This window comes from Siphateles boraxobius, unplaced genomic scaffold, assembly GCF_051911475.1.
Source record: "Siphateles boraxobius isolate OS27281-9 unplaced genomic scaffold, OSU_SipBor_1 6, whole genome shotgun sequence".
In the NCBI taxonomy this organism is placed as follows: domain Eukaryota; kingdom Metazoa; phylum Chordata; class Actinopteri; order Cypriniformes; family Leuciscidae; genus Siphateles; species Siphateles boraxobius.
Window position 1 is genome coordinate 10320843 of NW_027509186.1, and position 68114 is coordinate 10388956.

General features: G+C 41.3%; 3 protein-coding genes, 1 long non-coding RNA gene and 1 pseudogene across 4 annotated transcripts; all 5 read left to right on the forward strand.

Moving 5' to 3' along the window:
* Positions 1-3687: 3687 nt before the first annotated feature.
* Positions 3688-10655, forward strand: LOC143715558 (uncharacterized). The gene is made up of 3 exons (XR_013195814.1): positions 3688-3885; positions 4911-5069; positions 10490-10655. It is a non-coding gene; the product is annotated as an uncharacterized LOC143715558 (long non-coding RNA).
* A 6726-nt stretch (positions 10656-17381) lies between these two features.
* On the forward strand, positions 17382-18328 carry LOC143715559 (olfactory receptor 6N1-like; annotated as a pseudogene).
* A 23119-nt stretch (positions 18329-41447) lies between these two features.
* Positions 41448-42406, forward strand: LOC143715560 (olfactory receptor 51I2-like). The gene has a single exon (XM_077207359.1). It carries the CDS (start codon positions 41448-41450, stop codon positions 42363-42365), a length of 918 nt encoding a protein of 305 aa, XP_077063474.1. The 3' UTR covers positions 42366-42406.
* A 14867-nt stretch (positions 42407-57273) lies between these two features.
* On the forward strand, positions 57274-58191 carry LOC143715561 (olfactory receptor 51I2-like). Its single transcript, XM_077207360.1, has one exon. It carries the CDS (start codon positions 57274-57276, stop codon positions 58189-58191), a length of 918 nt encoding a protein of 305 aa, XP_077063475.1.
* A 2415-nt stretch (positions 58192-60606) lies between these two features.
* Positions 60607-66697, forward strand: LOC143715562 (uncharacterized). Its single transcript, XM_077207361.1, has 7 exons — positions 60607-60668; positions 64801-64890; positions 65005-65085; positions 65507-65590; positions 66136-66201; positions 66339-66425; positions 66530-66697. Exons 2-6 carry the CDS (start codon positions 64807-64809, stop codon positions 66378-66380), a joined length of 357 nt encoding a protein of 118 aa, XP_077063476.1. The 5' UTR covers positions 60607-60668; positions 64801-64806; the 3' UTR covers positions 66381-66425; positions 66530-66697.
* The last annotated feature ends 1417 nt before the right edge of the window (positions 66698-68114 follow it).

A 68114-nucleotide genomic window follows, 5' to 3' on the forward strand; every position in this document is an offset into this window, starting at 1 on the left:
TACTTTAAATGCCATTATATTAGTCATGTTTGACTGAATTTTTCCTGTTTTGATCAAATAAATGCATCCTTAGTGACCATACCAGACTTCTATTAAAGGCATTTAAAAATAAAATTTTGAGCCCTTTTTGACCCCAAAATTTTTTTTTTGTGTGTGTGTGTGTGTGTGTGTGTGTGTGTGTGTGTGTCTGTGTTAATTCATTGTTCTATTCCATAAGGAAAAAAAGTATTCAGTAAGAGTGGCCAAGAAGCAAATAATCCAGCTACAAGGTGATACACTTTCATTTAACACTTCAATATATGTGTTGTATTAGACAAGCAAGAAACTGTTCAAATAAATAAGTCACAGGAAAAGTGATCAAAAGGAGCACATCCACTAAGACACGCCAGAAACCTAATAAATGAAAAAAAAAAGAATTTCATCGGATTTCCCCTTTAAGATACTGTATGTACTTAAGTAAGTATAGGCTTAGTTTTATGATCTCAAACAATTTCTAAATTATGATGTTTAGATCATTGGTCATTCCATATGTATACACTTGTAAATTATTCGCAATTTTGTTTTTAGAAAATGGAATACTATGGTGCAAGTACACGTACTACACGGCGAAGAATCAAAACAAAAGTGCAAGAACATTTAATGAGCCTGGCTGTGGATGCTTTGGAAGTTCTTGATGAAACTGTGCAGCAAAGAACATTTTGACAATGATAAATTGGATCAACTGAATTTGACACTGGATAGTGATAAAACAAATTACTCATTTCAAGATACTGATGAAGAGGAAATAGAGCCTTAGCTTGACATGAAGACAAAATTGGCTGAATGGGCAAGCTAGTCGGAATATCTCTCAGTCTGCTTTGTCAGAATTACTTCAGATACTTATAGTGGAAGTTCTTAATTTACCTAAAGACCCAAGAACACTTATGTCTACTTTAAAAGACTGTGAAGTCAAAAAAAATGGGAAGTGGGAGTTATTATAATTTTGGCCATTGTAACGCAATATGTGCAGAGCTGACCAATGCACAAGATGAACTCACAGACACATTAACTCTCAGGCTAAATGTTGATGGAATACCGCTTTTCAGGAGCTCCAGTGCACAGTTGTGGCCCATCCATGGTAAAATTAAGGAGCTACCTGGATCAAACGTGTATATGATAAGTCTCTATGCTGGCCCATCTAAACTTCCATCAGTTCATGAGTACATGAAAGATGTCGTTGAGGAATTAAAAAAAAACTCACAAAGGAAGGCTTGCACTTCAATGAGAAACATTACTGTGTTCCCCTGCCTGATGCATTTATATGTGATGTTCCAGCAAGAGCTTTTCTTAAATGTATAAAAGGTCACTCAGGTTACAGCTCTTGTGAACGCTGTGTGCAGTCTGGTGTTTATTTAAATGGAAAAATAGTGCACCCAGACATGGAAGAAGCCCTGGGAGTGGGATTAGTTACATCTTTTGTTCTTGATTATATGCATTTAGTGTGCTTAGGAATTTTCCGTAAACTTGTTTCACTATGGGTCAAGGGACCCTTGACATGTAGAATTTCATCAAGTCTTCTTTCAGTTGTATCTGAAAACCTGCAATTACTTAGGCAAAATTTGCCTAGGAATATCTCAAGAAAGCCACGGTCACTTTACGAATATAGCCACTGAAAGGCTACAGAATTTAGGCAGTTTTTGTTATACATGGGCCCGGTTGTATTGTTTAATACATTTCCTAAACGTATATATAGAAACTTTTTAGTCTTATCAGTTGCCATGAGAATTCTTTTGAGTCCGGATCTGTGCACTAACTATTGTGATTATGCTGAAAACTTGCTGAAATGTTTTGTAACTATTTTTGCCAAAATCTATGGGAATGAATTTCTTGTATATAACAAACATGGTCTCATACATTTGGCACAAGATGCTCGTAAATATGGCGCTCTTGACTCTGTATCATGCTTTCCATTCTAAAATGACTTGGGGCAATTGAAAAGGATGGTTAGGAGACCTCAAAATCCGGTTGAGAAAATTGTGAGACGTGTGGGTGAGAGACAAACTTTTAACAGACACACAAAAGGAATATCTGAAGAACAGCCGCATTTCTCTGGTCCAACTCCACCAGGATTTTCCACATGCACACAGTTTAAGCAATGCCAATACAAAGGAATGATCATCAGCTGCTCTCCAGGAAACAACTGCTTTGGAATTGATAACAGAGATTCCCTTGTTAGAAATGTTTTGGTCTCTTCCGTAGCAGACATTTTTGCAGTATGTGAGTTTTTTAATGCAGGGACTTGTTTTTTTGTTTATCCTATCAATTCTTCAAAATTGGGAATTACTGTCGTCTCGGGACTTATTGGCCAGTTATTTGTTGTTCCAGAGGCACAACTTTCAAAAAAACTAGTTCTTCCACCAATGTGGCTTTGCCACAGCGGCATGATTACTGACTCTATATGTTCATGGTTCAGAATGTCCCATTTTAGTGTTGTGGAGTTCACTGATGAATTTACAGCCGATGAAAGGACTGTCATTGATGTCATCCCTACAAGCTGGATTACTGGAACCACAAGAGATTACTGTTTTTGGCCTACTGGTAGAACTATCTGTATCAGCAAGGCTGTAAAAAAACAAATAACTCCTGGAGCAGACTGGGCAAAGTATAGCATACGCATTATAGGAAATGCAGGTAACATGAAAGGATCATTTGCTTGAAAAGATTCCAGATGGTAAGCTTTTTTTCTCCCTAAATGTTTTTTATTTTATTTTACAGAAACATATGGTGCAGCAAGAGGTAAATTTAGCACGGCCGAGGACACCTCAGATTTACAAACCGACACTGAAATGCCGAAGAAGCGCAAAAGATTTTAAGTAAAAACTTATTTTTTAAGTGATGCCAGAATGTTAGGAGCTATACAGACTTGCCCTGTCAAAATATTCACTAAAAGTTACTGTTTTCTTCAGAGCCCTTTGCAAAAGTTTGCAACACGTTACAGTGTACAGATTATGTATACTATAACCTATTTCCTTTGTGCACCATTGCCATTTTATTATAAAGAAAACGAGAGTATAGATTCGGACAGATTATTAAAAAGAACTATTTGCTACAATTTTGGTTTTCTTTAGGGCAGTATATCTCCAATATTACGCCAGGTTTATGTCCGCTTTAAATTTACTGGTTTACAAGAAAGGCAGATATATCTTTAATAAACATGCACATCTATGCTCTAGTCTATAGGTTATAGCATACATAATCCGGACACTGTAACACGTGCGCACGAGAAACTATTGCATGCTCACATGAAACGTTTCTCATGAGCACAAGAAGGGTTAAACATTTTAGAAACCGGACTGTAAATCGTGGTTTTAAACTTCTCTTTATTGTCAGAACTTACTGAACAACAAATAAAAAACTTGCTACAAGCTGTAATAAAAACTTTATGAAAATGTAATGACAGATGTATTCAAAACATCGACATACCTTCTGTTTACTTAAATTTATTTTATGCTAACTAAGAGTTGGTAGAAATTACCTTACATTTTTGTGCTGGTAAATATATGACAATTTAGATTTTTTTACTGAAATGTACCTTTAATGTCAACTGCTTAAGGTTTAAGAACCCCAATTTTACAGATTTTTCTGATTCAAATATCTGTTTAGGCCAAATAGAACGTTTTTTTTCTGACACAAATGAAGAATCAGACACTGTTAGTGAGGACGAACAAGCACCCACCCCACCCAGCCAACTCAACTACATTACCACCCAGAGCGTCGTCACCAGCAGACCTGACCGCCAGAGATTTACTGTTACAGGACCATCAAACACCGGACCAGCCGCACAGAGATTCCCTCCTACAGGACCATCAAACACCGGACCAGCCGCACAGAGATTCCCTCCTACAGGTGGGTTTTGTGCTAATATTGTCAAATACACAAATGGTTTATATAAACAGTCAGTTATGTCTAAAGTGAAAGTAAACAGTTGAGAGAAAACCAAATTTGTGTTTGTATATTACATGCACACATGAGTCTTAAAGTGACAGACAGCACACGCTGGTTTCTGTCTTTTGCTGAACACAAAAGAAGATAGTTTAAAGAATGTGGTTAACCAAGTTCTCAAGTACTCACCAAGTACTCACTGGTACTCACTGACTTTCATAGTATTTTATTTCCTACTATTGAAGTAAAAGGGGACCCGCAACTATTTGGTTACCCACATTCTTCAAAATAACTTTTATGATCAACAGAATAAATAACTTCATTCAGGTTTAAAACAACTTGAGGATTAGAAAATAATTACAGAATTTCCATTTTTGTATCATCTTTTATACAGTAGCTTTAAGAAACCATGTATAATCTATACAGTGAAGTCTACATGGTGAATGATACTGTTAAATATTACACTATGGTAGCCAAAAGAATAAAAGCACTATTTATTTACTTTGAACAAAGATAGAATAATTAAATTTATATTTGGCCTAAATGTTCAACCGTTTTTTTTTTTTCTTTTATATTTTGTTACATTGTAAGGCTATGTTTTTAACATAGGGAAATTAGTTTTGCTGAGCCACTGCTGCAGGACCTGTCGGTCAGAGAATCGCCACCACCTATTATGCTATGTTCATCAAGCTTTTAACCCTCCTGGAGGAAGTGAAAGAGACTCAGTGAGTGCATAGCAACATGTTGAATGCTTTGCTTAAGCAGCACAACCATGAGTCATTGCCCAATGTTCCTGAAGAAGCTGTCTTCCCTCTAACAACAACAGAAGAAGTGGAAGCTATGAATGAAAAGTTGCTTGACCCAAGATTCATGTCTAGTGTTGTAGGTTCATGATCAGTGTTCATGTTGCTTGTTGGTTTTTATTTTTTATCATTCTGAAGCTGACTTACGCATATCATCTACAGATCATTCTGTCTGTTTGTACTTAGGTTGCAATGGTTGCAGATGTTGGTGGTTCTTCACTGGATGATGCAACAAGAAGGATTATGAGATTCCTAATTTCAAAAAAGTGGCAATCCAGTACAGTCTGTTTGGCCGTCATGGCAAAAAGAGATTTAAAGATCTGCGCCTTTTTGAGGTCATATACGGTAAGTGTTTTATTGTTGTACTTGTGACGGAAAAAACCACAGAAGCAATAATGCAAGTGAAGAATCTTTAATGTAACGATCACGGTCAGATGACACAAAACAAGACTGGTAGCGCAGGGACAAGATGGTCAGGGTCCCAAGTGAAGAGTCTTGAAGTGAAGTGAAGTGAAGGTCCAGGTGAAGTGAGGTAATCCACGGCAGTGATAATCCCAGGGAACACGAAACAAGACACGAGTTGACACGCCGACAGGAAAGGAATAACCACACACAACGAAGGACATCCAACAACGATCTGACAATGAGAGTACAAAAACAGTGAGTATAAATAGGGAATGGGATGAGCTGCAGCTGGTGGGTGGATAATGATCAGCTGGAGCGCTGATCAGCAGGATCGCTGATCAGCAGAATGGAGTGGTGACGCCCACTCACACACACCCACACAGATAACAACAGAAACACGAGACAAGAAGGAATCAATAAATTTATGAACCGTGACAGTACCCCTTCTCCTAGGAACGCCTCCTGGCGTTCCCAGACTCCCTTACCTGTCGATTGTAATCATCAATAAGGGAATGATCCAGGATGTCTCTAGCCGGTACCCAACTTCTCTCCTCCTGACCGTAACCTTCCCAGTCCACCAAGTACTGGAATCCGCGTCCCCTCCGCCTTGAGTCCAGAATACGATTTACCGAATAAGTGGGTTCCCCTTCTACGAGTCGCGGCGGGGGAGGAACCGGGACTGGCGGATTAATCCGAGAATAAAACACGGGCTTGATCTTGGATACATGGAAGGCGGGATGAATCCTCCTGTACACTGGAGGCAATTTGAGGCGGACTGTCACCGGACTAATGATCTTGGTGACAGTAAACGGGCCAATGAATTTGGGAGCAAGTTTGTTAGAAACGGAGCGGAGAGGAATGTTCTTAGTAGAAAGCCACACTTTTTGACCAACGACGTATACGGGAGGCTTTGACCGGTGGCGATCGGCCTTGGCCTTGGTGCGCTCCCCCACCCGGAGTAGAGTCTCACGGGCTCTAGTCCAGGTGCGGTGACACCTCTGGACAAAGGCGTGGGCGGAGGGAACCGCGACCTCGGATTCCAGACTGGGAAAAATAGGTGGCTGGTATCCTAAACTACATTCAAACGGAGACAGGCCCGTAGCTGACACTGGTAACGTATTGTGGGCGTACTCCACCATGGACAGTTGTTGGCTCCAAGAGGAAGGATTCTTGGAGACCAAACATCGTAACACCCTTTCCAGATCTTGGTTGGCTCTCTCGGTTTGACCATTGCTCTGGGGATGAAACCCTGAGGACAGACTAACAGTCGCTCCCAGTAATCTACAAAACTCTTGCCAAAATTTGGACACAAACTGGGGTCCTCTGTCGGAGACCACGTCTGTCGGGAGGCCATGAATACGAAAGACGTGATCTACGACTATCAACGCTGTCTCCTTAGCTGAGGGTAATTTGGGTAAGGGAATAAAGTGAGTCGCCTTCGAGAATCGGTCCACCACGGTTAAAACCACCGTGTTACCCTGAGAGGGTGGGAGGGCGGTGATAAAATCTAGAGCGATATGGGACCAGGGTCTCGAAGGGACAGGCAGCGGTTGAAGGAACCCATCTGGGGGTCGATTGGAAGTCTTACCAGTGGCACAGACAGAGCAAGCCAAAACAAAACTGTGGATGTCACGAGCCATACGTGGCCACCAGAATCGTTGCTTGGCTAAAAAACTAGTACGGTTAACTCCCGGATGGCAAGCCACGTTGGAACAATGAGCCCACTGGATAACGTCAGACCTTAATTCCTCTGGCACAAATAAACGGTTCGGTGGGCAGGCGGGCGGAGGCATTACCCCTTCTAAGGCCTTCTTGACCCTCGATTCGACCTCCCATACGAGTGTGGAGACGAATAGATTCCCCGGTAAAATGCACTCGGGAGTAGACGGGCGTTCGGATCGATCAAAAATGCGCGACAAAGAATCGGGTTTGATGTTTTTGGAACCCGGGCGGTACGAGAGAGTAAAGTCAAAACGTCCGAAAAAAAGTGCCCACCGAGCCTGCCTAGAGTTCAGTCTTTTGGCAGTTCTGATATATTCCAAATTCTTATGGTCGGTCCAGACGATAAAGGGTACCCCTGACCCCTCCAACCAGTGACGCCATTCCTCCAACGCTAACTTGACTGCCAACAACTCCCTGTTACCAATATCATAATTGCGTTCGGCAGGGGATAAACGATGGGATAAAAACGCGCATGGATGAACTCTGTCGTCTGTGGGAGAATGCTGAGATATCACCGCTCCTACCCCCACCTCTGACGCGTCGACCTCCACCACGAACTGCCGTGATGGATCAGGGGTAATCAGGATAGGGGCCGAAACAAAGCGGTCCTTCAGTTTGGCAAACGCTGTCTCAGCAGCGTCTGACCACCTGAACGCAGTTCTGGGGGAGGTCAAGGCGATCAGAGGCGAGGCTAGTTGGCTGAAATTACGAATAAAACGCCGGTAAAAATTGGCGAATCCCAGAAACCTCTGTAGGGCCTTACGGGAATCCGGGATTGGCCAATCTACCACAGCCTTAACCTTCTCGGGATCCATGCGAATTCCCTCAGACGACACAATGTATCCTAGAAATGGAACAGACTGTGCATGAAAAACGCATTTCTCCGCCTTGACAAAAAGCCCATTCTCTAGCAGCCTCTGAAGCACTCGCCGGACGTGCTGCACGTGTTCCTGGAGAGAAGATGAAAATATCAATATGTCATCCAGGTAGACATAAATGAACTGATCGACCATATCTCGCAGCACGTCATTGACGAGAGCCTGGAAGACTGCTGGGGAGTTGGACAGCCCGAAAGGCATGACCAAGTATTCAAAGTGCCCCCTAGGGGTGTTAAAAGCAGTCTTCCATTCATCCCCCTCTCTAATGCGGACCAAATGATAAGCATTACGTAGATCCAATTTCGTGAAGATAGACGCTCCCTGCAACCTCTCGAAGGCTGAAGACATCAACGGCAAAGGATAGGTATTCTTTACCGTGATGTTGTTCAACCCTCGGTAATCAATGCAAGGTCGCAGAGATCCGTCCTTCTTCCCCACGAAAAAGAACCCCGCCCCCGCTGGAGAAGAAGAATGACGGATGAACCCAGATGCTAGAGAATCAGAAATATATTTCTCCATAGCCTCCCTCTCCGGGACAGAAAGTGAATATAACTTGCCTTTAGGCGGAGACTTACCTGACAGCAAATCTATAGCACAGTCATAGGGACGATGAGGAGGTAGAGAAGCAGCACGAGACTTACTGAACACTTCCTTCAGGTCTGAGTACTCCGCGGGCACGTTAGATAAATCCACTGCCTCCTCCTGAAACACAGAGACAGCAACAGACGAACAGGCAGACACAAGACAGGACTCATGACATCTACCACTCCATTCTAACACAGATTTCTTTAACCAGTCGATCTTGGGGTTGTGTTCAGTTAACCAAGGGTGTCCGAGAACGATGGGTGCAAGTGGTGAGTTCATGATATAAAAGGAACATGTCTCAGTGTGGTTTCCAGATGTGGTGAGTGTGATGGGTCCGGTGATGAGGGAGATGGTAGGAAGATCTTGACCATTGAGTGCCTGAACTGCTATTCTGCTGGTGAGTGTTAGAAGGGGAATGTTAAATCTTAGAGCAAAACCATGGTCCATGAAGTTACCTTCTGCCCCAGAATCCACCAGTGCCTGACAGTCGTGATTGTTGCCTGACCATCTTAGTCTTACCGGGAGGAGGGTCGATGTAGATGAGGACTTCGCAGCGGAGATCCCACCCGACAGTAGCCTCAACCTTACTGTCGGGCTTGGCCTTTTACGGGACAGTTGTAGGCGAAGTGTCCCGCGGCCCCACAGTAAAGACATAGTCCTTGGGATCTCCGCCTCTCCTTCTCCTCCCGGGAAAGCCGAGCTCGCCCGACCTGCATGGGCTCGTGATCGTAGACGGGGCTGACCGCGTCCCCGCCGCTGGATCGTGGGCTCTCAGCTCCTCCCCTGGCCCGATTCGTGGGTGCTCTCCGTTCCACTCTCGATAAGCGTGCGTCCACACGAAGGGCCAGATCCACGAGTCCGTTGAGAGATGTTGGGAGATCCAGGGCGTAGATCTCCTTTTGAACGCGGTCAGCCAGCCCATGCAGGAACATGTCCCACTGCGCCTCCTCGTTCCAGTGACACTCTGCCGCCAGGGTTCGAAATTCGATGGAGTAATCCGATACTGATCTTTCCTCCTGTCGTAACTCTGCAAGCATCCGAGCCGCCTCTCTCCCGGCAACCGCCCTGTCAAAAACTCTTTTCATCTCGGCGGAGAGTGTCTGGAACGAGGCGCAGCATGGATCCTGGTTCTCCCACACCGCCGTTCCCCAGAGAGCAGCCTTCCCAGTCAGTAATGTGAGCACAAAAGCCACCTTCGAACTCTCCTGGATAAATGTGCGAGGCTGCAGGGCAAAGTGCATAGAGCAACGTGTTAGAAAAGCACGACAGAAACTTGGCTCACCATCGTAGGTCTGTGGGATGGGTAGGCGGGGTTCTGACTGGGAGACTCCCTCAGCTGGAATGAGGGGAACGGCCGGTGCGGGGGGCGCAGTGGGATCTCGTAGCTGTTGTATCTGCTGGGTGAGCTCGGACACCTGCGCCACCAGTACTTGGACAGCGCGTCCCGTCTCATTAAGGTTCCTCTCCTGGGTCTCCATGCGCTGAATGCTGGAGTTAATGAAATCCTCCAACGGGCTCACCTCACTCGCTGCTTCCATTACAGGTCAGATCGTTCTGTGACGGAAAAAACCACAGAAGCAATAATGCAAGTGAAGAATCTTTAATGTAACGATCACGGTCAGATGACACAAAACAAGACTGGTAGCGCAGGGACAAGATGGTCAGGGTCCCAAGTGAAGAGTCTTGAAGTGAAGTGAAGTGAAGGTCCAGGTGAAGTGAGGTAATCCACGGCAGTGATAATCCCAGGGAACACGAAACAAGACACGAGTTGACACGCCGACAGGAAAGGAATAACCACACACAACGAAGGACATCCAACAACGATCTGACAATGAGAGTACAAAAACAGTGAGTATAAATAGGGAATGGGATGAGCTGCAGCTGGTGGGTGGATAATGATCAGCTGGAGCGCTGATCAGCAGGATCGCTGATCAGCAGAATGGAGTGGTGACGCCCACTCACACACACCCACACAGATAACAACAGAAACACGAGACAAGAAGGAATCAATAAATTTATGAACCGTGACAGTACTCCTATGCATAAGTCAAGTGAATTTCATTTGTGTAATACTTTTAACAATACACACGCTATTGCTGCATGATTAATCATATTTTAATCATGATCATAATTTGGAATTAATATTAGGAATTTTGTGTGAAAACTTTTATGCAGGTGGATTGAAGAAGAATTCATTGACCAAAGAAGTCAACCAGAAACAGGCAGAAAAGGCTCTCACCAAATGGTTCACTGGTGCTAGAGACAGGGGTGGAAACAGAGCCATTAGAGGACAACAAGAGAAAAGACCATCTCAAGCACAGTGAGAATTTTTTGTGCTGTTTTTAAGACAGTATTAAGTATTTTAAAGGAACACGTGGACTTTTTGGGACTTTAGCTCCTTCACCGTATTCCCCAGAGTTAGATAAGTCCATACATACCCTTTTCATCTCCGTGCGTCCCGTAACTCTGTCTGACGCACCCACCGCTAGCCTAGCTTAGCACAAAGACTAGAGGTAAAAGGCTCCAGCTAGCATACCGCTCCCAATAAGTGACAAAACAACGGCAACATTTTCCTATTTACATCTTGTGATTTGTATAGTCACAGCGTGTACAAATAACATTTTCTGAGAATATAGTTCCCAGTATGTATACGGTTAGAAGATGGCTGTGTCTCATGTGGCCTCGTTATTTGTATACGCAGTGACTATACACATCACAACATGTAAATAGGATAATGCTGGCATTGTTTTGTCACTTATTGGGAGCAGTATGTTAGCTGGAGCCGTTTACCTCTAGTCTTTGGGCTAAGCTAGGCTAGTGGTGGGTGCGTCAGACAGAGTTACGGCACGCACAGACATGAAAGGCTGTGTATGGAGTTATCTAACTCTGGGGAATATGGTGAAAGAGCTAAAGTCCCAAATAGTCAGCGTGTTCATTTAAAGGGTTATTTCACCGTCGTTGCACACACGGAAGACCTTCGTTCATCTTCTGAAATTTTTTTTGTTCAAATGTGATTTTTGATGATTTTATACCAAAAAAAAACATGTATTTGAAAGTTTTATAAAATATTAAAGTGTAATAAAACATTTTGACATACTGAACCTTTGCAGTTTTTTTATTTCATTTTTCAAATTGCACCTTTCATGTTTTGTGATGTTATAGATGAATGAACAGTGGAATATTTTTGCTGAAAACTGACATTTCCCAAACTGAAATAATGTTACTTTTATCGGTTATCTATTCTAAACAAATAAATTCATCACATAAATACATAAGGTAAATTACAAATTTTCACTTTTAACTGTAAAGCTGCTTTGAAACAATCTGTATTGTAGAAAGCACTATATAAATGAAGGTGACTTGACAATCAAGCATAAAAAGTATAATTAATACATAATTACACTTTATGTGTAATACATAATTACACTTTCTAGGCCAGATGCATCATAAACCTCATCCAGTACCCAATGAAAAACCCATACTGGGCATATATCACATGTGGGCTTCATAAAGTGGGGGCAGTATGTTGCCCATGTATGTTGCCCAGCTGGGCCCCACATAAGCCCCATTCAGATTCTATATGAGATTTATGTGGGCTAATCAAGGTGGGGCTATTGTGCAACCCGTGGACAAACCCATCTAGGGCCCATATTTAAAGCCCATATTGGGCCCACATTGGCCCCGCCCTATAATGTTGATATGTTCAGGATATGTTCACATGCTGAAAAAAATAGAAAATGCTTTGTTTATAAAGGAGTGTAAAGTAGAAAATCAAGGATTATGAATCAATTCGACGGAGCTCCAAACACAAACCGTGTGCGCGTAAAGGCCTGGCACCGGATGCTCCGCCGTGTCCGGGCCGAGGGTGTTGGAGGACTCAACAGGTTTTTCACACTGGAGTAATAAGGGTGCATAGTAGGGTGCAGCAAGCCAACAGAGCTGGACCTCTCAGTGCTTCTACCCATTTAGGGTGAGAACACGGAACGAGACTGGCTGTACACATAGGCTATAATATCTAGCAAATGTATTAGGTGTCGCCCAGCCCGCAGCTCTACAGATATCTATAAGCGAGGAGCCATTTTCCAGCACCCAGGAGGATGCAACGCCTCTCATGGAGTGAGAATGCAACCTGTGCGAGCAGGGCATGCCTTGTGCTTGGTAAACCAAGGCGATGGCATCCACTATCCACCTTTCTCTGCTTTGAGACAGCCTTTCCCTTCTGCTGGCCTCCATAACAGACAAAGAGCTGGTCAGAGGTCCTGAAACTTTGAGTTCTGAGGTCCCAAGAGGGTATGGAGGGGGGTCGAGGAGGATTTAATCGTCTCGCTCCCCTAAGAAACCTGACTACCAGGTTATGATTTCCTAATGTTGTGCCATCTATGTGATCGTGACAGACCCTATCGAACATCTCCGGGGGTCTTCTCGGCAAGAAGAACACCACTCAATGAACAGGTTCCACTTCAGGGGGCACACACGTCTCGTGGACGACGCCCGTGCTGAAGTGATGGTGTTAAGTACCTCTGGGAGTAAGTCAACTAGAACCTCCGCGTCCCATCCAGGGACCAGACATGGAATTTCCAGAAGTCTGGACGCGGGTGCCATAGGGTGCCCTGTCTCTGAGTCATATGATCCTTCCACAGAGGAATGGGCCAGGGAGGGACCGTCAAGAGCAGCAAGAGTTCTGGGAACCAAGTCTGTGTGGACCAATAGGGAGCCACCAGACAGACCTGCTCCTTGTCCTCCCTGACTTTGCACAGAGTCTGTGCAAGTAGGCTCACTGGTGGAAACGCATATTTGCGGAGGCTCCGGGGCCAGCTGTGTGCCAGTGCGTGCGTGCCAAGTGTTCCCTCGGTCAGGGAGTAAAACATCTGGCAGTGGGAGGTCTCTGAGGCAGCAAACAGGTCTACCTGAGCCTCCCCGAACTCTCTCCAGATCAGCTGAATTGCCTGGGGTTGGAGTCGCCATTCTCCCGGTAGCACAGCTCGTGATACCTCGTCAGCCACACGGTTGAGCACACCGGGGACATACATGGCTCGAAGCAACCTCAGATGCTTCTGACTCCAGAGGATATGACGGATGAGTTACGACATGCGACGGGAGCGTAGAACACCTTGTCGGTTGATGTACGCAACGGTTGCAGTGTTGTCCGTACGGACCAGCACGTCCCTGCCTTGTAGCGGCCTTTTCAAGCGGCTCAGAGTGAGATGTACTGCTAGCAACTCGAGGCAGTTTATGTGCCAATGCAGTTGAGGGTCCGTCCACGCACCCTGACACTGCATGCCCATTGTACGTGGCACCCCAGCTTGTGGCAGAGGCATCTTTGAATTCCACAGCATGCCTGGACACCTGTTCCAAGGGGACTCCTGCCCGCAGGAACGAGGGGTCTGACCACGGGTTGAAGGTCTGGCGGCACGTCGGTGTGATTTCCACCCAGTGAGTTCTGTGATGCCACACCCATCTCAGGACTCGGCTGTGAAGCCAGTGCTAAAGTGGTCTCATATGAAGCAGGCTGAGCGGAGTTACTGCTGCTGCTGCTACCATATGCCCCAGGAGCCTCTGAAAGAATTTCAGTGGGACCGCCGTCCTGCCTTTGAACATGTTCAAGCAGTTCAGCAACGACTGAGCACATTCTTCTGTGAGGCACGCTGTCTGTGCGACCGAATCTCTGATCTCGAGAGTGTGCTAGTATGAGCCAGTCGTCGAGATAGTTGAGGATGCGAACGCCCTTTTCTCTCATGGGAACAAGGACCCCCTCCATGACTTTCATGAAGACACGGGGGGACAGGGACAGCCCGAAGGGCAGGACTTTGTACTGATATGCTCAACCCTCGAACATAATGCGTAGAAACGACCTGTGTCGAGGAGGAATAGAGACGTGAAAGTACGCGTCCTTCAGGTCGATTGCTGCAAACCAATCTCGGGGATGGATTCATTCGAAAATGCGTTTCTGCCTGAGCATTTGAACGGTAGTTTGTGGAGACTCCGATTCAAAACTCACTGGACCAAGATCGGACATAACCCACCGCCTTTCTTGGGTACGATGAAGTAGGGACTGTAGTCCCCTGACCTCATATCGACTGGAGGGACAGGCTTTATCGCGTTATCTGCTTACTCCTGGCTTTCACGCCCTTCGTGGTGGGGGCCTGGACGGGTGAGGCGGCTTGCCTTTTACTGGCTCCATGACGCCGCTTAGGTGGAGGCTGCTACTGCGGCGCGGGAGCAGGGGCAGACGCAGGAGGATGCCCCTGGCGATGAGCAGACAGAGGAGCTACGGGGGGTGGGGTGGAGGCAGCAGCGGCAGTGGGGCGGCAGTGGCTCAGTGGTTCATGTAGGTTGTCTACAAACCGGAAGGTTGGTGGCTCTATCCCCGGTTCCACCTGACCTAGTGTCGAGGAGTCCATGAGCAAGACACCTAACCCCAGCTGCTCCTGATGAGCTGGATGGCACCTTGCATGGCTGACACCGCCATCGGTGTATGAATGAGTGAGTGAATGGGTGAATGTGAGGCAAATATGTAAAGCTCCTGATGAGCTGGATGGCACCTTGCATGGCTGTCACCGCCATCGGTGTATGAATGAGTGAGTGAATGGGTGAATGTGAGGAAAATATGTAAAGCGCTTTGGTGGCCATTGGGTCTGTGAAAGCGCTATATAAATGCAGTCCATTTACCATTTAAACTGCATCGCCGAAGAGACCAGTCTGGGACACCGGGGAGTTAAGGAACTGGAACTTGTCGGTCTCCCTCATGTCAGCCAGACACAGCCAGAGATGGTGTTCCTGGACCACCAAGGTGTACATCGCACGACCCACTGACCGTGCTGTGACCTTCATCGCACAAAGCGCTAGGTCCGTTGCGGTACCAAGTTCTTGGAGAACTTGTGGATCATGATCAACCCCCTGCAGGTCCTTCAGTGCCTTGGCCTGCATGGTGTGCATGGCAGAGGCAGCTTCCCCACAGGGGAATGATTGCATGCCAATGTGCATTGGCTTGTTTAGTTTCACTCGAAGTAGATTGTCCTCTCTAGCAAAGTTCCTATTAGTCAGTCACGGCGTACGTCAAGAGTGAGCGACTGATAGGCAACTATAGCAATATTCAATAAAACATTAACAACTAAATATCTGTTAATTCTCAAAAAATAACTTTTGTACATGTAGGTAAAGAAATAATGTTAAAGTGTTTTGTAAACTTTTTTCAACACTCAGTGTGTCTGGAAGTCAGTTGTAGTTCTTGTGTTTCTCTTTTTTCTGTTATTGGTTCTCTGTCTTTAAGTGATTCTGCTTATCAGGTGTTCATCAGTGTCTCAATTCACTCACTTCTTTTCATTCAAGTGGACTATACAGTATTAGTGAACTAATGTAGAGAATAGTGAATGAGGGTATAGGGTGTGATTTGGAACACGGTCTCTGAGTGTCGACTTTGAGCACTGTTAATTCACAGTATATTCCTGTAGACTACTTTCTCGAATATGACAAATATTACCCAGAATGCATTGTTTTCTACGGTATATTACTGTTTTGATGGAAAATGGTATGATACTGTCAGAATTTGGCCTTTTTTACAGCAAGGGTTAACAGTGTATCATTTTGTACATAATGTCTCAAAATTGTACATAAAATGCAATGTAAATAACATCTTAAACTGTATAAATAACATATCTGTACATTCATAAAACTATTATATATATACATATATTCTCTATATTTCTATTACTGTACTATACTGCATTATTTACATTTTGTTTTCTTTGTAATATAATTATTGTGTTATAATTCATTTTTGTGTAAGTCCTATGTACAGTATGTATTTCCCTTATGCACTGGAAGCCCTTGTCACCAAGACAAATTTATTGTGTGTGTAAGCATACTTGGCAATAAAGCTCAATGTCCTTTTTCCGCATGTACATACTATAAACTTATTGTAATTACAACCCTTAACCTACCCTAAACCTAGCCATAACCCATGTAGTTACCTTATTTTACCCAGTACTTTCTTAGGTTAGGACGCTTTAAGTACACGTAAGTGCACGTAAAAAAAAGTGCAACCAATATGTTTTCAAATATTCATAACATTCTGTGAGATAATCTGTAAACCTAGACCATAAATTTGGTTTGAAGAAGAAAAACCTACCAAGCGCTATGTTCTCTCACCATTCCTGATTTCTAAAACACTCTCACCATGCGTGGTCTTCCGGCTATCAGAGCAGAAACAAAAGCTGATGCTCTCCATAAGTTTTTCCATCGTCTCCATTTGCGTTCAAGTGTAAATTGCGAGAGCAGATTTTGTCCACACTTCTTGTAATATTGACACCTAATTTAATAATTTAAAATCTCTGCTCTAGCTTATAGCTAATATTTTTGTCTCCTTATGATTAATGCATTTCTTGTGATTATAATCAAAATTCTGGAATACAAATATTTTGTAACAAGAAATTTACAAAGACAATGTATTTATTTATTTTGTATGCAAGATGCAATGTGAACTATATAATGAGGTTATTACATTTGCTAGACTTTTACCTAAAGCATAAGCAATAATTACTTCACTGAAAGATCTGAGTTTTAAGATTCAGGGATTTTTATTTCCAATAATTAATAATATAATGTAACAGAATGATATATAATGAAGTGCTCATTTGCATATTACTTTAATGACATTTTTAGTATAGACTGACTGACCAAAAAAAAACAGACTGACTGACAAAAAAAAAAAAACATTCTCAAGAGAGCTTTTGAAAAGTCTCACAAGTGTTCACAAACAAGACAATTAGCATGAGAATAGTCTCCATATATATCACCAGATCAACCTTTCACAACACTGTCAAACTAACAAAAAGAGATTGTGGTAAGATTTGAATTATTTCATTGCTTGCGTCTTTGAAGAACCACCATATGCTACCTTTAGAGTACTGAATACTTCTGTTTATATAACAGGAATAAATAGCAGACTATCTGAATGGTTATAATGATTATTTTTTAAAATGATCTAACTTTTAATTTCAAATCAACTAATTTGTATTATAATGTGCATAATGATATAACTATCACAAGACTCTGCATATCATTCCAGATGCAGCAACCACTAGAGAATGAATCCATTGTCTTGGTGTTTACACTCTCTGGACTAAATGAAATGATGGGGAAAAGATTTGTGTTTTTTTCATTGACTGCATTGTATTATCCATTAATTGTGTTGTGTAATGTAACCATCATTTACACTGTAATCTCGCATAAGAAGCTTCATGAGCCGATGTATGTATTTATATGTAATTTGTGTGTAAATGGACTTTTTGGCACTTCTGGATTTTACCCTAAATTCATGTATGATTTATTATCCCAGTATCATGTGATTTCTTATGCTGGATGTTTGATTCAGATATTTGTAATTTATTCATCTGTTCTGTGTGACTTTTCAACATTAACAGTGATGGCATATGACAGGTATGTGGCAATATGTAGACCGTTGGAGTATAATTCAATAATGACCAATCAGAGGGTTCTTGAATGTATACTTTTCTGCTGGCTTTCTCCATTTTTTGCATGTGTGTTGTAATTGTATTAACATCAAGACTAACATTATGTGGCTCTAGTATTGAAAAGCTATATTGTGAAAATTGGTCAGTTGTTAAACTTTCCTGTTTTTCTACAATAGCAAATAATGTGATTGGGTATGTAATAATTTTGATATATTTTGGACATGCAATTTTAATATTTTGCTCATATATTTACTTGGTTGAAAAATGCAGAAAGTCAATAGAGGGCATGCACAAATTCATACAAACATGTGTACCACATCTTCTTGCATTGCTCAATGTGACAGCTGCATTGCTGTTTGATGTGCTGTACACTCGTTATGGTTCAAAGAGTTTGCCACAAGATTTGCGTAATTTCATGGCCCTGGAATTCTTACTCATACCACCCATTTTAAACCCACTCATTTATGGACTAAATCTGACAAGACTACGGAAGGAAGTCATGAGACTGCTTTTCAAAAAAGAAGTGGAAATATCTGATTGAATATTACTTGGTCACAAACAAAGATTTTATTTCCTAGACATTTCTAACACTATGAAAATTGTTTTATTGAATTGGACAAAAGACAAATTGTGATAGCTTGGTTTTTCTTTTCAGCCATATTACAAAAAAATGCCATATATATATATATATCAAATTTACACAATTTGTATGTTCCTTTAATGTAATTTAACCGTCATACACTGATAATAATGCATTTAAAAATGACTGTAATAATGATTTGAAATTAATTAAAAAATTTACTTTAAAGAATTTCATGTGCATTTCAAAAGAACGTTTTTTTTTTTTTTTGGTGATTTTTTACTATTATTTTTCAAAAGGCTCAGTTTACATTGCATGATAGTCTGACCAAAAAACTATAGTCCATGAACTAATAATTTGTGATGAATGAGAGGTAAGCTAAATTCACAAACTAAAAGGGATAATTGAGAACTTTTGGTTCTAAATGTAAGCCATTTAATTCAATTTATTTTAATATAACAACAAAACCTTGAGATGTGAGTGTATGTCCATTTTCCATAACTTTGGCATTGATGAGTTTGGCTGATTTGTTTTTGTGGCAGAGTAGTAAAAGCTTAGGTAAGGGTCAGGGGCGTTTCCAGCATTGAAGGACATCCGGGGCTTAGCCCAGAACATTTTATGTAAATACAGGGGTCGAAGAGTTTTTTATTTATTTTTATAACAGTAACAATTTACTTTCAGTCAAAATACATCTTTAACATTATGCACACACACATACACTCTGCACACACACATTGACCAATCACGCATATTAGCATAACGCAAAGGAGGGGTTTGGAAATTTTTAATCTTTGAAAGATTCATAAGGGAGTCGCCGAGCAAATCAGGTAAAAGTAAATGCATATTATAAGATAACAAAAGTGTTTTTTGTCATTGCATGCATGTAAAACTGTGTCACAGTCATCGTCTGCACCATCCTGTCTTCGTCTTCATTACACTTCCCAGAATCCCTTGTGTCTCCACAGCTGAACTCACTCCCTCATTACCCACCTGTTCTCGTCATCATCATCTGTGTCACCTGTCCTCACCACCGACACGGCCGCCTGCTCATCCTGCTCCGCCCTGGAGGCTTCCTGTACCCTGTTAAGCCACGCCCTGGTCAGCCTTTAGGGTGCCCACCCCCCCACTTCTGTTGATGTTCTACGGCGGGAGGTCGCGTCTTTTTGAAGGGCGGTGTTATGTCACAGTCATTGTCTGCACCATCCTTTCTTTGTCTTCACTACACTTCCCAAAATCCCTTGTGTCTCCACACCTGAACTCACTCCCTCATTACCCACCTGTTCTTCGTCATCATCTGTGTCACCTGTTCTCACCTCGTTAGTGTTCATTTGTATCTGTATTTAGTCTCATTCTGTTCAGTTAGTCTTTGTCGGTACTTGTGTAAATGTTTTGGTGTTTTTGCGAGTGTTCCTGCCCGTCTTCCTGCCTATCTGTACCTGTGTGAGTTATTCGAGTAAACTGTTTGAATTGGAGCTTATGACTTTGAGTCCTTCTTCAACCCCCAATACATCGTGACAAACTGTTTTTGGGGACTCCAAAACAATATTAGGAACATTTTAAATGCCATAATAGGGGCCCTTTAATATAAATAATTTTTATTTTTTGACATAAATAGTCAAAATGATGAATGAGATCCTAAGTTAAAGCAATGCATGAATGACTTTAGTCTACGTTCATTGACACACCATGGCATCGAACTGTATATAATTCTCAATGTACATCTGTCAAAAACTTTTATTAGGATCATTGGTATAAACAATGTTTCACTTTACTTTCTCCAAAGTAAAATGACTGATTAATTGTTACCAGTTTCCATGTCTGATCCTGGCACAGCTGCTGTTGCTGGCTCCTCCCCAGTCTGCAGCTCATCTTTGCTACCCTCTACAAAACCATTTAATCAAAGTGTATATTTACAAGTCAACTAATAGAACAAAACAAGTCACACATACATGTTATGTTAATGCTTATTGGTTATCCTTAGAGAAAACAACACCTGATAAGCAAGGAAATTAATCAGTGCAGTGGTGGGATAAAACTAATGTTTCTAGCTACCCTTACTAAAAAGAAGTATACTTCAAGTTCATTTTATGAAGAAGTATTATTCGTTTAAATGTATTTATAAGTGTAAGAGTAGTAAACTTTAAGTACACAGCTAGGTTTCTCATTTGTAATGCATCTGTACTACAAGTGAACTTATAAGTCTAATAGTAGTAGTAGATTACTATTTTAACACAATTAGTATTTTTTTAGTTTATGAAAGTACACACTGAAGTGTACTCTCAGTAAACTACTAGTTTATACTGCGTATACTTGCAAGTTCTCTTTAAGTGAACAAACTTATACTTGTTATAGTTCACTATTTATGCATTATTTTTGCACTTGCAGTATAATATTATGTTCAAATGTAGATATTATTTTTTATTAAAAAATACCTTTAACTGTACTTTAATTTTAAAGACATTTCATTAGCTTCATGCATTCTTTTTTATCAACACTTGAATGTTGGTAAGTTTCATAAAGAAAGGCAACATTAGAATTGTAATTTAAAGGACGATTAAATAAAATGATGCAGACAAAATTAAAATGCGGCACACTGGTTATGACTTGCGTGACGCGGGACAACAAATCTTCACATTCTTCACAGCTTCACAAAATGCGGGACAGGTGGTCCCCCTTTGATAATATTAAGCAGGTTTTTGATTTACACACTGTTTAATGTTTGATGATGATCACGTTATTTTATATTTGAGGGAGTGAGCAATCTTCGATCACTTGTTTCAGCTTCTTCTTCTCCTGTGTTTTTATCCAGAGGAGATTCTGTTCTAGAAAATGCCAGTACAAGTGCTAACGTATAACGTTAGCCTATGGTAATAACTAGCTAGTTAAACACATAGGCCTGCAGTGAAAGCCAGCCAGATGATGATCTATCTTCAGACTTTAAGGATAAAAAAAAAACTGAATTCTTACCCACTGACTTCTTTCCAAAAATCCCCAAAGTCTCGTTTGCTTAATTTTTCTTTAATTTTTTCTTTCCTGCTCGCTGACTGTCTCAGTTGTCAACTCGCACTCTTGCGGTTGACTGTTATAGCTCCTCCCCTACCTGCTGCTGCATATTCAACAGAGAGGAAGAAACGGAGTAGCCCATAGGCTACCGACAGCAAAGAAATGTATTCTATAGGCTAGATTATTTTTAAGGTCTATTTTTACAGGCTGTATGCAGTATATACAAAGCCAAAGCGCAATGAAATAAAGCAACTTATGATTTTGGGCGTTTACAGGATATTGTCCAGTTTTATATTTGCTCAGTGACAGTCATTACATTCGGGGCTTGACTCAAAACATTCGGGGCTGAACCCCCGGCAAAATCGGCTGGCGCCGCCCCTGTTAAGGGTTGATATTGTGCTGGAGATTGAACAGTTGAAGTGATATCCTAAGTGCATCCCAAGATCAAAATGTACTGCCTGCCTACAATGGTTTGCATTTATCCATGAAACAATCAAGCCTGCAATGTTATATCCTTTGTTAAAATCACACATAGTGCAAGTTCTAATTAGATAAGTGTGAGCCATATTGGCACATATGGCTCAGGCATAGCAGGTTTAGGTTAATAGTTAAACAAACCTAAGGGTATGGCAACCAGGTTCACGTTGCTAAAGTAACTAGTTAAATAACTTTGGGCTTCACTAGCCCAGATACACATAAGTCAAGCCACTAGATGTTAAGCCATTCAGCAAAGCAGGCCCAGGCACACATATAGCAAACATGCTATCCAGATAGCAACATTGCTTCGGCCCAGATCCGGCCCACATCTTGCACTTGTGGAATACTGATCTGGCCCACATGCAGAGTGGAATGATGGCACTTGGGCGGACCGCTTCTGTTTGCCAGGTCTGGGCCACAAGCAGGCCATAGCAATGCCACATGTCAGCCAGAGCAAAGAAATAAACCAGAACTGGACCTTATCTGAGTCACAAAGTCTGTATAATGATTTCCATTACACGAGAGTAGATGTTAAAACTTCATGCTGATTTGTACTCGGCTTTCGCCAAGATAAGCACCAACTAAGACATAGCTTTACAGTAACCTATGCTTCTCCATCCATTTACGCTTCTTTCCATATGGTGATGTAAATCTCCTTCTGTCTAGTGTTAACACGTGTCAGCACACACATCGGCTGCACAGTGCGGTCCCCCCATGACAACCGACTGGATTGAGCTGAGTAGGGGACATCTCTAGGGTCTTCAAGTAGGCACCTTCCGTCCTCAGTGTTTCGTTGACTAGCCCACGACACCTCAAGAGGGCTCGACAGTGACTCTGGCATCCCAGAGTCACCCCCCTCAACTCAGCCCAGCTTACTGACCTCTACATCCCTCCTGCTGCTGAGACCTAACCACAATCTCACAATCTCTCCGTAACCCAACCATACGCGCCAACCCGTTTGACTAAGGCTGTCGAGCCCCACTGGTGCGTTAATATGCAGTTTCAGTGGCAATGGTTCCGTATGGCATACCACCTACCGCAAAACACAATAGCTGCCCAACCACCCGTCATTCACGCAATATACACAGGAACATAATTACTGTAAATACTATTCAACCTATACAAATAAACCAACAGACTCTTCAAGTTTTCAAGAATTCTACGAAACCGTAGCATGGCGGCCTGTACACAGCCAGCTAGAATCTTTCCGTCTCAACCACAGCCAGTTGCTGCTCCTTTCTGCTGCCATAGATAAGTTCTTTACTGTGCGACGCAACTCTTGGCCACTGAATCCTACGTCTCTGAGGAACCGGGTTGTAGAGTGTGCCACGAAACCTCGACAACCCACTTCCACTGGATAAACCTGGACCTCCATCCTCGCTGTTCTGCTTCAGTGGCCAGATGAGCATACCGCAGTTTAGCACCTTTTCTTGGTGGTTGCTCGCCTGGGCGGAGGAATATTGTCTTCTGCGTGTAATGTTGTGCTAGAACAGGCGGAAACTTATTGGTCATACTACGCTTGCCTTCCAATGCTAAAGCCAAACATCGCAATACTTGGTCATGGCGCCAAGTAAACCGACCTTGGCCAAGAGCCACCATACATCCTGTCAAAATGTGCCTTAATGTGGCAGGTGATGAACACAAAGGACAATAGGGATCCTCTCCTACCCAGAGGTTTAGGTTCTGCGGTGATGGGAGAACATCATATGTTGACCTAATAAGGAAACTGATCCTACTCTCTTCCATTGACCAAAGGTCTTGCCAGCCCATTTTGCGTTGTTCCACACTCTCCCATCTCATCCACTCTCCCTACTTGGCCTGGGAAATTGCCTTTATACATCTCATCCTCTCCTGCTTTCGCACCTCGTTGACTACCAGCTTCCTCCTTTGAGCTGGGCCTGCCTTGTGCCATTTAGGAGGAGCTAAACTGAGCCCAAAACCCCCTCTTCCATGCTGTACCTGTCCCACGATATCCCCAATTTGAAGGTCAGCCTTTGCCTCTACTACAGATTTCTTTACTGACCACTTTCTACCAGTTTTTACCACAGGGGCTGCCTCCCTTACACATTTGTCACGTGACTCTGCTAAAGTCATTTCCAGTCTGACCTTGGCACACTTAAACTCCTCGGTTAAAGCAGAGACTGGCAGCTGCAATACTCCTTTACTATAAAGTCCCACTCTGCTGAGGCAGCGTGGAACTCACAACCCTTTCCTGATGTATGAACTTATTAACGCTTCCAGCTTATCCACTGTTGTCAAAGAAACCTTGTACACAGTCAGTAGACCAAACTGAAAGCACCAGAGTTTTAGTTTGCCTGGTAGAGCACAGCTGTTTATGCTCTTCAACCCTTCCACTGCTTGTCGTCTAACTTCTCCCACTCGAACTGTGTCCTTTAGATCCCCATCGTACCATCTCCCAAGACTCTTCACTGGCTTCTCAGAAACTGTTGGTATTGCCTCACCATTAATGAAGAATGTTTTATCTACTACCTTTCCTTTAACTATCGAGATGCTCCTTGATTTAGAGGGCTTAAATTGACTTCGTGCCCATTCGATATTATCTTTTAACTTCCCCAATAACCGATTAGTGCAGGCTACTGTTGTAGTCATGGTTGTCATGTCATCCATGTAAGCTCTGATTGGTGGTAGTCGCATCCCAGAAGCCAAGCGCTCTCCTCCTACTACCCATCTTGATGCCCTAATGATTACTTCCACTGCCATGGTAAAAGCCAGTGGAGAAATGGTGCATCCTGCCATTATTCCAACCTCTAAGCATTGCCATGCGGTGCTGAATTTTGGAGTTGAGAAACTAAATTGCAAATCTCCAAAATAGGCTTTCACTAAATTTGTTATTGACATTGGTACTCTAAAAAAAACAAATGCTGCCCAAAGAAGCTCATGTGGCACTGACCCATATGCATTAGCCAAATCCAGGAATGTCACATGGGGCTCCTTCCTCTCCTTTTTAACTGATTGAATTCGTTGCCAGATAACATTGATGTGTTCTAAGCATCCTGAGAACCCTGGACTGCCCGCTTTTTGAACTGAAGTGTCAATGAAGCCATTCTTTAATAGGTAGGTTGACAATCTCTGCGCAATAATGCTGAAGAAAATCTTAAATTCAACGTTTAATAGTGAAATAGGACGAAACTGACTGATGCTTGTAGCATCTTTTTCTTTAGGTATAAAGACTCCACCTGCTCGGCGCCATGCTCTAGGTACAACCTGCTTTTCCCAGGCCACTTTTATCAATTTCCACAAAATTCGTAGAACTCCTGAAGCACTCTTGTACACTCTGTACGTAACTCCATTAGGCCCTGGAGATGAAGCAGCCTTTGCCTTTCTCACAACCTGCTCTATCTCTTTCCTCTTAAGTGCACAGACCTCCATTTGGTATTCTTCAGGACAAGCGGTCAGTCTGTGAACAAGACAAGAGTGTGCAAGTCGTTTTTCTGAATATCCAGTACTCCTGTTGTTTCAGTGTAGTATCTACCACAAGGTAAGTTTGTTTTCGATTCTCTAGTTATTTTCTGTTTTTGCCTTCTCACAAATTTGTATTTTAATTAGACGCGTTCCCACTTTATTTAACAGCCGCTCTGAATAGTATTGCAGTTTAAATTTTATAGCAATTAAGTGAGCGCTGTCCAACAGCTAGTTTCGGGTAATTTGCGTTCGCTGTGTTAATTGCTGGGCAGAAACAGCAACTGTAAAACAGATATAAACTCGAATTGATCCAGAACAAGGCCAGGAAAAGTGGTCAGTCCATGAACAAGACAAGAGCGCGCAAGTCGTTTTTCTGAATATCCAGTTCTCCTGTTGTTTCAGTGTAGTATCTACCACAAGGTAAGGTTGTTTTCGATTCTCTGGTTATTTTCTGTTTTCTCCTTCTCACAAATTTGTATTTTAATTAGAGCATTCCCACTTTATATAACAGCTGCTCTGAATAGTATTGCAGTTTAAATTTTATAGCACTTAAGTGAGCGCTGTCCAACAGCTAGTTTCGGGTAATTTGCATTTGCTGTGTTAATTGCTGGGCAGAAACAGCAACTGTAAAACAGATATAAACTCGAATTGATCCAGAACAAGGCCAGGACAAGTGGTCAGTCCGTGAACAAGACAAGAGCGCGCAAGTCGTTTTTCTGAATATCCAGTTCTTCTGTTGTTTCAGTGTAGTATCTACCACAAGGTAAGGTTGTTTTCGATTCTCTGGTTATTTTCTGTTTTTGCCTTCTCACAAATTTGTATTTTAATTAGACGCCTTCCCACTTTATATAACAGCCGCTCTGAATAGTATTGCAGTTTAAATTTTATAGCACTTAAGTGAGCGCTGTCCAACAGCTAGTTTCGGGTAATTTGCGTTTGCTGTGTTAATTGCTGGGCAGAAACAGCAACTGTAAAACAGATATAAACTGGAATTGATCCAGAACAAGGCCAGGACAAGCGGTCAGTCCGTGAACAAGACAAGAGCGCGCAAGTCGTTTTTCTGAATATCCAGTTCTCCTGTTGTTTCAGTGTAGTATCTACCACAAGGTAATGTTGTTTTCGATTCTCTGGTTATTTTCTGTTTTTGCCTTCTCACAAATTTGTATTTTAATTAGACGCGTTCCCACTTTATATAACAGCCGCTCTGAATAGTATAGCAGTTTAAATTTTACAGCACTTAAGTGAGCGCTGTCCAACAGCTAGTTTCGGGTAATTTGCGTTTGCTGTGTTAATTGCTGGGCAGAAACAGCAACTGTAAAACAGATATAAACTCCAATTGATCCAGAACAAGGCCAGGACAAGCGGTCAGTCCGTGAACAAGACAAGAGCGCGCAAGTCGTTTTTCTGAATATCCAGTTCTTCTGTTGTTTCAGTGTAGTATCTACCACAAGGTAAGGTTGTTTTCGATTCTCTGGTTATTTTCTGTTTTTGCCTTCTCACAAATTTGTATTTTAATTAGACGCGTTCCCACTTTATATAACAGCCGCTCTGAATAGTATTGCAGTTTAAATTTTATAGCACTTAAGTGAGCGCTGTCCAACAGCTAGTTTCGGGTAATTTGCGTTTGCTGTGTTAATTGCTGGGCAGAAACAGAAACTGTAAAACAGATATAAACTCGACTGTCCTCACTCAGGCGTTAGTACGCATTATATCTATCTATGTAGTGTGCGCGCTGTCGCGGAAGCGCTAGCAGAAGCGTTCAGCCTCCCCGTGTGAAGACTCTACCTGTGCGACTCCACCGAGCAAGGACTCCGGCAAGGCACTTTCCCACTTCTATTGTATTTCCCTTTCACAACATGTGCTTTCAATACATTCCTGTTGTCTCTCGACAAAGTGCACTCATCACGCACAGAAGGCAGCACAATCCTGCTAATCTGCGTCCCATTCTCTTATCAACACACACACCTCTCTCTCTTTCTATGGGTCTATGGAATTGTCAGTCAGCAGTCAATAAGGCTGACTTCATTCCAGCCTTTGCATCTCATTCTACTCTTAATATATTGGGCTTGACTGAGACCTGGATCCGTCCAGAAGACTCAGCAACCCCTGCTGCTCTCTCTAACAACTTCTCTTTCTCCCACACCCCTCGCCAGTCTGGGAGGGGTGGGGGTACTGGTCTTCTCATTTCTAACAACTGGATATACTCAACTCTCTCTTCTCTATGCAATAACAACTCGTTTGAATATCATGCAATTACACTTACAACTCCCATTAGGATCCATATTGTAGTTATTTATCGTCCCCCAGGTCAACTGGGAAGCTTTGTTGAGGAGCTGGATGTGCTGCTGTCCTCTTTCCCTGAGGATGGCACCCCACTCGTAGTCTTTGGTGATTTCCAAAAAAAAAAACATATAGTGTACTTAAAACTCAAAAATAATAGTTAGTTAAACTTTTTAGCACATTTTGAGTAAAATATACTTTCCATTATAACTTAGTTATAGACAGCAAAATCCCCAGAGTTAAATTAACACTGCTCAGTGAACATTTGGTCCCACTCTAAAGAGAGTTAAAGTAACTCTGAATCCGTGTTAAAGGATTCAGAGTTAGTTATAGTTAGATTGTCACCTGGATCAGCATACATGGTGGTGGCCATCTTGATTTGGGTAAAAGACTGGAATGGACTTTCCTCATGCTTTTTATACCTGTGCTGTGTTGCATCATGGGAAGTGGGAGATACCAAGTATGGTGGGAAAGGAAGGGGAATTGATGTCAATGTCTATTTTCTCTAATTATTGCTGAAGTTTACTTATTGAAGTTTGTACTGTTATTGAAATTTGTGTGGTGAAGGAAATGGAGTTCCTTGATCACATAATCTTTTTACTTGATATTTATTACATGTTCATGGTCTTTATTACGTCCCCATATGATTATTGCTGAGAAATGGTTGTACCCAGGTGTATAAATTCTCACATAATGAAGTGATCAGGAGAGCTAAGACTGGTGGTAGTGAATGCTGTATCAACTGAATACTCTGATTGAAGTATTAGACCTGATGCAAGGTTATTGTTTTTGGTATATTGAAGTTGTTGTTTTTTCTTTCCTTCTGTTAATTTTTCATGCTGTGGCACCTGTGAGCACCTTGCACTTTACTGGCTTGGGAGAACGTAAATAAATATAAAAATGGCATTCAGCGTCCTCCATGTGTTATTTTGAAGAACTCTGGATGTTTCGGTGACATGCCTCTTAACAGACACAAAATGCAATTAAAATGTCTGTCAACATGAACAGGGCCCCCCAGATCTCCAAGATCTGCTTTTGAAGAAATATGGTAGTATCGTACTTCAGCACACATTCTATCAGCTGCAGTTCTGGCACCTCAAGCTTTGTTTATATACTCACCGCGTCCACATGAACGCGAAGGTGCGCAAGGGCCCGTTTCGCTTGGCACCCACGGCAGATTTTGTAACTGCGCACACGGCTCCGCATCCAAAGATACACGACTTCGATCCGAATCTGGCCGAGCATATATGTATTTTGTGTTTTTAGACCCAGTTTGTGCGTCTAGTAGTTGCTTAAATTTACAAAATGAGCCAACAATAGCAGACATAAGCCCTTTAAATTATGGTCCATGTTTTATAAAAAAAAAATCTCAAAACTAAATGAAAATGCTTAGTGAAATTATAAAATATGTCAGTTATCGTTAATTTAGTTGTATACGCTATGTTCCCGGATTCATTTATTTTGTTCGAGTGTAACAAGTATCCTTATAATCAAGGTTTACTGCTTCACATGATTCTTTTGTAGTGTGGTTTTGGTGAAGTGTACTAAAATAAACATTCAATTGTGTACCTTACTTCTTCTCACCGCTGATTAATGGTGGTTTAAAAGGCAATTACTCCGAGTCGCCTCCTGTCGTTTCAAAGAATAGTACAACGGTGAGCGCGTTGAGTATAGTCTGTTAGGGAAGGTGCACGCGCAGGCTGCGGAGGCTCGCACTGCGGAGCCAGGCAAAAGTATAAACAAGGCTTAAGTCCCAATACTGTATAACTCGACGTACATTCACATCTGACATGATGCACTTTGTTTGAGTGCGTACGCCTGAAGCGCGCGCGCGCACTGTAAAACAGCGCCAAACTGGACTTTATCTTTCCGATTTTTGTTGGGTCAGACCCATCTGCTAGCGATGGGGGGCAGAGACTGAGAGAGCTACATGGACAATTATGCACCAAACAAGCCACTTTGAATTGTTACTGTTTTCATGAATACAAAAGTTGGGTGACACTCCCCTTAGACTAAAAAAAGTTGGATGACCCTCCCCTCAACAAAGAATAAAAAGACATGACCCTCCCCTATTTTCCTCCAGTGGTCCATTCCATAAATACCGAACGGTCCCTTAGGATCATAATTTTCAGCAATATGAGATATATGAGAATACTGCTGAAGGATTTGAGGGCGAACCAAACACAAATGAATCTTCCAGGTGATTCGTTCAAACATAATTCCAGTACCTTGGAATGACCCCAAGGTTGAAATCTCTTAAAACCACAGAGACTAAGACTTTACATATAAAATACATAAAATCATCCCAAAACAATTATTGACGGACTTCTTTGAAACATTGTTCAACTACATAATCCTATAATGTATCTACAACCTCTGTATGTGTCTATTATGCTTAGATCACATACAAATCATGTAATTGTTATAACTATTAGATGTTTGAATGAAAGTGTGTCTTGTTTACTATCAGTACAATCATATGTTCTTAATTCAGAAGATGGCTTGATTGAAATCTGTGTAAAATGTTTAGTGTTCTTATAATAGGAACCATGTCTAAACTGTACACTTTTGTACTCTGCTAGAGCCGGAGAGTAAAGAGATCACAGATAATGCATGATTTCCGATGAGAGGTGAAGAGAATGCCACCTCTCCTAATTGGTCATCCAAGAGGCTGGACAAACAGCTGAGTTTAAAATCTTAGGACCCGAAAAAAGCCAGAGTTTTAGTTGGGTTGAAAGAGTTTGGTTGAGTTGAATTTGTTCGCTAGTGCAGATTTACAGAAGTCATGGAGAAGCCATGACTGGTAACCGGACAGACGAGTAACCATGTAGGAGAGCAGACAAAATAACACAAACAAAGATCAGAAGAACATGGGTTAAACAGCTTCATTCAAGCCATCTAACTACTCTCGTCTCACTTTTATTTCTTTTTCTTAGTTTTCTTTTATTTTCAGTTGAGAGAAAAACGTTAAGTTCTAAGTTAAGTTTTGCTGCAAAGTTTCGTTTAAACGATTCGACTGCAAAGCCCGCTTTCCAACTTCAAAGACTTTCATCCATCCGCCAACACACCACGTGATTGGCCGCCCAAGACATCTATCCACGCACGAGGAGACCGCCAGCCAATCCACGAACCCGGGAAACACCCTTTTTCCCTGACAAAGGAATCCCCAAAGGAACGCAAAGACAAGCAAGTAGCCTCCAGACTCTTAACTGAACTGGTGCTTTGATATAACATTTAATAACCCCGCTTAAGAAACGATAGAAGGGTTAAATTAATGATTGATGGTTCATTCAGGTCATGTCTTATAAGTGCATACAGAAACTTGGGATTTCATCATCTCACTCTTAAAACTCATTCTTTCCTCACTCGCTTTCTTTCTGCAACTCGTATGAATGTGTGTGTGCGTCTGGTTGTGTTAGATATTAGTTTTATGTGTTAGAATAATCAATAAAGTCTTCTTTGTATTTTAAAGATAATTGTTCTTGTGTCATGTGCTTATGAATGTAATGTCTAAAACTGCTAATCCAAGTTACCTTGCTTATATTTAGTGCTGCACTATAGTTTAGATATTTATATCTGCTTTAGAGCTGATAGTTACGGCCCGTTCAAATGAACGCTGGACGAGTCATTTGCTCGGCCGTTTAAGTGATTCTTTTAAGATTCCATATACAATAATTAATAATTCCTTTTGAGCTAAATTGACCTGTCTGACCCTAAACAGTTAGTACACATTTACTACACTGTATATTAGCACCGTTTGTTGTTTGTTTTTGGCATATGATAGAACTTTTGGACTTGGAAACAGTGACGTCAGACTTAACAAGGGGACTGAAACTGTCACAGTGTCTGGTTGTGTTTCCCTTGTTTGTCACTAGAGGTCCTCGTTTTCACTGTGTCTTTCACATTTGACTTCATTTCCCAGCATTCTGTCTGTCACTCATCAGTTCATTGTACTCAGCTGTTTCCCATCACCTTGTTAGATTGTGTGTATAAATACCCTGTCTGTTATAGTATTTGTTACGGATTCCTTGTTTTGTGTCACACCACTTCAGGTCTGTTATTGTTCGAGTTCCTGTTTTGTTTCTTGTTTTTACGGCTTTATTTGGATTTTGACCCCTGCATGTTGACGACGAGTTTGGATTACCCTTTATTAAACTACTGCTCATGGATTCTCTGTTTCCCGTGTGGTTTTCGTGACAGAAACACAAATGTTTTAAAGTTAAGTGAAGATGGACATTTTTAATTAGTCAAAATATTATTTTTTTTACATTGATTTATTACATGGAACATTTGTGTTTCCATGCATTTTGTTGGGATGTCTTTTCTTGTATAGCCTCAGAGCCTCTTTCCCTCAGAGAACCGCCCCTTTTTAAAGGGTGCCTAGAGGATCTACATACGGTTCCGCCAGTGTGGCAAAGTGAAGAACCCCAAAAGGTTTCTCCAGGCACCTTTTATTTTTACAGTGCAGTTGTAGTTCTCTATTTTCTGTTCTTATGTTCCTCTTTCCTTCAGTGATTTTGCTTGTTAACAGCAGGTGTCTTTCACTAATGCTCAACAATCACATAATTATCTCACTGCAACACTAGGTCAATATTACTTTTACTCTTTAAAGTGTGGAAATCTCTTTATTTGCTATATTTTTTAGTAGTCATATAAGTTATATTTCTTAGTGGTCATATAAGTTAATTAGTTCACTGTAATACTTTTCTCCCTTTATTAGTGCATTCTAATTTTTTTTTTTAATACATTTAAATGACAGTTGGTCAATTTAAGGCCGTCGGGATCAGGGATTGGGGTGGAGGAGATGAGGCGAGGACTCAAACGTTGAAGAAATAGCTTTTATTAATGATAAAAATAAAACAACAATCAAAAACTACGCCGAGGGGGAAAACATGACTTGACTTGTTTGTCAACGAAGCAACTCGGCCCTCATACTGTATATGACGTCACTTCCACACTTCAAACGTTCTGGTATGTTTTGCGCATCCGAGTCAGAGAAAAAACATGGACGCTACCCGGAAATCTGTTGCTATGGTAGCACTGGCCGAGTACCAGGCGCTTTTCAAAACACAGCCATTTGAACTTCTAAAATTTTCACTATATTTCATGTTTTAGTTATCTTCTGTTAGCAACGGTAGCCACATTAGGAACATCCGTTTGAAACAATGCTTCATTCAATATTGCACTCACAACAAGACCGATTCCCATACCCACGGGCATTGATATGGACGCAGTAAGGTATTGCAGTAATACGAGTGATTAAAATCGTTATTTAAACAACCAAATCGGTCCAAAAACAATGAAAACAATTCATAAAAGTCACACAGGATGCAGCCATCTTGAATTCCGTATCGGAATTCTTGCTCAGTGTCCTAACAGTTGTCCGACTTCTGAGCTGGGAAATCCGTGGAAAGGGGGCGTGTTGGCGCATGTTGCTAGGAAACGTCTGTCTTCCTAGTCGGAACTCCGACATTGATAAATAATAGAACGCACCTATTAGACAATCAACAAGAGAGAACATGGCACAAGGAAACACACATGACAAGCCATGTCCTCACACCAAACATGACTTGAACACAAGCACATGGCCAGTAAAACTCAAAGCTTATTAAAGCTTATAAAAGTTTATTAAAGCTTAATAAACAAACTACAGCTAGTTCAAAAACGCAGCAGCTCGAGTTCTTACCAGAACCAAGAAGTATGACCATATTAGCCCGGTTCTGTCAACACTGCATTGGCTGCCTATTAAACCTCGTATAACTTTTAAAATATTGCTGATTACTTACAAAGCACTAAATGGTTTAGCTTCGCAGTACTTGAGCGAGCTCTTAACGCATTATAGTCCTTTCACGTCTATTGCGATCTCGAGTTCTGGCCAGTTGATAATACCTAGAATATCAAAATCAACTGCTGGCGGTAGATCCTTTTCCTATTTAGCACCAAAACTTTGGAACAGTCTTCCTAACATTGTCCGGGACGCATACACAGTCTGTCAGTTCAAAGACATCTCTTTGACCTAGAATTTACATAATACATTATCGACTTCTATAATTCGATATTAGGCTGCATAGATTAGGTCAGCCAGAACTGGGAACACTTCCCTTAAATCCTGATGTATACCACAGCCGGGAAAAGAGAACACCCAGAAATCTATACAACAATTTTAACAACATACATCTCATCTTACATGATAATATTCCTATGCATAGATAGATGACGTTAAAGAACATTACATACCGACGATGCTCGTTTATAGCTTGAACGTGAGCAGAAGGACTTAGATTGATACACAAATACAAGACACAAGCGTCAGAAGACATTATTGAGCGCTCCCTGATGACATCATTAAAGGAAGCCGTAGAACAAACGTGACTGTGATTCCTTTAGTATACCACAAGGGGGAGACAACAAGTAACAATACAGAACACTCCCCGTCTGGTGTCCCTGGATACCATTACTTAATACATGTCTGAAAAGTCAGTAGTAATCTAGTCTTCGGATGGTAAAACGAGGACCAACTCTGTAACTGGCCTCAGTAACACTTTAGGCCCGTCTGGATGTGCTTCTTTCGCTTCCACTTTGCGTACCGTCTTTGCTGGGAAACACTTCTGCTATACGCCCTGTAGGCCATGTGTTACTTTTGGCTTGACTGACCTTGATGAGCACTAGACTCCCCTTAGTAAGATTTGGCTTGTCAGACTGCCTCTTCCTTCTTGTCTGCAGAGTGGACAGGTATTGTTTCCTCCATTTGTCCCAGAAGGTGTTGGCGAGACTTTGTACCTGTCTCCACTGACATTTGTACAAGTCTTTGACATCAAAGTCGCCTGGAGGAGCAAGAGAGGGACCAGTTTTATGTGTTAACAGAGTTGCAGGGGTATCTGGATCTGTAGACACAGGTATATGCGGCCTGTAATTTACAATGGCTGTCACTTCGGCCATCAAGCTGACTAGGACCTCATGGTGATTTTTGAAGACCCAAACTGTAAGAACATTGAGTCCAAGATCTTGCATGTCAGCCCTATCATCCTTTCCCAGGCTCCGCCCTTATGAGAGGCGTGAGGGGGGTTAAACTCCCACACGCAACCTTGATCTGTAAGAAACCTCTCTACTTTACCATTGATGTTGGAAGGGATCAGTAGCTCATAACAGGCTCCAACAAAATTGGTTCCCCTGTCTGAGCATAGATTCTTGCCAGTCCGCGAATGGCGATGAACCTTCTCAAGGCACTGATGAAGGAAGAAGTGTCCATTGAATCGATGTTTTCGATGTGGATGGCAAGAATGCTTTGACAGCAGAACAAGACCGCCCATCTTTTACTGTTTGCATGACCTGTAGAGAAGGACTATATGGGTGAGACATGAAATGGCACGTGTGAGTGACTTTCAGCTTGAGAAGTGGCAAAACCGTTGGGACCCAAGTAGTCTCTCCATGACAGTTGTGCTCAGGGTAGACACAAGGGGGCGGACATCTACGTCCTGTTCTGGATTCACTAGGTCAAGGGTGGCCTGGATACACTAGGTCAAGGGTGGCCTGCTGGTTATGTGTTTCCTCGGGCTGTGATGTCTTTGAGGCGTGCTGCTGAGATGAATCTCGTTGCGTGATCAGCAGGATTGTTATCCGTTGATACAAAGTTCCACTGTGTGGGGTTGGAGAACCTTCTTATCCGCTGCACTCTGTTGTTCACGTAGACATAAAATCGACTAGGGGTGGCACGATCCGCTTTTTTTGCCTCCGATACCGATTCCGATACTTGGGACTCAGTATTGGCCGATACCGATCCGATCCAATACTAAAATAATAATTAAAAAAACAGTGCCAAATTACCTAATAAACTGTATCTGTATGCCTCACTGTGGGGAAGAGACTGGGATTATTCTTTTGTTAAAGGCATCAAAGCTTGACTTAAACATTATTTTCCTTACTTTGTAAAACAATACAGAGAAAATATATACTATATATTTAAAATAAATTTATTTTAAAATTTTAAGCGCAACTTTTTAATGAAGCAGCAACATATGATACATAGATTGGACAGAAAAACTAAGGCTATCAATAAACTGCCATTGCGCAAAAGTATTGTAATATGAAAGGCTCCAATTCAGAGCAGCACGAAACCTTATGCGCATCCCGTGCGCAGAATGATGCGCTCGAAGCAACATGGAGTCACGGTGCGCAGCGCGTCGCATTGAAAAGTTCAAAGCACAAAAGTAAGATATACATATATTTCTTTATTTATTCATTAGTTTGAGCCTTTTAACAGTTTTAAATTTCAGTTAATGTGCGTGTGAAGAGCAATTATATCGCTCTCTACTCCAGTGTTGTGATCACTGAGGTGTGTTGTGATCTAACAGACACCCGGTTGAAAGTAACATGTGAAACTCCAGCACGTTAAAGTCCTTTTATGCAAACCATAGACCTTTATCTACATATCTACAGTATAATAATAGGAACATTGACTCATCTTGGAGAGAGTTTCATCGTGTTTACTGTTTTACCCGAGCGCGACGCGCTGTTTGAGTGCTAAGAATGACTGACAGCCGCAGCGGAGGGAAGCACTTAGGTGAGGATTAATTTAACGATTTAAATCTGTACCTCACATTAAACTATATGTAATGGCTTCAGAAATCTTGGAATACAGTACACGAAAACATTATAGTGCTTTATAATGTTTTTGTGCCTTTTGTGTTGTATAACAATAACATACGTAGGCTATACAATATCGGATCGGATTTGGATGGTCTCGTCTGGCGATACCCGATCCGGCAAATATTGCTAGTATCGGAGCAATACCAATACTGAGTGTCGGATCGGCGCACCCCTAAAATCGACGCTTTTTATTGTGGATGTAGCCCAACACTACCTTACTATCTGTGAAATAGCTGATGTCATCTATCTAAATGTCCTGCAATGTCCACTGCTAACACGGCAGCACATATTTCCAACCGTGGGATAGTCAACTCTTGTCGAGGGGCTAGTTTTGCTTTGCCTAGAACAAAGCCTATGTGGCAGCTTCCATCTTGATAAAAGAGCCTAAAGTAGGCCACAGCTGCTACTGACTTGACTGATGCATCCGAGAAAATGCAAAGTTCTCTGTGTTGGGCTGTGGGAGGAGAGACCTGCGGATAGGACCTAGGTATCTGTAGGTTTCTGAGCTCTTGGAGTGATTCTCTCCATGCTGTCCATAGCTGCTCTTTCTTGGCAGGTAGCGGTGCGTCCCGGTCGTGGCAGTCAACTGTTAATTCCCGAAGAATGGCTTTTCCCTGCAACAAGATCGGGGCGACGAATCCTAAGGGGTCATACAGGCTGTTAATGGTTGACAAGACTCCACGTCGCATAAAGGGTTTGTGTTCGTCAGACACCTGAAATGTGAATGTGTCGTTCTTCAGGTCCCAACTGACACCTAAACTTCGCTGCAGGGGAAGATCATCGGCTCCCAGATCTAGATCCTTTAGGTCGCTGGCATGATTGTCTGAGGGGAAGGCTGCCATAACCTCTGCATTGTTTGACGCAATCTTATGCAGCCTGAGGTTGGAGCGTGCCAGCATCTGCTGTGTTCTTTTAAGCAGATCGATGGCAACTGAAGCTGAAGGTAGAGATTTTAATGTATCATCTACGTAGAAGTTCCTCTCCACGAATCTTATAGCATCTCCTCCAAAGGTCTCCTCTCCCTCTTGCGCAGTCCTTCTCAGTCCAAAGATAGCTACGGCCTGCGAAGGACTGTTACCAAACACATGCACGTGCATTCTATATTCCTTGATGTCTCTGTTAAAGTCATTGTCTTGATACCACAGAAAACGTAAGAAGTTTCGGTGGTCTGGTCTGACAAGGAAGCAGTGGAAAATCTGCTGGATGCCTGCTGTGACGGCAACCGAGTCCTGGCGGAAACGAAGGAGCACGCCTAGGAGGTTATTATTAAGATCAGGACCAGTCAGGAGGACGTCGTTAAGAGAGACGCCATCGTGCTTAGCACTTGAGTCGAAGACTGCTCTGATCTGTCCAGGTTCCTTAGGGTGATACACCCCAAAAATAGGTAGATACAAGCACTCCTCCTCAGGTTCGAGCGGGGGTGCTTCTTCTGCATGTTCATTCTGAAATATCTTCTCTGCGTTCTTTCCACTCTGGATTCCTGTTAAAGGAGCGCTGGAGTGATCTGAAAGAGCTTCGGCCTTGTTGTTGGGCAGGTGACGTCTCTGTGTCTTAAAGGGTAAGGGAGCCGTCCAACTGTTATCTTTATGTTTGTGAAACCCTAGTTCCATGATGTTCAGAAACGCCACATCTTCAAATGAAGGTGCAATTTTGTCGTTGTCTTTGGATCTCTGAAACACAGCGCATCCTATGTGGTCTTTCCTGTTCTTGCAAATGAGAGACCCAGTGCCGTCATGTGTTTCTTTCACAAAGTAGCGGTTGGGACATGACTTGAAGAGGGATGCTCGTCCGTTTTCCAGTGTGTTAATGTAGAAGGTGTTTACTGTGTCTGGTTAGTGGACCTTACCAAGGCAGACACTGCACACTATAACCCAGCCCAAGTCGAGCGTTTGCGCGTATGGAGAGTCGTGCGGGTCGTTAATTTGATTACGCACTTTATGAACTCTGATGAGGTCTCTGCCAAGCAGCAACATGAGAGGGACTTCTTCATCCAAAGATTGCACCTGGAAGCCGTGCGCTCTTCTCCCTGACTTCTCCACTATTCCCGCACATGTCCTGAGGGCATATGGAGAACGGTCACTTTTCACATTGAAGAGCTCGAAGAATTCTGACCTTACCACCGATTACTCTGGTGGTCCAAAATGGCGTACAACTTGACTGCTTTATTCCGTTGGCCGTTAGGGAAAACTCTGACCAAACAAATCTTAGAACAGGATCTTCCAGTCGTGTCTCCGCCACAAACTTCTGTACACTTTGATGTCACTGCAATGCTTGGACCGACACTCTAATCCTCCCCGCCACTGACCTCCAGTACAAGGAAAAAACATGAAACTTGGGTCGTAGGGTGCTGTGTCTAGATATGCAAGGCCTGGGAGTTCACCTTCCGATTTTACGGCTTGTACCTCTGTCAACAAGTCTTCCAGCTCCCTGAGTTTCTGATTGTCTTTATTTGAAATCCTAGGAAAGTTATCTAATCTCCTCCATAGTGCGTCCTCGATGACTTCAGGTGCACCGTAGTACTCTTCTAGTCTCTCCCACACGATTAACAGCCCTTTTTCTGGGTCGTTGACGTGCTGATTCTGGCCCTAGCCATTTTACTAACAAGTCTATTTCTTCTTTTGCGGTCAGATTAAGGCCTTTGACAGTGTTCAGGAAAGACGCCCTCCATGCCCTGTAATTTCCAGGCCTATCATCAAACTTCACCATTCGGTTGAAACTATCTCTCGTCTGGTAAGGATGCTTACAGAGTCTGTCACATTTTTATTCTTGTTAGACGAACCTCTGAGCAACTTGTCTCGTTGTTCACTATGGACAAACCTACTAGGCGGGTAGTGCCGGCCGTCATAAGCCCCTATGTGAGTCTCTTGATATGCTTGTTGGTGTTTACTCATAGGTGTGGCTAATGGCAGGTGATAGCTGTCGCAAATTCTGTGACCCAGGTGCTCAGTGTGTTTCCTGTCTCCTATTAGTGTGTGTGCGGGGTTCTTACTTATCGTGTAAGAACATTTTTGAGCACGGTGTGCTTCAATATGTGGGTCTTCATTCCTTTCAGGCTTGATCTGTGTGGGCTGATAAGGGAGTGCTGTAGGCGCTTGCGGAGGGGGCATTTGCTGAGGTTGGGTGGTGGTGGGGGAACCCTGTAGTTGCGCCCATGGTTTTAGACTGCTGTCCAGTACACTATGTTTTTGTACATACTCTTCAGTCATTTGCATGGCGTTGTGAGATCGCTGCTCTGATCCACTCCTCAGCTCAGGGCCATGCTCATCATCCTCGTACTCCAGAGCAGCCTCTAAAGCCTCTGCTTTAGCTAAGGCCGCAGCTGCTGTCTTTTCTACATTCAGTTTATCCAATGACGCTTCCAATTGTGCTTTTTGAATTTTGATTTGCATCTCTTTTTCAGCATATGCTACTTTTGCTCTGGCTGCCTCCGCTTCTGCGCATGCCATGACTGCGGCTGCGTTTGATCTGCTAGAGCGGCTGGATGTGTGGGAAGCTTGAGATCTGGTTTTCCATGAGCCGATTGATTGTGCATCCTCTTGGAACATTGTGTGTGCTGGCTACCTTTATTTCAGCGGTATAGCGTGCAGGGTCCTATCTGCTGTAGATCAGCTCGTTTATGAAACGTTGTTTTACATTTACATTTACATTTACATTTATTCATTTAGCTGACGCTTTTATCCAAAGCGACTTACAATTGCTATATTTCAGAGGTCGCACGCCTCTGGAGCAATTAGGGGTTAAGTGTCTTGCTCAGGGACACATTGGTGTCTCACAGTGGATTCGAACCCAGGTCTCTTTTTTTCGTTTTACTGTTCCGTCCTTGTTACAACCCTTCGTGTAAATTGACAGACAGTTTAACTCCTGCTCTACTCACCACACTGGACGAAGGTGAATCGTTTACTTTAATGATGACCAAAGATAGGGTAAAACTGAAACCAAAGATATACATAAATGAGTACTAAATATTCAAAAATACACATGTTTTAAACAATACTAGTACAAATAACTTGTTATTTTACACAATGAAATTACTATTTAAAGGTATTTTTAGACATAACTTAGCTCAGACTATTCTGATTATACTGCACCCGGGAAAAGAGAACACCCAGAAATCTATACAACAATTTTAACAACATACATCTCATCTTACATGATAATATTCCTATGCATAGATAGATGACGTTTAAGAACATTACATACCGACGATGCTCGTTTATAGCTTGAACGTGAGCAGAAGGACTTAGATTGATACATGAATACAAGACACAGCCGTCAGAAGACATTCCTGAGCGCTCCCTGATGACATCCCTAAAGGAAGCCGCAGAACAAACGTGACTGTGATTTCTTTAGTATACCACAAGGGGGAGACAACAAGTAACAATACAGAACAATGCAGAATTAAGATGGTAAATATTTAATTGATTAGTTGTCAATACAATATATAGGGTATGGTTTTACCCCTAAATTCAGCATATTGACACAAAATAATAATTGCAAATCCACCTTTCGTTGCCAGTCCAGTTGTTTCTATGAGATGCATTTGCTTCTCTTTTCTGAAGCTTTCAGCAGTCTGTAAAAATATACCTCAGATTTGTTGTCAAATCTAGTTGTACAGTCAATCGCAAAGCTCATTCCCATTTTAGATGCGTTTTGTGTGTTTTTTGCGGCATTCACAGTTAAAGCAAATGCTGCCGCTCAGACTTTTTGCCACTTAGTGGGTGTAACCGCAGTCACTCCGGCCAGCGGTGATGTCATGCGCATACCATCTATTTGCAAAAAAAACAAAAAATTAAAAAAACAAAGAGGCCTCCTAAGACAGTTTAGATGCTATAAGAACACTAGTATAATGTTGACACACAGTTCTTGCAACAATGGTTATTTCAAGGTGTATCACAGAAGGTATTTAAATTATGTAATGTGTTTTAAGGTATAGAAAAATTTGCCTGATGTTCAAAATATATTTCAAAGTTGTTTATTGATATGTCACAAATCTATTTTTAAACCAAATTAACCTGAAGATTATATGTATACATATAACTATTTAAAGTAAATATGAATCTAATGTTAATTTATAATATATATTATTGTTCATTGATAATTCATAAATCATTAAATAATAAATTATGTTAAAAAAATTAACTTTATTGTTCTCAAGTTAATGCAAACTACTGTTTTTTAAAATGTTTAAAAATCATAGAAACATTGTGTACTTTCTTTTTCAGGTCAATGAAGTAACTCTGCCTGATGCAAAATGGAAAATGGGACATATTTTTACTTCATGTTGTTTGAAAATCTCGGGTACATAAGATATGCTTTCTTCGGTTTAGGATTTACTCTGTACTGTGCTATCATATTATTTAATGTCCTTATCATGCTTGCAATATTTCTGGAAAGGACTTTACACAAGCCAATGTACATTCTGATTTCATGTTTGTCTTTCAACTCTGTGTTTGGAACAGCTGGTTTTTTCCCAAGAGCGCTTACAGACTTGCTATCTGATACACACTCAATCTCCCTTGAAGCATGTGTCTTGCAGTCTTTTGTAATTTTCACGTATGCCGCAAATGAATATACACTATTAATGTTAATGGCATTTGACAGATTTGCTGCAATCAGTAAACCTTTACAATACCACAACATAATTACACCAAGGTTTTTGATCGTTTCAGTTGGTATAAACATGGCTTATCCAATTATTTTACTTAGTATTAATGGCCTTTTAAGTACAAAACTGAGAATGTGTGGTAACAAATTGTTCAAGGTGTACTGCCACAACTATGAAGTAGTCAAGCTTTCTTGCGAAAGCACAATAATTAATAATATTATCGGCATGTTAATATTAATTACAACCGCTGTCATCCCTTTAAGTTTAATATTATATTCTTATGTAAAAATTATTATTGTTTGTCAAGGAAGCTCATCACAGTTCAAGGGCAAAGCTTATAAAACTTGTATTCCACACATAGTGGTCCTTTTGAATTTCTCAATGGCTGTTATTTCTGATGTCACTTTGAGTCGAGTTGTCACCTTAGAACTTCCTATATGGCTGACAGTTTTACTTTCACTGGAGTTCCTTATTATACCACCCATCCTCAACCCCCTTGTTTATGCTTTAAACCTGCCTGATATTCGCAAAAAAATTATTTGTCTTATAAACCCCTCCAGGTAGATTTTTTTTTTCTTTCATTTTTTTTTCTGGTGTAATAAATGTTAATTTAATAATATTATATAAAAAAAAAAATTAAAAAAAAAAATATATATATATATATATATATATATATATATATATTTTTTTTTTTAAGAATTGTCACCAAATGAAATGTTTCACACTCTAAAGAGTCCGTGTATCATTCGATCAGTCATTTTTTTAATTTAAAATTGAAAGTAGAAAAATTTGAAAACAGTTCCTTTTTCGTTTTTTCATTTTTTCCCCCCAAAAAAATGAAAAACAAGAATTCAGCTTGATTTTTCGTTTTTCGTTCTGAGGTAGAAAAATGAATAAACAGCTTGAATATTCAAATTCTACTTGTGGGCAGGAATGAAACGCCCCTTTCCTCTGATTTGTCAGCGGCAGATCAAGTTGTTCCGTGATCAGTTCTTCCTGCAATCTTAACGCATTTATTGCAACTGAACTAGGGCCTACATTTCAGCTTTTTCTCACTGAACAACCAGACTAACGAATGGCTCGACACAACCCATACTGGGAAAGAGCCTAGACAGGGCTTTCTTCTGTATAGACCAGCAGTTCTCAAGTGGCAGGGGGTCCGTGAAATAATTAGCTATTTAAATTTCCCGGACTGTAAAGTCAATTTTTTTTATCATGAAGCACGCTGTGATTCATTCCTAAGTGATTTAAGCCTATATGTAATGCATTTTACTTCAAATCTCATCATAATCTAAATGTTGACTTTCCAAGTTGTTGACACGCCAAGAAGGCTATTACAGTATTTTGGTTCATTTTTGGTGTGCGCCAGAAGGAGACCGAGACGCGCATCATGTTGTTTTCTTTATTTTTTCAAAGGCATATGACATTTTGTAGTCATTTTGAATGTACACAAATAAAAAAAATATATTTTACTGTTTCGAATGACAGAGTATTAAATGACAGAGTATTAAGTTATTTCCCCTGCTGAGGAACAACTCCAAGTGATGGCGCCGCATCGTGCGCTCACACAATACTATCCGTTCACTTCTGGCATTGCTAACTTGACATCGCAGCCTGTTTGTTTTTAAAATAAAACAGTCAACCAAAAAAAAAGATATTCTGCTTAATTTAATTGTCTGTTGTACAATATAGGCTGTGCCGTCAGTCACCACATATAGCTACTTGCCGTTATTCCAAACTTTCCCTTACTGTGAAGATGCTGATTTATAAGGGACTCGACTAAAGTACGAAACCTTCTTTGCATTAATAGTTAGCATCCAAATTCCAAACGTTACATTGCAAATATTGAAACGTTGGACCGAATGAGAGATGCGCAAAACAAAGTCAGTACAGTTTCAGTTTCGATTTAAATAAATTTGTTTTGGCTTGGCACAATAGGCTATTTTTATAGGCTATGTATATTTTTACTATACGTGGCTACTTATTTTTTATTCTTGTTATTTTTTGAATTTAGCATTAATTTAAGGATTTGAAATAGGCTACAGTAAAGGGAAGTAAAATATGCATAACCTATATGTTCTAAATAGTGTTTATAGTGTTAATGTTGTTTTTATTTTATTTTCCAGTATTTTACTCCATTTCGGAATAGGCTAATAATAAAATGTGTTTTTTACAACGATGTGACGTGCGAGCGTGTTTCCCTCTCAACATGACCCAGTGCGCCGTTTACAAGTGCGCATCCTTCAGATATAAATTATAGGCTAATAAATTTGAATAAAACACAAGGCCTACAGCCATGTCTAGGTGCGGGTTGTGTCGAGCCATTCGTTAGTCTGGTTGTTTGATAAGAAAAAGATGAAATGTTGTTGCAATAAAAGAGATAAGAATCAGCACATCAGCTTCAGCAGCAGAGAACTCTTAATCTGCTGTGCGGAACTGAGGAAGAACTTTTTTGGGAAAAAATGAAAAAACGAAAAAGGAACTGTTTTCTAATTTTTCTACTTTCAATTTTAAATAAAGAAAATGACTGAACGAATGATACACGGATTCTAAAGTTATGCCTTCCATGTTACATTTTAATGATTGTTGGACCAAATGGACCATATTTGGGGTGCAATGGTATGATTTGTCCACAAGCCACATTTTGGCTGCTTTTTGTCTCATCACACACAAAATCCCTTTGCAAAAGCATCAGAGAAGAAAACTTTAAGATAAGTGTGTGTGTGTGTGTGTGTGTGTGTGTGTGTGTGTGTGTGTGTGTGTGTGTGTGTGTGTGTGTGTGTGTGTGTGTGTGTGTGTGTGTGTGTGTGTGTGTGTACTTTAACCATGTAGCTCTTTGTTATAATCGCTTTACATCCAATATTGTGAAACTGACTGTCCCTGTATGTGCAAAGGTTGGTTACTGTGTTTTCCCTGTTGTCCCTCTGGAAGGAAACAAGAAATGAACATATAAAAGATATATTATACAGTTTGTACAGTATAGACATCATTATGTCTATCATAATGGCTATGGAATGTCCCCATAAAACATGAAAACCAAACGTGTGTGTGTGTTAACCATTTAGCTTTGTTATATTTACTTTACACCCAATGTTGTGAAACTCACTGTTCGTTTATATGTGCTGAGGTTAGTGTGTCTCCCTACACTCTGGAAGGCAACAAGAAATGAGCACAAAGCTGAAACCAGCTACTAATTCATCTGTTACTAATGGATGCGTGAACCTCCACACAACACTTTTGTAAGCCTTCAATGTCTATGGCGCTGTAACCGCTGTTAGAAATGAATGAAGAAATTAAGCATTTCTTTTCCACCTGTATGGATGCCTTAATTGAACTGGTGTTTTGATCTCGTCAACTATGAATCTTTAACACATTTTACTGTAGGCCTACCATATATATTTTTTTAATTGGCTTACCCAGTCAACACTGATCTCACAGTGATCTCACTATGTGGTCACAACGTCAGCAATCTGAGTTCACAGTGATCTAAAAGTGTAACCTCACAGCGCACTCACTGTGTGCTCAGAATATGGCCACAATATGAGCTCATCACAGCTAGAAATGGTATTGTTCTATGCAGGGTGCGATTTGTGAAAAAAAAACAGAGGGGGGATGTTTTGAAACATTTTATTCATAAAAATAAATCATGAGAAAATGCACTTAACTGCATTTGCAGGAACTGTAAAATCTTTTTTCTTATTAACTCATAGCCTAACGCAATATTTTTACTCTAATAGCTTATCTTTCCCCACACATATGAACTGTGAAACTGACACAACGAAAAAACATGCAAGAATTAAATCCCCCACCCAGTAAGTTTTACTGCTGCTGTTAAAGTAATAAATCCCCCACCCAGTAAGTTTTACTGCTGCTGTTAAAGTAATAACGTTACAGCGCGATGCTGAGCTACAGTGAAATGATAGAAAAGACAGTGGTGGGCGATATGAGCAAAAATTCATATCACGATATTTTTCACTGTCCGGACATATCGATATTATATTGCGATATGAGAAAAAAAAAACTTGGAATCACATTTTAGTACACCTAAGTTCATTTGCAGGCGAGATATGTATTTTAATCCTATATCTGGAAAAAGGTGAGGGGTTTAATTGGACATAGACCTGCATTTTTTTTTTTTTTATTGTGCCATTGTTTTTATCAAAATGTGCAAACGTGCAATATGAGATAGGCCTGAATTCAATTATGTCTTTCCACTTTTTATTTTGCGGGGGTCAAAATAATTCCTTCATTAATAAATCAAAAGATGAGTAACACTTGAGTGTGGTTTATTAAATACGTTATAATCAATAAATATGAAATAGTGTGATTTCAGAGAGGTTTGACACTTATTTGACGCCTATTGAAGACAACATTATGTTAACCGAGAAGTTTTTGTATATTGACCAAATAGAGAAGTACATACTGCTAATGCAGTGGTGATAATTGAATTGTTGTTTTTATTTATATTGTTGTCCATTTATCGGACTTCCATACCTCTTATATAGTAATTATATGCGCCTCATAGACAGACGGTGTGTGTGTGCATGTGTACGTGCGAGTGCGTGTATGTGCGAGAGACGCGTGAGTGACAGAGACAAAGTGACAGAGAACGAATACACTGCATGTTTTAAATACCGTACAAAAAAAATTATTAACGAAATGCATTATGTGGTGCACCGCCACGAATTAGTCTGTGTGGAAAACACTGGACTGTTACCATACTCTCTGTTTGATTATTAATGCATGTGCATCACGCCAGTTGGACACAATAGAGGAAAAGGTTAAACGTTCAGTTCAGCCTTTATTTTGCATCGTCATTAGTAGTGTTAAAAGTTGTAAAGAGTACCAAACTGAACAAAATAATATAACTGCAAAATTTTAATCTATGAATATCTAACGATATTCTCGGTATCGCAAAATCCATATCATGGTACAACATAATACCGGTAGTCACGTTCATACCGGTATAGCGCACACCCCTAAAAGACGGATGCATTATCTGTGTTAGCGAATTTATGGCAAGCCAAAGTATTCATAAACGCCTGGTCAGGTGCCTGATTGCAGACTGACCAGCCAAAAGAGTGCTTTTCTATGGAACATGAAAAAGGGTCAAATTTCGCCACTAACCAGACCGTGTTTTATTCACAAAACGCCGGTGTTTACAGCGTTTTTAAGACGAAAAGACGCCGCAAAGTACGGCGTTCTGTGGTACAAACACCGCAAATTACGGCGTTAACAAAGCAAAATTGCCGTCATTATCTGCATTTTTTTTAAGTATAATAAATCACCTTTTGGCACCTGCGTGCATGGAGAGCAGTGTCGTTTTGCTCTTAGTGACAGGGGTTCGACTCCAAGGTCCGACCGTATTTTTATCTCCGCTTCCTTTCTTTTGTATTGGTCTGTTGGTGTATGTCTTTTAAATTTCGGAAGACTACCCGATAGCTGACAACTGATTGAGTAGCAGGCTGTAGGCTACTTATTACGGAAATGACACCAGCAACTGTTTTAAGTCCGCGTACATTGGCTGCTGTGGGTCCCTTTATTGATGATTATAATGATTTAGATGGGCCTAGGTAGATGCTTCACGATATAGTCCATTTCGCTTTTTAAGATCATGAGACTCTTTTAGCAGTTCACAGGATACACAGGTAGAGCCTTCCTAAATGACTGAACTATTAAAACAAGAGATGACGCCAGCCCAAGCGAGGACCACCGCTGCTCTTGGCCATCATACAAGACTGTAATATATTTCACATATAAATTATTTATTATCACGCTGCCATTGCCTTAAAATAGAAATTAATATTGCTAACAGTGAATAATATATTTTTTACAACCTTGTTCAGTCTGATGTCATATAATACAACGAATATACACGCGTTTTTACCAGGGTAAACACAGTAACGAAGAGCCGCGCTACAATCAAATGAGAAAGTAAACACTCACAGACTGATGTTCTCTCATGTTGTTCTAATGCTTCTTCTAACAACTATTAGCAAATGCCTAGAATAAGTTAACTGGCTTAGGCCACGCCCAACTATTTAGCCAGCGAAACTCAGTCACGACACTAAACAAACACACATGTGTTTTTACCAGGGTAAACACAGTAACGAAAAGCCGCGCTACAATCAAATGAGAAAGTAAACACTCACAGATGATGTTCTCTCCTGTTGTTCTAATGCTTCTTCTAACAACTATTAGCAAATGCCTAGAATAAGTACTTTAACTGGCTTAGGCCACGCCCAACTAGGCTACTGCAAGCTTCAGTGCTGCATCTCCTGTGGGCTCAGTGGTCTTCTGAGAATTTGATCAGCCACGGCTTCTCAAGAGAAGTCCTGCTCCGTCAAGGCCAAAACACTGGGTAACCCATCAGTTTCAATTTCCACGACACCGAAAGCCTCAACATCGTCAGCTCAGCCAAATAATCCGTCAGGAAGAGAACTGCAAAATCATCCTCAACTTGCCAGCAAAAATAACCTCGCTGTCTGCACTGGTGCCATTTGTTCCTCTGATCACCGATCCACCGACACGAAACAACTCTGCTAAACGAGAGGCTAAATCTTCTCACACTGGTTTTCAAGTTCAAACTCCACTTCCAAGGTTTTCAGTTGGGGTTTCAAGTTTGGTAGGCGCTTCCACCAGCCACTGTTAATATGTCCACTCTACCATGATTAAACTTCATTCAGGTTAAGTATTTATTTAACTTGGCTACTATGCTGCTTTCTACAACAGCGGCAGAGTTCCAATGGTAACTACGGTGACGTGGTATGTTCCTAATAACTGTTGATATGCAGACTGCAACGCAACATACTGCAATGCTCTAAACAGAAGGGCCGGCTAGCTAGTCTTAATGTTTGTTACAAGTCTAAGCAAAGATTCACGTTACCGATATTCCACAGTGCAGTGATAATCTAACAATGCGAACCGTCGTATCAGCGTCGCCGATCCCACGCTCACAGTAATGGCAATTTCAAAACACTGCTTCAAGAAGCTTTGAAGCCTTTACGAATCTTTTGTTCCGAATATATGGTTCGGAGCATGTATCAAACTGCCAGATTCACGTGATTTCAGTAAACGAGGCTTTATTAGGTTATAACTGTTTAGAAAATCTTCGAATTTAAATGGTTTAACCACTGGGGGTGATGATCTCTGTCAACCCATGAATCATGAGGAGTCACTGAGAACCAATGAACAAGTTTCTGTGGGTTTACCTGATCTCTGATCAGTTTTACATTTGTAGATGTTTTAATTAGACATTAGCATAATTAAAATGAGGTATGTATTGGACCTTTTAGCTGTGCCATTTATAGGACAAACAAAACAAACCTTGACAACTGATAAAAGAACACGTTTACACATGATGATCTTTTTAGATGACTTGAATTCCCATTGCATTTGAAAGATTTTTACTTAAAAAAAAAATGGCAATAGTTTGTAAAAGGTGTTTTTCTGCATGTTTGACCTGGGTTTTTGTTGAATTTACACTGTTCTGACCACTAGGGGTCACCGTGGAGACAGGTGTCGGATTGTTTCGAAACCTCTGCACAATATGGCACATTTGATTCAACGGTTTCAGTGTTCCACGAAGCCTTGATCTGCCCACCACTACGCTCACATGGGCAATTGCAAAATACTAACAACTCCACAACTGAATAGAAATAAAATAAGCTCAAGAGTAACGGAATATTAAACTGGCTTTAAACTCATGCCATGTTCAGCGGGTGCGCTCCTCATAACGTCTGCTTTCACCACTGTTCGGTAACGTTCAAAAAGGAATTCGACGCCAACCAGAAAGCTGTTGCTATGGTAGCACGGGACGAGTGCCAAGCGCTTATCAAAACGCAGCAATCTGAATATAAATAAAAAATAACATTTCCCCCATAATTTTAACTTTTTCATGTTTTGTTACCTTCCGTTAGCAACGCTAGCCGCGTAAGTAACACCCGTTTGAAACCAGGCTTCATTCAATTTTACACTAACAACAAGGCCGATTCCCATACCTACAGGCAGTGATACGGATGCAGTAAGGTATTGCAGTAATACGAGTGATTAAAATCATCATTTAAACAACCAAAGCAGTCCGAAAACAATTCACACAAGTCCCACAGGGCGCAGCTATCTTGGATTTTGTATCTTGCCCGGTGTCCTCACGGCGTACGCCTTACGAGCTGGGTAATCTGAAAAAAGGGGGGCACGCTGGTGCGTGAACGCACCATAACAGTCATATGATTAGTTCGATAATAACAAACTTATCACAGTGGATAAGACTCGAGTGACATTGTTTTTACTCAACCGAATGATTATAGGTTCATGTATCTTTCTATTCAAGAGACTCGTTGTGGCCAGTGATCTCCCAGCTCGAATAAAACTATTTCTACAAAAAGCAAACTTGGGAGCCACGTCAGGCATATGCTCCATATCTGAGAAATGGATTCTATGCTTAAAACAACGGATCTTAAGCATCACTGAGGTATCGATAGTATCTTCTTGACGGGACGCTGTCACCTTACTTCAGGTAAGCATCGCATTAAGTCAGTTTCGTCTGTGATATTAGCATTAAGAAATTCCTTGGTTTTTCGATATGGTTAGACAAAGGATGTATGTCTGATCCCAGATTCGGATACCCAGATCAGTAAAGGCCAGATAAAATTATTAAGCTCACTAAAGCTTCAGTTTCATCTAAGCTTCACAAAGTTTCCTATAGCCGTCATAGCGTCTTTTGGGGCTTGACGTGGTCTCTAAACGTATGTTGCTCATGCTAATGAAGCAAAGTTGCCATCATAAGGCAGATCTTCTGCCAGACGATTATGCTATTTCTGAAAAAAAAAGGGCACCGGTACTCTCTTGTACTGGCAATCATGACATCTGAGTTATCTTCAGTGAAAAACAAACCGTTACGGTCAGGCGGTAGCTGCAAGCATCGAACGAGAAGGGAATTCTGATATGGCGGGCCGACTGCTTGCTTCATGTGATTTGTCAAGATCTGAAGTCAGTCACGTTGTGAGAAATAACAGAAATGTTAAATTAGAAGATCTGCTCATTCCAGCTAGATCATACTTCACGAAGGCACGGCTCCATCCACCTTAAAAAGCTCATACTTCTGCTTGGTTCAGTTTATAATTTTAGCTTTTCTTCCAGATTCCTCTAATTCCCATCTCAATAATGGCCGGTGGTTCCTTCCTCGTCTTCAATTACGGAAATCGTAATCAAATATTCTCGCATTCGTAGATTGCTTGCAGGTGTTCGAGCAATAAGCGAATGAAAGTTTGCAGTGAAAAGACTCGGGAATTAGGATTACTAACCTTGCGTAAAATCAAAGGCATAGATAAATCCTCTAGCACCTCCAGATAAACACCTGCCTATTACCACCTGCTCTTTCTCGATTACTAATTATCTCTACCTAATATAATCCCTATTCTTTATATACATATTCTGCTAAAAGATGTGTTTTATCTGCTCTTACGGCTTCACGTGTCTGGGCATTTCAACTCAAGAAATGTAATATTTCGATCCTCCTGTGCTTTTCTTCTATTATGCTTCTCACCTATTTTCTTTAATCTTCTTCAGCACTCTAAGAATGACGGCCAAAGCTCCGGCGTCACCCTAACACTCCAAAAAATAAATAAATAAATAAATACATTTCCCTTCACATCTAGATTTAAAATTTTTAATCCACCTAGAACTTCGGAGCACCTCTTTCTAAGGCCTGACTCAGGACTCATTATCTATCGTTATTAAAGCTGCGGTCTATCCCCCTCTCCCTATACCGGCCATTCCTTCAGAATTGGGGCAGCTACCTCAGCAGGCGAAAGGGGAATCTCTACACCAGCCATTAAGACCATGGGGAGATGGTCTTTCTCCACATTCGAATCATACATCAGACCTGATTCAAAATCCATTCTTGAAGCTCAGCAAGCTCTCCAGTAATAAACCAGGTAAATTCCTATGCAACTACTGGTGGTGGTGTTGTGTTCAATGTGGTCTACCGTGACCGTGTAGCCTAACGTGGCTTGCTCGTGGGCAGCACAAAAAAAAAAAAAAAAAAACGGATCTAACATGGCCCGTCTATGTATGGCCTAACGTGGCACAGTTCTGCTGGTCTAACGAGACCCGTCTATGTAAGGCCTAACGTGGCACTGTTTGTTCGGTCTAACGAGACCTGTCTGTGTATGGCCTAAAGTGGTCCTGTTCTGTTGGTCTAACGAGACCTGTCTATGTGCGGCCTATAGTGGCTATATCTGTGGTCTATCGAGACCTGTCTATGTGTGGCCTATCTTGGCTATATCTGTGGTCTATCGAGACCTGTCATCTACCACCAAAGCAGACAAAAAGCTGTTCTGATTGTCTAAAAGACGAAGAACGTTCCAGATAGATTATCAGCGCTCTGACAGGGCAGAGAAGATTAACCTCTCCATCCTCTGCGGAAGGAGGGAGGGCTAACAATGTCACCACCTGTGCTCTGAACGGTGTTGAGAGCACTTTAGGAACGTAACCATGCCTGGGCTTGAGGATGACTCTGGAGTCATCTAGACCCAACTCCAAACATGCAGGACTCACAGAGAGCGCCTGCAGATCACCCACTCGCTTGATAGATGCCAAAGCCATAAGGAGAACGGTCTTCAGCGAGAGGGGTTTAAGATCAACAGATTGGAGCGGTTTGAAAGGTGGACCTTTCAGAGCCCCCGGACCGTGGAGAGGTCCCAAGGCGGCACAGACGGAGGTCTGGAGGGGTTCATTCTCCTAGCACCTTTCAGGAATCTTACGACCATGTCGTTTTTTCCCAGTGACTGGCCAGCCGTCAGAACATGATGTGCTGCTATGGCTGCCACATACACTTTGAGCGTGGACGGGGAGCGACCCGCGTCCAGCAGCTCCTGTAAGAATGAGAGAACCACAGATATCTCACATGACTCTGGGTCAGCCTGATTTTTTGAGCACCAGCTGGAAAAACCTGACCATTTTGAAGCATACAAGCACCGAGTCGACGGGGCCCTGGCTTCAGATATAGTGCTTAAAACCTTCTCAGGAAGGTCCCTGGGTACCCGTTGAGGGGCAAAGCATGGAGGGCCCATAAATCGGGTCTCGGATGTCACAGTGGCCCGTTCGCCTGTGTGAGGAGGTCTTTCCTCAGTGGGACAGGCCATGGGATTGTGTTCGATAACTGAACCAGTTCCGGCAACCATGGTCTTGTTTTCGGGAGAGGGGCCACCAGAAGGACTGGGCACCCGCTTTCTCTGACCAGTTTGATGACTTTTGGAATCATCAAGACGGGGGGAAAGGTATAAAGGGGACGGTTGGGCCAGACATGGGCGTCCCTGTTCTTCGAGAAGAACACTTTGCAGTGGGTGTTGATTCTCGACCCACTGGTCAATTTCGGCCTCGCCAAACACCTCCCATATCAGACTGACCGTCTGTGGGTTCAGGGACCACTCGCAGAGGGGAGTGTTGCCCCGTGAGAGCATATCCGCGCCCACATTCTGGACGCCCGGGATATGCGCTGCTCTCAGAGATCTCAGGTTGGTTTGTGCCCATAAGAGGAGGTCTCTTGCCATCGCATGCAGGTTTCCTGACCTGATGCCCCCTGGCGATTTATGTAGGCCACCACTGACATGTTGTCTGTGCGGACTAAGACGTGGTGACCTCTGAGGTTCGACAGAAATGCCTTTAGGGCCAACCAAACTACTTTCATCTCCAGACAGTTGATATGTAAGCTCTGCTCCGTGCTCGACCAGAGGCCGGATGCAGGCATGCCCTTGTGCAGCGCTCCCCAACCCAGGTTGGACGCGTCTGTAAGAACCCCTTTCCTCCTGGAAATTGTTCCCATTGTCACCCCCTCGTGGTACCAGTCCTGAGCCCGCCAGGGAATCAGGGTTCTTAAACAACCGTGATTCTTAAACAAAAGTCGAGCTATTAGCTCACAGGGATTTGATTCTCGCCCATCTAAAATGCCTGGGTTTCACAATCAATGTTTCAAAAAGCAACCTTTTTTGCAGCGGGCGCATGTGCAGTAATCCCATGCAGAGTACTGGCGATGCTGCTGCCATAAGACCAAGCAGTTTCTGAAATTTCTTCAGCGGCGCGCGCTCTGAAAGTGCCTGCAAGCGCTCGCACCGAGAGCGCACGCTCTGGTGTGAGTCACGCTGTCATAGCTCTCGAGTCTAAAACTGTGCCCATAAAGATCACACTCTGGCTGGGGGTTAGTTTGCTTTTTGAAACATTGATTGTGAAACCCAGGCATTTTAGATGGCCGAGAATCAAATTCCTGTGAGCTAATAGCTCGACTCTCGACTGTGCCAGCACCAGCCAGTCGTCGAGATAATTTAACACGTGCACTCCCTGATGTCTCAGAGGAGAGAGCGCTGCATCCACACACTTCGTGAATGTACAACGATAGACCGAACGGCAGAACGGTATATTGATAAGCCTGGCCCTCGAAGGCGAATCTCAAGAATGGCCTGTGATGAGGATTTATTTGAATGTGAAAGTAAGCATCTTTCAGATCCATTGTGACAAACCAATACCCCGGGCGCACTTGCGCGAGGATATGTTTGATAGTTAACATTTTGAACGGCCGTCTCATGAGACCTTTGTTCAAATGTCTCAAATATAGAATACAAACTCGCCACGTTCCTCCCGATAGCCTGCGCCGTGTCCTTGGTAGCCCTCAAGGCCAGGTCCTTGGCGCTTCGAAGGTCCCGAAAAGCCTCAGGGTCCGGGCCAGCCTCGTCCATAGACCGGAGGAGTTTGGCCTGGTAAACCTGCAGCACAGCCATCGTGTGCAGGGCCGATGCAGCCTGACCGGAGGCGGAATACACGCGTCCAGCGAGGGCTAAAGTGCTACGGCATGGCTTATTGGGATGAACAGCTGCTCCCGCGGTTTAGGCAGAGTTGAGCGGCCAACGCTTCTTCAAAGGGGCGGCAACAACTCATAGCCCTTTTCCGCTGCGCCGTCCACGGAGGAGAGCGTCGCGAAAACGCGGGGCCTCATGTTGAATAAGGAGTGCGCCAGGCCTGGGTAAGGTCCTCATGTACTTCAGGAAAAAATGGCGCTGGCTTGTGACGAGGGGCCTGCTGGAGCCCCGGCAGAAACCAGCCATCCAGCCGACTTCGAGGGGGTTCAGCGGGCGCGGCCCACTCAAGCTATGATCTCCCTCGAACAGGACTGGAGATGACCGAGCTGGAGAGAGTGAGGCACGCTGGGATGTGGCCGGGGTGCGTTCACTAACATCCATGCTCTCCGGTTGCCGTTGGCTGCGGCGCTTTTTCTTCCTCAGCTGAAGTAGGGCGGGAGAAGGAAGCACGGGTGAAGTAAAATCTGCTATAATGGTGAATTCGGGGACTATTATAGACTGAGGTCACGCCCCCTTGGCGGGCTGTGACGTGTATGACGCAGAGTTGTCTCATTGGTTGCACGTCTGAGGCGCCCGCGCCATTGGATGTGCGGTTGCTGCAGCGCAGCCTATGAGCGAGCCAGACGCTCAATGTACTTGCTGTTTAGCTGCAAATGCGCTTTACATAGAGGCTTCAGTAAATCGAGGAAAAGGAGACATTTTTAGGATTCTTTGATGAACAGAAAGTTAAAAACAACAGCATTGATTGTGAATGATTAGGCAGGATGATTTTCAGATCATTTTGAAGCAAAAATTCTAGGCGACAACACCCATTAGTCAAAAGTATTGTGCACACATATTTAGTATGTGTTTTGTGGCCTTATTTCAGAAACTTTAAGTTTTAGTTTTTTCAATAACCACACATAAACAATATTTTCTCAAATATACAAACATGTACATACATGTTGCTCACATATTATGGTAGCCCTGTTTGTGCTAAATAGAGTGTAATTACACCTTTGCCATTAATATGTTTTTAAGCAACTGAAAAAAAACACAAATGTCAGGGCATGTCAAAACATCTCAGGGACCCCAAAAACACCTTAGACCCCAGAGGGTTAACTAAACACAGGTCATACAGATGAACTGATAATGACAGAAGACGACACGTGACGACAGGCAGACAAGTCCAAGTTTACAAACTAAACAGAACACAACTGTGACAGTGTAAACATGAACCTAGCCATCTCCTCCTGCACTGTAACACTTGGCCCTGATGTCTCAGGTTCTGCTGTCTGCCTGTCAGAGGTGACTGAGTTGAGCAGCAACAACACAAGGTTCCGTTCCTCTTTTTTCAACACGTTTTCTTCTATATCTCTTCCTCTTCCGCTGTCGGTAATGCAGAGAGTCTTGTAATGTCTGAGCATTGCAACCCAAAAGTTTGATTGTGCACAGCACATTTACAGAGGACTGCTATCTTAACCTGGGAGAGTACAATGCAGGCTATATACAAAGATCACTTATCTTTGTGAAAAGTTGTGCTTCAAGTCGTGCTTGCAAACCTCTGCATTTTCAGACCACACTCGGGGCTAGAATTTATACAGTAAAACTGGTGACATTGTTTAACTATGTGTTTATGAATGCTTTAGAAGCCTTGGAAGCTGAAGCTCATGATTATGGTATGGGGCGATACATTTCCGACACACGCTTGAGGTGTTTGGACAATCACAATGCACTAGGTCAACAGGCCAATCAGAGCACTCTGATATTTTCAGAAAGGAGGGGCTTTGAAGAAATCAGCGTGTTTCAGACAGACTGCGAATAGAGGAGCTGCAATAATGTACAGTATGTAAGTAATAATGTTTTTTTTTCACATTAAAGCCTATTCTATTACACCCAATATCATCCCATATCACCCATAAAAATAATGAGCTTTTATCATATGACCACCTTAATGCATTTTAATGCACTTTAATCCTATCTGAACAATAGGTACGTAAACATGTCCACAGTATTATAAGCAAAATTTTAAAGCTTTAATAATTTTTTTTTTCCAATGTGTTTCCAATGTGATAAAGTTATTCATTCTTTTCTTTGCTGTTACAGAATGTTGCATAAACTAATTTAAATATCTATTTTTTTCTATCTTCCATTATTTATTGCATTAATTAGTTTCTAGGGAAGTCAAATCAGTATGGTTTTATGTCCTTTATGCAAAAAGACGACTATTAGCGGAGGCTCCTGAGACATGCAAGATGTATAAAAAATGAACCTGTGCTGGTGACCCACAGTCACCATTGGTAGTCAGGAAGCATTGGTAGTCGTTTCAAGGTGTGTTAAAGAGGTATTTAAATTGTGCAATGTCTTTTTAGGATACTGATTGCATTTTTGTTTGATATTGATTGAAAAAAAATATTTTAAAGTTGTTGAAACTTTGCATCTATACTGTTAAACAGACAATATATTACACAACTGTGAAGAAGGTAAGATATTATGAACTAATAAATTTGATCTTACTGAATCGTTATATGTGGAATAACAACAACAAAAGTTGATAACATATTGCTCATGTTTTTAAAATGTGTACATCATAATATATGTGTCTATTGTCTTAACTCAGGTAAACCTTTGCTTATCAGAAAATGGAAAATGGAACATATTTTTACTTCATGTTATTTGAAAATCTTGGATACATAAGATATGCTTTCTTCAGTTTGGGATTCATTATTTACTGTGCTATCACACTATTTAATGTCATTATTATGCTTGTAATATTTTTGGAAAGGACTTTACACCAGCCCATGTACATTCTGATTTCATGTTTGTCTATCAACTCTGTGTTTGGAACAGCTGGCTTTTTCCCAAGAGCACTGACAGACTTGCTATCTGATACACACTCAATCTCCCGTGGAGCATGTATCTTACAGTCTTATGTCATTTTCACATATGCAGCAAATGAGAATACAATATTAATGTTAATGGCATTTGACCGATTTGTAGCAATCAGTAAACCTTTACAGTATCACAAAATAATTACACCAAGTTCTCTATCTGTTTTAATTGTTATAAGCTTGACTTATCCAATGATTTCTCTTGGTATTACTGCTATTTTGACTTCCAGACTGACATTGTGTGGTCACAAATTGTTTAAGGTGTACTGCCACAACTTTGAAATGGTCAAACTGTCTTGTGCAAACACTGCTGTTAATAATGTGATGGGTTTTTTTATATTGATCACAACTGTAATCATTCCATTAAGTTTAATATTATATTCTTATGTAAAAATTCTTGATGTTTGCCGAAGAAGCTCATCACAGTTCAAGGGCAAGGCTTATCAAACTTGTATTCCACACATTGTGATCCTTTTGAATTTCTCAATTGCCATTATTTCTGAGGTCACTTTGAGTCGGGTGGTGACTTTACAACTTCCTATATGGCTGTCAGTTTTACTTTCACTTAAATTTCTTGTTATACCACCCATCCTGAACCCCCTTGTTTATGCTTTCAACTTGCCTGATATTCGCAAAAAAATTATCCGTCTAATAAATGGATCCAGGTAAATTATTTCTCTAGTGTACACCATATAAACCAGCCAAATTGCACACTAAGTTTTAAGGAAGTTTGAAATCATTGTCCAATCAAGCAGCCAGTCTTTATTTTCCTCTCAAAGTTTTGTGCCCCACTTAATATTATATTTTGTTTTAAGACATTAGTTTGTTACTTTATCCAATTGTTGTTGTGCAGGAGTAAGTCACTTTTCTCTACTTCATGGAACATATTATTCATTTGACAGTTATTTGGATTATTATATAGATACAGTTGTAATTGTTTCATGTTTTTGTCTCTATGTGACAAATTAAAGAACCTAAAAATTTGTTAACACACAATATTACAAAGTTAATGAAATGCAAACACTAAAAAAAACAATTTCATTTTACAGGAAAATACTTGAAAAAATGCTTTTGATTGGTAGCAATTATAAGACACAAGTTGCCAGCGCAGGGTGCTGACCCACCAAAGACTGTCCGATTAGAGACGAAAACGAAGATGCACTTGCTTTCTGAGAATAACCCATTTATTGTCATCACTCAACAGACTGGATTGTAGGGTTGTGTTTGTGTGTTTTTCTATAAAATAAACAGTAACATAAACATGAATATACATAATAATAATAACAATTACACATATGAGCAATAATGTAGCACAATAAATCAACTTTAATAATTAAACATGCACATTATTAGAGTGAACTGAAAGCAAATGTAAAATAGGCTGTAACCTTTATATATGCAACACACAGCTATAATCTGACACTTTGTAAAGCTGTGAAGCTTGTATGGCGTCACTCTGTCGGGGTTATGAGAGCGCATGCGCATAGCAATTGTTTACAACAATTCTCCCATTAAATATAGAAAAAAATACAGTGAACTTCACTTCAAACTATAAAATGACATGTAATGATAAGGCAAGTCTAACTCTAGTGCGGACAATAATCAAGTTATGTACACGAACATACAAGCTAGAGTGTTACAGGCATGAATACTCAATGGGGAATACACACAAGTCTCTATGGTATATCATTTAGGGTTGCCACCCGTCCCTTAAAATACGTAATCGTCCCGTATTTTTGAAATAAACACCGCGTCCCGTTTTGAATCAGTACGGGACACGGTTTGTCCCATATTTCGATAGTGTTTATTTAAAAGTGTTTAGTTAGTGCAAATTTAAAAGTGCTGGCTAATGCTAATCGTAAAATATCTAAGATTATTATTCATGTAATGTTAGGCACTAATGATGTTCGACTTCGCCAATCGGAGATCACTAAAATTATTGTTAAAGAGGTGTGTGAACTCGCAAGTACGATGTCAGGCACTGTAATATGCTCTGGCCCCCTTCCTGTTCGCAGGAGTGATGAGATAGTTAGCAGATTGTCATCACTCAATGGCTGGTTGTCTAAGGCATAAAAAAAAAAATTAGTTTGGTTCCGGTTTCCGACCGACCCTGTCAATTTATGTGCGACCCAAATTTATTTTATGAGCTTGGGGAAGAAATAATACAAATTAAATAAATACACAAATAAAAAACTTTGAGGCGAACTATAATTTATGTTTTTGTACAGCACCGTATTTGTATAGCCTGTTGTCCTCCAGCAATGCTAACAAACGAGGCAGCCACGGGCGTTCACACATCGGTGTTGTCATGTAGATGCACTGCTGTGCTCGTGACAGGGCGCATGAACTGAACGAGCAGAGATAGAGAGAAAGATATATAGAGAGAGAGAGAGAGAGAGAGAGAGAGAGAGAGAGAGAGAGAGAGAGAGAGAGAGAGAGAGAGAGAGAGAGAGAGAGCCCCGGTCGCGCGCACGCACTCTCTCTGCGGGGTCAGGCGAAAGTATAGGCTTCACTGTCTCAAAACTAAGCACTGTCTTGCTCTCTCTCCCTCGCACATATTAATGAAAATAAATCGACACGATGGCAAGGTCGGAAGACTAAAGTTTACCCAGTAAACAATTACCGTCTTTCAACGTTGAAATATGGTTGAAAATAAGTCGGTCCGCCTTGGACTGGTTTACGACGTGATTTCAACTAAGTAGTTTCGGCTGGACTGTTTGACTACGTGTTTTCAACTGATCATCTAAGATGTTCAACTGATAATCTAAGACAGCTAGGATAATTGTTATAGGCTACATGCTAAAACAACGGAGAAAACAAACTACCAAACCATGTTTATTATTATCTCAAATAAATTTAAAGACTTTTACATATTCCGTTATAATAAATATATATATATATATATATATTGAAACTGCGATTGAGGTAAGTGCAATGAGGATTCATACTTGGAAGAATTACCACACCCCAGCTGGTGGCGGTAATGCACCATTAAAGTTAGTTGCCAACCGCCATAAAACCGAAAGAAGAAGCAATGAGGAGGCGCGCGCGCCCGCGAACATACAGCAGAGGAAGCGCGCGAATCTGTATTATTCCACCCATCAAGCCAACCGCCAGAAAGCTCTTCACGCGTCGTAAGCAGCTGTGTAAAGTAAGTAGCTATGACAAAATAATTAGCTATGATGGCAAAATAAGTGTAACGTTATAAACATTTACCTTATTTTAACCAAACTGACTTTTTTATTGTAAACGTACTGTAGACAGACATTTTAGGTGGCTATCCGTCGCGACAAAGAGCAGCTTGATAAGCGTTTGCTTTTTTTCTACAGTGTACTAAAAATTCAGTGGCTTAGAAAATATCTCAGTAATAATTAACTTTATTAACAAAATCTCTGAAATCATTTACTTGATAGTTTGATTTGAACCAAAGTCCTTTTATGCAAGTCATGCCACTCGGACGCCATTTTGGCAACGCCTCCGGGCAGCTATTTCAGACTAAGAAGACCAGGCTCCTATCTAAATGAATGGGCAGAGAGTCAGAACTGCACTTTCACTGGTCACCGGGACATAAAAACTGCATGTATAGAAACAGCAGTCAAATATGATAAAAATTGCTGAAAAGGTTTGATGACTTTGGCCCGAAATAAGGTTTAAAACGCCTTTTTCCCCACAGGTTATACTTTTACTACGCATGCGCAAAGGTTATCTCCCTCTCTGCCGTGCACGTGCTACACGGTTTGACGCATATTATGTGCGAGCTCTTGCTCGCTCTCTCTAGATTCCGGGAGATTTTAACTAATTTGCGGGCATCAGGGAGCCGCTATCAATATGCGGGAGACTCCCGGAACTTCGGGAGACTTGGGATGTCTGATATTTACACAACGCATACACTGCATATCAAATCTGCCCCCTTTTCAAACAGTAACGTATTTTCCACTGTCGCAAACCTTAACTGTGCGCATGCGTCAGTGGAACCAGACGATAGGTTTTGAGGATTGAGGAAGTGGCGTGTCTATATTGTCCCTGGTTGAACATACAAAAAAAAAGTCTAAAATTTACAGTTATATTAATAAAATCACTAGAAGAATTAAGTATTTGACTAACCAATTATTTATTTAAAATTCACTTAATATATTTGTGAAATTTCTGTCAAAATATTTGAGAATGGAGAATTAAACTGATCAGTTTTTTTTTAAGAACCACAAATATTACTTAATCAATATTATTACAAGAGAGATATACTTACGAAACGTTGGCAGTCCTTGAGAGAATCCAGGAATACACTAATTAAATTGTAGCAAGCATCACGATGTCTGCACATAAATGTACCTCACTATAATTAGTGGGAAGTTGATTAACCAATTTCTGTGTTTTGGATTATAGTTTCTTTGCAATCACTATTAAGCTTTTTGTTTATATTTTTAAAAACCAATTCCAAAAATCTATAATGCAAACATACAACTATATTACTGTTGCAGATATGACATATGACATACTTAAGAAGTTGGAGAAAAAGAAAAGCAGAAGTTAATGCCATTGCTCAGTTGGATAGTGATGACAACCTTGATATTCATTCAGTACCAAGTGATAGAAGTGGACTTGAAGATGGACTTGAAGAAGTTGTAGAAGATAAAGGATCTGATTATGGATACACAGAGCATGTAGAATCTTCTGACTCTGAGCCTGAAATCCTGAGTTTACACCCTGACAGTGATACACCAGATATTGGCTGTGATTTAAGGATTTGGTCAACAAGTAATTCAATCACTCAAACGTCATTGAATGAGCTACTAGGCATCCTACGTAGACATGGGCACCAGCTGCCAAAGGATGCACGCACCCTACTTGCAACCCCCAAAACCGTTGAATGTCTTTCTAGATGTAATGGGCAGTACATTTATTATGGTTTAGAACAAGGCATTAGACTAAAGATTGCACAGTGCCAATCCTTTTCACAAAACCTTGAGTTGAGTGTGAACATTGATGGCATACCACTTTTTAAATCAAACAGTGTTCAATTTTGGCCCATATTGGCACAGTTTCACAAATTTGATCCTTTCATTGTTGCACTTTTCTGTGGAAAAGCGAAGCCAAGTCCTTTGGATGATTTTGTTAAAGACCTTTTGGAAGAGTTTCAGCATCTCAAAGCTGTTGGGATAGAGTATGAAGATAAAGTTTATGCTGTCAGCCTTAAGGCCTTTATATGTGATGCACCAGCAAGATCATTTTTAAAGTGCATAAAAAACCACAATGGGTACTTCAGCTGTGAAAGGTGTTTGGCCAAAGGCTCGTGGGAAGGTAGAGTTGTTTTTAACAGTAATGAGAACTTTAGAGCAAGAACAGACGAGGAGTTCAGTCAAGTACTGTATGAGGATCACCAGACAATAAAAAGCCCTCTTATAGATGCAGGCATACCTTGCGTGAGCTCTTTTGTGTTAGACTATATGCATTTGATTTGTTTAGGAGTAGTAAAACGTGTTCTAGTTTTTTTGTCTCGGGGTCCAAAAGTGTGCCGGCTATCTGCAAGACAAAAAGATGAGATCTCAGAAAAATTAAACAAGCTGAATGGATCCATGCCAAGTGAGTTTGCAAGGCAGCCCAGGGGTTTGAGGGAACTGGATAGATGGAAAGCCACTGAATTTCGACAGTTTGTTTTATATACTGGACCAATTGTTCTTCGAAATGTAGTTTCAAGTGAAGTGTATACCCACTTTTTGACATTGACAGTGGCTCTGTCAATCCTGCTGAGCTCTGATGAGAACACACGACGTTCATATATTGCATATGCTGAGGAACTCCTAAAATACTTTGTTAGAAGGTGTGATGACCTTTATGGAAAAACATTTGCAGTCTATAATGTGCACTGCCTGTTGCATCTGCATGAAGATGCTTCTCACTTCAACTGTTCACTTAATGACATCTCAAGTTTCCCATTCGAAAATCATCTGCAAGTAATAAAAAAATTGGTCAAAAATAGCCACAATCCAATCGCTCAAGTAACAAAGCGGATGAGTGAGATTGAAAATGCAAAGAAAGGCATCAACAAGCATCAAGAGACAAGGTCATGTTTTTATATATCAACAAAAGATAAAGACCGCTGCTTTATGCTTCACAATGAAAGTTTTGCATTTGTGAAGGAAAAAAAGCAAGACGGAACTTTGGTATGTGATGTGCTGAGCCAAAAGGACACAAGAGACTTTTTTAAGAAGCCATGTGAGTCAAGACTATTCAAAATAGTCTATGTTCAAAGAAAACGGACAAAGACAAAGTTATTGCAATCCGAAGACCTTTACCGGAAGGTTGCTTGTCTCCCTTGTGAACAAGGGCATGTCCTTTTTCCTCTGCTCCATGGAATGGAGCTCAGGAAATGAACACAAATAACGTATGTAATATTTACTATTATTTAAAACAGTAACTGTTAGCATCATGTAGAAAAAAAAATGTGTAGTTCTAAATTAAATAATCTAATTGTGTTTCAGGCAATGGTATACGCACGGGCTGTTTGGGTGGAGAATGGGCAGCAGATGGAAGGAGTTTTGCCATTGAACTGGATCGACACAGAGACCAAAGTGGTGCGATGGCCTCTAAAAAACGTGTCTGTGGCACATAAGCGCCTTTTACAACCACAGGAGGACTGTTAAGCTTTGAATTTGTTAAAGTCAAAGTGACATCAGGTGATAAAAAATATTTTGAATGTTATTTCTGGCATGTTTTTACTATTTCTTTTTCAGTTAAAATACTATAATACCATAATACGTATTACTATTGCTAGTGGTGTTTGTTTTCATTCTTGATTTTTAGTAAGCCGACAGGAATGTGAAAAATATAATTACACCTCAGCTCAAACCGAAGAGGAGGACACAGTCAGTCAAAAGAGAATGAAGAAAAGAAGGAAATTTGAAGACTATGTTCAAGGTAATTTATTTGGTCCTATTTAAGGACATGCATTAAACAATTAACGTATAATGTAAACAACCACATATCATAAGTGACAAATATAATATTGGCAGGGTCAGATTTGTCTGCTGAGGAGGATGAGTCCTTGCCAGACAAGAAAAAGGGTGAGTACAATTTAGGTTGGCTGTGTATTAGTATTCAACGTTATCTTACTGAGATTAATTTCATTGTGCATGTTTTGTCAAGAGGATACAGTGTTGCTTCCGGTTCCTCCGCCAAAGCTCTCACATAGGGGTGAGTAAAATATAGTTAGCTAGGCTGATCCAGTGGTATAAAGTTGCTGTATGCTTCTGGTTTTGGAATTTCTTTTAACAACCACAGGACCAAATGCAATGCTGCTCCAGTTACCTGCACCCCCAGAACTGGCTAACACCGCCATTAGACAACCAGAGAGTCCTGCATCTTCAGACAGTAATTTCATGTTTTTATTTATTCTACTTTACTTGCTCACAATGCAAATGGAATATAAAGTATTTTTAAGTCTGGGCTCAAAACAGTCTTTCAACTTTACTGTTCCTTTTTCAGTTTCTGGATGTTCTCGTCCAACGCTTCACCGTTCACCCACAAGGTCTGAATCACCAGAAGCATTTAGTCCAGTGTCAGCCAGTAAGTCAGTAAACATTTTTTTACAACCCTCTACATACACCTTGGCAATGGAATCGCCATTGGCTAGTAAATTTTTTCATGTCCATGATCAGTTGCATTCTTCATAGTTGTCAATTCTCCTACCTCACTTATAGGAGCAGCTGTCTTTAAAAACCTTTTCAATGAGCTTCAACGCTGTTTTTTCTTTTTTTTTCTTCAGGATCTAGGGGTTCTCGCACACCTCAGCGTGGAGTTCGAATGCCATCACAGTCCGGGAGCAGAAAAGATTGGGCATCCAGTGAGTCCATGATCAGTTGCATTCTTCATAGTTGTCAATTCTCCTACCTCACTTATTGAGATTATTGCAGGAGCAGCTGTCTTTAAAAACGATTTCACTGAGCTTCAATGCTGATTTTTTGTTTGTTTTTGTTTTTTACTTCAGGATCTAGGGGTTCTCGCACACCTCAGCGTGGAGTTCGAATGCCATCACAGTCCGGGAGCAGAAAAGGTCGGGCATCCTCATCCAGTGAGTCCATGATCAGTTGCATTCTTCATAGTTTTTAAAGACAGCTGCTCCTGCAATAAGTAAGGTAGGAGAATTGACAACTATTTCAATAAGCTTCAACACTGTTTTTTTTTTCTTTTTCTTCAGGATCTAGGGGTTCTCGCTCACCTCAGCGTGGAGTTCGAATGCCATCACAGTCCGGGAACAGAAAAGGTCGGGCATCCTCATCCAGTGAGTCCATGATCAGTTGCATTCTTCATAGTTGTCAATTCTCCTACATCACTTATTATAGGAGTAGCTGTCTTTAAAAACGATTTCAATGAGCTTCAACACTGTTTTTTTTTCTTCAGGATCTAGGCGTTCTCGCACACCTCAGCGTGGAGTTCGAATGACATCACTGTCCGAGAGCAGAATAGGTCGGACATCCTCATCCAGCAAGTCCATGATTAGTTGCATTCTTAATAGTTTTTAAAGACAGCTGCTCCTGCAATAAGTGAGGTAGGAGAATTGACAACTATTTCAATGAGCTTCAACGTTGTTTTTTTTTGTTTGTTTTTTTTCTTCAGGATCTAGGGGTTCTCGCACACCTCAGCGTGGAGTTCGAATGCCATCACAGTCCGGGAGCAGAAAAGGTCGGGCATCCTCATCCAGTGAGTCCATGATCAGTTGCATTCTTCATAGTTGTCAATTCTCCTACATCACTTATTATAGGAGCAGCTGTCTTTTAAAACTATTTTAATGAGCTTCAACGCTGTTTTTTTTTCTTCAGGATCTAGGGGTTCTCGCACACCTCAGCGTGGAGTTCGAATGACATCACAGTCACATCACAGAAGCTTATTCCCCATGTCTCAAGCTAGTACGTCCATGGTCAATATTTATTATTGTATCATTCTTTAATAAGCATAAAGTAAGATTTATAAAATACTTGACAAAAATAAATTAATGTGTTTTATTCCACAGAATACCAGAAGTCAGTGCTTGGAAAGCTAGTTGAACTTCTAGATGAGATAAAAAGAGTCGGGAGGCACTATGAGCCCCTGAATTCGGCTGTCCATGTTGCTAGACTAGAAACCTTAGAAGAGTTTGCTCAAGAAGAGGCACGTCTCAAGGACTGCAACCTCTGGGAACAAAAGGTATGATTTATACAGAAATTGGACTAAACTCAATTAGACTAGACCCCCAAGTCTCCAAAAAGTCTAAATGATCTATATTGTACAAAAAGATGCTTTTCTCGTGCATCTGTTAACATGCACAGCTTTATATAATGTGTAATTGAGGGACACACAGTGCTCGAATTTTCGTATAGGCGTATTTTCATGCCTTTATATTAGAGGTATACTGTCCCATAATATTTTGCATGGACTCAACATGTATGGAGGAGTCAACATGACCAGTTCCCATTTAAAGGGTTAGTTCACCCAAAAATGAAAATTAAGTCATTAATTACTCACCCCCATGCTGTACCAACCCCGTAAGACCTTCGTTCATCTTCGGAACACAAATGAAGATATTTTTGATTAAATCTGAGAGGTGGATCACTCCTACATAGGCTGCCTAAGGGAATGAAACTTGACGGCCCAGAAAGTCATTAAAGAACATGTTTAAATATTCCATGTGCCTACAGTGGCTCAACTAGTTTATCAAGCGACGAGACTACTTTTTGTGGGCCTTGAGACGAGAGTTGAAGAGATTTCCACGACGCATGCGCGAGAACTGAGAAGAGGACGTTCTTCTTCTACTACTTCTTGTTCAGTTCTCGCGCATGCGTCGTGGAAATCTCTTGAACTCTCGTCTCAAGGCCCACAAGGAAGTAATGGAATAGTCGAATAAAGTCATTATTTATGTTTGTTTTTTCGCACAAAAAGTAGTCTCGTCGCTTGATAAACTTATAGTTGAGCCACTGAAGGCACATGGAATATTTAAACATGTTCTTTAATGACTTTCTGGGCCGTCAAGTTTCATTCCCTTAGGCAGCCTATGTAGCAGTGATCCACCTCTCAGATTTAATCAAAAATATCTTAATTTGTGTTCCGATGATGAACGAAGGTCTTACGGGGTTGGTACAGCATGAGGGTGAGTAATTAATGACTTAATTTTCATTTTTGGGTGAACTAACCCTTTAAGCTCAATCTGGCAACAGTCAGTATATTACCAATACCATGGGTTTATTCATAATGTATTGAGTGGCTTTTCATGTGTCATGTACAGGTGTCCCAGCTCTCAAAGGTGGGAGGGAGGAACGATAAAGACTGTGAATGGTGTCATCTTAGCGGCCCTAATTTAATGACAAATGATCATTTAGACGGAAGTTAATCAATCAAAACTAACTTTAGCTGGAAAAGTTATTATTCAAGAACCACTATAATACCAAAACAATCTCTGTTACCTTAAAGTTGCAGTAGGGAGTTTTGAGAAAATGTTGACTTAGCCTCAAAATTTGAACAAGCACAACTTACAGGTCCAACCCCCTTGCTCTCTGCTGCGCTACAGCCCTCCCTCCACAGCTCCTCCCCCCACAGCGGAGCCTGCCGTGAACGTGCAGGCT

Bases quoted from the DNA above. Each gene is read 5' to 3' on its own strand.
- LOC143715560 (XM_077207359.1), top strand. From the start codon at position 41,448: ATGGAAAATGGGACATATTTTTACTTCATGTTGTTTGAAAATCTCGGG.
- LOC143715561 (XM_077207360.1), top strand. From the start codon at position 57,274: ATGGAAAATGGAACATATTTTTACTTCATGTTATTTGAAAATCTTGGA.
- LOC143715562 (XM_077207361.1), top strand. From the start codon at position 64,807: ATGCAATGCTGCTCCAGTTACCTGCACCCCCAGAACTGGCTAACACCG. The intron at 65,086-65,506 runs GTAAGTCAGTAA...TTTTTACTTCAG, and splicing joins ATTTAGTCCAGTGTCAGCCA to GATCTAGGGGTTCTCGCACA. The intron at 66,202-66,338 runs GTCGGGCATCCT...TTTTTTCTTCAG, and splicing joins ACAGTCCGGGAGCAGAAAAG to GATCTAGGGGTTCTCGCACA.